Source organism: Labeo rohita, chromosome 20, assembly GCF_022985175.1.
Source record: "Labeo rohita strain BAU-BD-2019 chromosome 20, IGBB_LRoh.1.0, whole genome shotgun sequence".
Lineage (NCBI taxonomy): Eukaryota > Metazoa > Chordata > Actinopteri > Cypriniformes > Cyprinidae > Labeo > Labeo rohita.
The window spans coordinates 25,911,231-25,973,327 of record NC_066888.1 but is presented as its reverse complement, the minus strand read 5'-3'; the positions used below and the strand labels follow the sequence as shown (position 1 = coordinate 25,973,327).

General features: G+C 33.6%; 5 protein-coding genes across 5 annotated transcripts in view; 4 read left to right on the top strand and 1 right to left on the bottom strand.

Annotated features, from left to right (window-relative positions):
* hsf2 (heat shock transcription factor 2) overlaps nt 1-3,883 on the top strand; it is a 6,744-nt gene extending 2,861 nt beyond the window's left edge. The window contains exons 7-12 of the mRNA XM_051139543.1: nt 696-774; nt 1,102-1,226; nt 1,323-1,568; nt 2,646-2,748; nt 2,919-2,988; nt 3,127-3,883. Of these exons, the coding sequence (XP_050995500.1) occupies nt 696-774; nt 1,102-1,226; nt 1,323-1,568; nt 2,646-2,748; nt 2,919-2,988; nt 3,127-3,425 (922 nt within the window). The 3' untranslated portion in view covers nt 3,426-3,883. The remainder of the gene's footprint in view (nt 1-695; nt 775-1,101; nt 1,227-1,322; nt 1,569-2,645; nt 2,749-2,918; nt 2,989-3,126) is intronic.
* A 1,325-nt stretch (nt 3,884-5,208) lies between these two features.
* Nucleotides 5,209-11,533, bottom strand: serinc1 (serine incorporator 1). Its single transcript, XM_051138767.1, has 10 exons — nt 11,397-11,533; nt 9,610-9,771; nt 9,322-9,515; nt 9,123-9,202; nt 8,668-8,805; nt 7,098-7,267; nt 6,882-6,972; nt 6,656-6,797; nt 6,340-6,564; nt 5,209-6,197 (listed from the first exon to the last, which is right to left on the bottom strand). The coding sequence occupies exons 1-10, from the start codon at nt 11,433-11,435 to the stop codon at nt 6,059-6,061; spliced, it is 1,380 nt and encodes a 459-aa protein (XP_050994724.1). The 5' UTR covers nt 11,436-11,533; the 3' UTR covers nt 5,209-6,058.
* Nucleotides 11,534-17,047: 5,514 nt separating this feature from the next.
* On the top strand, nt 17,048-50,374 carry pkib (protein kinase (cAMP-dependent, catalytic) inhibitor beta). The gene is made up of 3 exons (XM_051138768.1): nt 17,048-17,202; nt 45,881-46,049; nt 49,282-50,374. The coding sequence occupies exons 2-3, from the start codon at nt 45,905-45,907 to the stop codon at nt 49,365-49,367; spliced, it is 231 nt and encodes a 76-aa protein (XP_050994725.1). The 5' UTR covers nt 17,048-17,202; nt 45,881-45,904; the 3' UTR covers nt 49,368-50,374.
* Nucleotides 50,375-51,003: 629 nt separating this feature from the next.
* On the top strand, nt 51,004-52,073 carry fabp7b (fatty acid binding protein 7, brain, b). The gene is made up of 4 exons (XM_051139290.1): nt 51,004-51,157; nt 51,311-51,483; nt 51,593-51,694; nt 51,819-52,073. Exons 1-4 carry the CDS (start codon nt 51,085-51,087, stop codon nt 51,867-51,869), a joined length of 399 nt encoding a protein of 132 aa, XP_050995247.1. The 5' UTR covers nt 51,004-51,084; the 3' UTR covers nt 51,870-52,073.
* A 206-nt stretch (nt 52,074-52,279) lies between these two features.
* Nucleotides 52,280-59,826, top strand: smpdl3a (sphingomyelin phosphodiesterase acid like 3A). The gene is made up of 8 exons (XM_051139289.1): nt 52,280-52,461; nt 54,305-54,518; nt 54,688-54,832; nt 55,736-55,832; nt 56,639-56,802; nt 56,991-57,171; nt 57,417-57,541; nt 58,981-59,826. The coding sequence occupies exons 1-8, from the start codon at nt 52,362-52,364 to the stop codon at nt 59,284-59,286; spliced, it is 1,332 nt and encodes a 443-aa protein (XP_050995246.1). The 5' UTR covers nt 52,280-52,361; the 3' UTR covers nt 59,287-59,826.
* Nucleotides 59,827-62,097: the final 2,271 nt, after the last annotated feature.

Below are 62,097 nucleotides of genomic sequence, written 5' to 3'. Positions count from 1 at the left end.
ACTTTCACATTATTACAAAATATTACAATATTTAAATAAATCACATTCTGTTAATCAAATAATGCTGAATAAAAACAACTAACAATTTCCACAAATATATTAATTGGTACAGCGGTTTTTAACAATAATGATAAGTTGATCAAATATTTCTCGAGCAAGAAAAGCTTTGTTTGTTTGTTTGTTTGTTTTTTAACAAGTATTGTTGTTAGCAAAGCTGAAAATGGTAAAACAAAAAAAAAAGGTTTGTTTTCTTGTTCCAATTCTGATTCATAAATGATTCTTTCTTTTTTGAGAAAAAAGAATGGATTTAAATGTCCTTCTTAGAGCTGCAAAACAATTAATCATGATTAATCAATTCAAAATAAAAGTTTGTTTACTTATTATATGTGTGTGTACTGTGTATATTTATTATGTATATGTAAATACACACACATACATGTGTATATATTAAGGAGAAATATGTTAGATTTATATGTAAAATATTTTATTTATATATAATACAAATACATACAAAAAGTTCTTAAAATATATACATGTGTGTATTTATATATGCATGCTAAATATACACAGTACACACATACATCGATTAATCACGACTAATCGTTTTGCAGCTCTAATCGTTTTGGTTTATTTTTGTGAATTAAAAACATATACTTCTTACCATAATATGCATCTTACTGGCTGTCTGATTACAGACCGCTTACACTAAACAGTAATGGAAAGAAGTCGAAATTCATCCACCAGATCTTCGAGGAACCAATGGACCACAGCAAAGTAGGTGTAGAACCATCAAGAGTGATTAGGTTCCATGCACTTTGTCTCTCTTTGCTCAGAGGAAACGTGCTGCTTTTAGTTATTTTGTAAATATAATGTTGCTATTCATTATATTGCGTTTTTCTCTCTTGATGAGATTTGAGGCAGGGTTCACTTTGTGTGAAAATGTCCTGCCCCTGGATATGAACCTTAAATTCTGAGAATCAACGTCAGTTAAATTCACGTTGGTGGGGGATCGATTTATTTATATAAACATGATATTCCTCATTCATTTTGAAACTTAAAAAAGCTGTTTGTCAGAGACTCATTTCGTGCAATATCTGTTAGTCTGCAGTGAATGGACACAGTGGATTGAAGAACAGTTCTGACATTTCTGAAGATGTCATCATCTGTGACATCACAGACGACGATGCAGAATTTACAGACGGCGTATCGCTACCGGCTGACCAAGGGTAAGCATTTAAAGGTTGATTCAAACCATTGTTTGCATGAGGTTTTGTGGCAGAAAATTAAAAATTGAGATCTGTGTTTTGCTTGGTTCCTTACAGAGATGCTGAAATTATGGAAGTCGCTTATGAAAGCAACCCGAATATAAGAAACGACAGCACAAATGGAACGGTTACAAATTCAGCCACTCAACCAGAAGCAGTACCCAAAAGCACCCCTGACATTTCATCAAGCGCCCTGCAATTGAACAAACCCTCAGTTCTTAGTTCAGAGGATCCGGTGAAGCTGATGGACTCCATTCTCAGAGAAAATGGAGCCATTTCACAAAACATAAACCTTCTTGGCAAGTAAGTATACCAGTGCTGCCCATATACGATATAAATCTATCATGATGAGCATCTCATTTGCCAGGAGAAATTAAAAAAAAAATGTTGTATGTTTTGAGTAAACAAATAATATTGTAATTCTGAGAACATATTAATGGAAGATAAGTTCTGCCACTTAAGAAAAAAAAATGTTTTAGTAAATCATAATCCTTGACTTTATAACTCATAAGCAGCTGCAAGCTTATATGCAATTCTGACTTCATACAAACTTGCAATTCTGAGAAATAAAGTTAGAATTGCAAGATATAAACTCAGAATTTTGACTTTTTTCTCAGAATTGTGAGTTTTTATTTTTTTTCCCCCCCCAGAAATAAGTTTTTCTCGCAATTGACTTTTTTTTTTTCTAAATTGTGAGACAGTTCTGAGAAATGAAGTCAGAACTGCAAGACAAACTCACAATTCTGAGAAAATAAAGTCAGTCGCAATTCGCAATTGACTTTATTTCTATAATATAAACTCAGAATTTTGACCTTTTTTGTCTTATAATTATTTATATCTTGTTTATATCTTGTATTTGTGACTTTTTTTTTCTCAGAAATGAGTTCATTTCTCTCAATTCTGACTTTTTCTCTTACAAATTTGACTTTTTCCTGCAATTCTGAGATATAAACGTGCAAGTCTTTTGTGTGAGTTTATTTCTCGCAATTCTGACTTCATTTCTCAGAATTGCAAGTTTGTATCTCATAATTCTGACTTTATAATTCACAATTGCGACTTAACATCTCACATTTCTGAGAAAAAATGTTTGTATCGAGCAATTCTGAGCAAAAAGTCAGAATTGTGAGATAAAAAAATCATAATTTTTTGTTCAGTGGCATAACGGGCTTCCATACATATTTTGTGTCTTTATGTCTGTTTTTTTTTTTTTTTTTCCCTCATGTGGTGGAAATGGACTTCCATTCAAATTATAAATAATGGGTTCAACAAAAATCAAGCTTTACCTTTCTCTTTTTGATTTCACTGTTGAAGCCCAAAAATGACATACTTCTGTTTTAAGCATATTTAATGAATGTTTCATTGTAAATGAAATCACTACAGAGTTGAGTTGATGGACTATCTGGACAGTATTGACTGCAGTCTGGAAGACTTCCAGGCCATGCTGTATGGGAAACAGTTCAGCATTGACCCAGATATCATACAGGTATGTTTAGAGATTCCACAAGCCCATGTGTTCACCCATCTGTTACTTTTACTTCCTTTTTTGTTGAAAATCTCTCAAATAATTTTGAATGATGCGTCACACAGCTGCTGTAATTCACCATAACCTGTGTAATTTGATAAAGCTCTGTTTTTTTCTTTTGCTGTTGACAGGAAACTGTCTCGGAAACAAAAGATAACATCAACACGGCCAACAGAGGGAAGTCTGAGCCTGACAACACAGGTAATTGTTCCATGTTCCTCTGTAAAAAAAAAAAAAAAAAAAAAAAAAAAAAAAAAAAAAAACCAAAAGAAAGAAAGAACATCCACTGTTAAGCTTTCGCTGTGCTGCGTTTACTAGCCTGTTTGTTCCTTCATTCAGATAAACAGCTGATCCAGTACACGACTTGCCCACTGCTGGCCTTCCTGGATGGATGCACCCCTCTGGCCCCATCAGATGCTCCAACTGAAAACTTGAGCCAGTCTATCCTGTCCCAGAGCCCTGAAGAACCCACAGACCTGTTGGAAAAGGCCCTGGAGACAGAGACCGAGACGCCTCGCAGCTCTCTGATCCGTCTGGAGCCCCTCACAGAAGCGGAGGCGAGCGAGACCACGCTATTCTACCTTTGCGAACTGAACTCTGACCTGTCCAATGCCGACACGCCACAGCTTGACATCTGAAAGCGAATCAGCCTGGAAAACAGAGACCTTTTCATTTTTGTAAATATTCATCAAAATGATGATATTTATTTGCCAGAATTTTTTTGGTACCGTCTGTCCTTGAGTTTGACATTCCTTCGTTTCACAGATACTTCTAGTTACTGTTCACTAGCTAGTGTCCTTTTCTCTGTCTCCATCAGGAGATCATGCTGCAGTTATGTTGCTGGTTTACACTGCAGCTGTTTTGTGATGCACGTGTTTCCTGTTTTATTATTGAGCAGTTCATAAATCGTTCCAGCTGTTCTTTATGTATATGGTATAGAAGTGCCTGCCTGATGTCCTAATGTCACTGTAAATAGACGTGAAGACTTTGGCTTATGGTTAGTTCCATGTTGGACAATACACAGTGATTCTTGTTACCGTGAGCTTTTCATCATTATATAAAGCTTTGCAGTAGCATTAAAGGAATTTAAAGTCGATTCTGGTGTGTTTGTTGGTTTTCAGATAGGGCTGGGTTGAAATGCTTATTTCATGATTTTAACAAACCAAAAAAAAAAACATTTTAAATCCTAGTTTCTTTGTCTATTAGTCCTGATTTGTGAAACTTAACCATATACTGTTGGTATCCACCTTACTCTTAAGTGCAGAAGTAAAGCCTATGCACGAGACCTCTGGTTCATTAGCCGATATAAGAATGTTTTCACGACTCGTCATCAGTAAGCCATATTGGCAGCACTGAATGTATACAATACCAAAACTGGCATATTTCACTGGTTATTGATTATTCAATCCATGACGTGAAATGGTACAAACCAGTCTTTATAATTAAGATAATACATTAAAATAATATGGTAAGACAAAAGTGCAGTATTAAGCAGCAAAACGAGCTGTTTTGTACAGCTAAAAATAGACACAGATGAGACCATAAAATGTACAAATGGCCGCGCCCGTTCTTTCGGCAGAAATAAGGTGGTATACGCATTAAGTTAATGATTTCGGAAAAATTTCTAAGCTAATTTAAAGAAAAAATACCGTTTTGTAGCAAGAAAGATCATACTTTAAATTTACCCCAGTACAGACATTTATAGCTTGTTAACTAGAAAAGAGTTAAGAGAGGAGCATTTTGCTAAATATAGGCATAATCACTACTATATTATATATTCATTATTTTTATACACATATTAACCAATACTGTGAGTAGATGCGTATTAATATAATTAGAACTGTTGTATGTGCAGCTTAAATGTGTTTTAAGTGCTGATTATTATATCTAAAAGAAATAACGTTAGCTACCTTTAATATTATTGTAATGCCCTGGTGAAAAATCCAGCATATGCTGGTAAGTATGTTTTGATGCTGGGATGTTGGTTTAAGCTGGTCCTTAGCTGGTTCATGCTGGTCCTTGACCAGCAACATGACCAGCAAAAACCAGCTAAGGACCAGCATAAACCAGCAAAGGACCAGCTTAAACCAGCATCAAAACATACCTACCAGCATATGCTGGTTTTTTCACCAGGGTGTACCAAGTTAATTTACGTATTTATTTATTTTTGAACCGTTTACAAAAGTACATGTACCTTGATATTCTGTAATGAAATTAAATTGTGAAATCTTTTAATGTTATCATAATGTACTAATTAGGAGGGTTCACTGTTTCATTTATGGCTTTAGTTGTGAGATTATTTATGTATGTATTTTTTTTTATTTCTCCCCCTATTTAGAAAAAAAATGTACCAGAATATTTCTAGGTAAATCGATACCTATCAGTAACCAGTGATATTTTGAAACTCCAATCAGAACATAATCTGGGTTTCAAACCTTTAATAAGATATCATGTTGGGTTATTACAATGCACTTGTCAAAAGGCAAAAGATAACACTGCCATTTAAAAAAAAAAAAGTATGCTGCCGTCAAGAAAACGACCAGTGTGCCTAATACAATAAAGGGTGAAGCAAACACAAGTCATCTATTCAGGTTTTATCAGCAAAGGAGAATATATTCAGTGCAAAACATTGTTCAACACACATTGGCTACAAGCATAAAATTAAAGTTGCTCAAACAACTAACGTGCAAGTTGCAAAAAGGTTAGCACTGTTACAGTCAAATATTACAGACATGTTCATGGTGCAAATCATCAGGAAGCAAAATGCATGACAAAATCTACAATTTTAAGTTGCCTGTAAATTTTTCACATGCTAATTCAACACTGTATATGTGCGTTCTACAGGAAACTATGAATGTCATGGTTTATGGAAAAACAAGACCTGCATTTTCACTATTCTCCACAAATAACTTAAGATACATTTTATTATATATTTTTTTTTAAAAGCATACAGCGATTATTAATTAAGGTTGTATTATCCTTCATTTTGAAGAACACATTCTTGAAGGAAATATTAACATCACATCACAGGAAACCCAAGCCATGTTCTTCATGTATGTCGGCTCTTATTTGAACAAATAAACACCTACATTAAAGCATGCAAGGTTAAAAAAAAAACAAACAAAAAAACAAACACACATGTAGGGTCAGCTAAACAAACAAAACGCTCACAAGTATTTACATTTAGACCCTCCTATCCCTATACATGTGGATATTCACATAAGTAACGGCAGATTTTAATTGCAAGCTTTTACTTTTTTTTAATACGTTCTCAGTCGAAGTCACGGTTGGTGAGGACCAGCGGAGCCACCAGCGTCCACACGTACAGAGAGATGCAGATCCAGCTGGAGGTGATCTTCACCCACACAGAGGGCCACTTGCTGGTCATAGTCTCATAGTTGGAATCAGGGCTATAAAATTTACAGGGGAAAAAATTAATAATGCCTTTTAAATTTTTAAAAATAAGCTTTTGCTTCCAAAATTGGCCTAATCAAACTAAGACATGATCACTAAGATATTGTACAATAAAAACATCATCACATGTGCACATACCTGTACCAGTTTGTCAGTGTCATCATGATGTACAGGGAAGCCAAGAAGAGCATGAAGTGGAAGAAAGAGTAGCTGTAGGTGACTCCATCCTTCTCATTGTCAATGGCACGGTTGCTGCCATCACCCTCTTCAAAGCTTTCTGGAGCGGGTCCGTCCTCGATCAGAGCAGACTCGTCGCTGGTAAGGGTCAGTTTGTTCACCTGAGCGTTGCTGGAGTTGCGGATGCTGAGGAAATCGAAAGACAAATTGGACTGCCGTGTTAAAAAATAGCTGCCAAAACAGACCATATCTTTTAACAAATGACCAACTTTCTTACCTGGAGTACAGCACACACAACAGGAACAAAATCAAGCCCACAATGCCCTGGGCATCCCACCACTGAACAACACGGTCTTGACCAGCAGGGGTGGTGCTGTTGAGGCCAATAATGCCAAGCAAGCTAGGGTTGCATGTGCGGTCTTGGAGGGAACAAAGATCATTATTTTAGACTGATTTTATGAACAACAGAATATCCCTTTAAACAAATCTTTCATAGTCTTTACCAGGCTCATTGGTCATGGCAGACCAGGTCAGATACATGGTGTACAGAGTAACAATGGAGGACTGCAAAAGACCAGATCTGGGCTGGGACTCCTGGAGGAGGAAAGGAAAGAAATGAAACAATCTAAGACTTGATGCTTAACTGATATGACACACATCCAAAACTTTGATCACAGTTCTAATACTAATTATACAAACAGATGTTTTGTATTCATTACCTGGATTTTAGGCAAAATAGATATGACAGATGCACCAACGCACAGCAGCATGTTGATGCTGATGAAGACTTTGTTCTCAGTGCAGCCGCCAGAGTGAGTGTAATACACATAGAACAAGACCAAAGACATCAGCGACAGAGCGTAGTTGATGGTTGTGGCAGAGAGAAGAGCTACAGATGGTAGAAAAAATTATGTTAGATTGTGCATACACTGTAAGAAGTATCTAAACATAAAAGGAGACCATACCTTTATAAATATGTTCAAACATAAAAATGTGTTCCATTCATGACTTTAAATATGCTGTATTTATGTGAAAGTATGGAAGCCCGTTCCCCCCAGAATTTTGAGTTTATATCACGTAATTCTGACTTAATGTCTCAGAATGGCGAGCTTATCTCAAAATTCTGACTTCATAACTCGCAAAAAAAAGTTAGAGTTGCAAGTTTATATTTTTCAATCCTGAGAAAAAGTGTCAGAATAGCGAGAAAAAAGTCAGAATTGCAAAAAAAAAAGTCAAAACTGCACGTTTTTATCTCACAAGTCTGACTTTATATCTCAGAATAGTGAGTTTATATCTCAGAATTCTGACTTCGTAACTTGCAATTGCAAGATAACATCACAATTCTGAGAAAAAAGTCAGTTTATATTTTGCAATTCTAAGCAAAAAATTCAGAAATGCAAGAAAAAAGTCAGAACTGCAAGCTTTTGTTTCACAAGTCTTTATTTCTCAGAATAGCAAGTTATTATCTCGAAATTCTGACTTTGTAACTCGCAATTGCGAGATTATAATCACAATTCTGAGAAAAAAAGACAAGAAAAATAAATCAGAATTGCATGAAAAATGTCAGAATTGCAAGAAGTTTATATCTCACAATTCTGAGTTTTGCGAGTTTATATCTCACAATTCTGAGGAAAAAGTAGTACTATATTTTTATTTAATGCCATGTCAATTCTGAGAAAAAAGTCACTATTACGAGAAAAAAAGTCGGAACTGTGAGTTTTTATTTAGCAAGTCTGACTTTATTTCTTAGAATAGCGAGTTTAAGTCTCGAAATTCTGACTTAACCTGCAATTGTGAGATTATATCACAATTCTGAGAAGAAAAAAAAAAATCTGAATTGAGAGAAGAAAGTCAGAACTGTGAGGAAAAAGTCAGAAATGACTTCATTTCTCAGAAATGCGAGTTTATATCTCACAATTCTGAGAAAAAAAGTCAGAAATGTGAGTTTATATTTTGCCATTCTGAGGGGGAAAAAAAAGTCAGAATTGTGAGTTTATATTTTGCCATTCTGAGGGGGAAAAAAAGTCAGAATTGTGAGATTGATTAAAAAAAAAAAAAAAAAAAAAAAAAAACAACAACCTTTTTTTTTAAAAAAAAAAAATTTTTTATCCAGCCTTCCATATGAAAGATATACACCAACATTTAAAAATATTTTTGAACAGTAGTATATACTTATTTTGTTATTGTTGTGCTACACTGCTGCTTGTTGGAAAAAGATTTTTTGATTATGTGGGACTGAAAAAAAAGAAAAGAAAAAAAAAAAAAAAATCAAGCTCTCTAAATACATACCTGCATACCAGCAGCGAGAGTTTCCCTCCTCCATTTTCTCCACCCAGGACTCATTCCAGGAGTGAGCAAAGTCGATCAAGAGCACCAGCTGGATGAGGATGAAACAGAAAGCTCCAGCCATGCCTACGTAAAACCAGACTGGAAAAGACCCAGCAGAAGATCATCATTAGAGCCTCACAAATAAATTTAAGGAACAACTCAAATCTGCCTAATCTCAGCCCTCTCATCGCTTAAGATGGCTGAACACTGTGTGTTTTTTGCTATCTTTTATGTTAAACCCCACTTCAGACTATATAATATATATTTAATGTAAACCTACATAACACATATTTAGCAGTTAGTTTTTAATTAAGTGTTAGACAGCCATTTAAAAAGTCAATACCTTTCACCTTCACATTGTAAATCAAGTAACTGCATGCACATTTCATATTTAAAGCAATAAAATAAACCTTTACCAGTGGTAAAAGGGCCTTCAGGAATGAAGAAAGCTCCAACTGTAATTGCAGTGGCAGCTGCAAACTTGAAGAACCAAAACCTGTAGAAGATATGAAAATTTAGAAGATTAGTAAAGTCTTGCTTATAAGGCTTCAAATCTTCGACCTTTGAGTTTTAAGTCAAAACTTTAACTATTAAGCCAGGCTATCGCCTACATACCCGTTATGCACAGCCGCTCTTGGATCCTGGCTGCTCTTGACCTTTACCATGATGAGAGAGAAGAGCAGGAAGAACATGGCCATCCCAAAGCACACACGATACACAGCCTTATAGCCCACCAGCACGTCGCAGTTCACATGACCTTCAACTCCTGGAATGGACGACCCCATTCCTCCTTCACAAAAGCCTGGAATCTGCAGTGATGTAATGAAACAATGCATAAATGATCAGAATGATCCAGCCGCAGCCCTGTAAAACAAACACAAAACTTAAAACATTTAGGGTCACCTTCTTCAGATGCCCCTCCATGCCTGGCATGAGCATAATGCAGGCGATGCCCACACCCAGCAGCATAAAGAAGGCATAGATCAGCCGAGTGACGGTGGAATTGTTTCCACTTGGGCAGCATCTGCACAGCAGGCAAGGAGCACTGCCACAAAGGCAAGGAATCTGCAGAGGAGATTAAAATAAGCACATTAAAGGAAGCCATTTCAGATGTTTTCTAACTTCAACCACGCACTTCCTCTTCAAATCTGCAGATTTCGTTATTTACAGACGGCAGTCATACTTGTGGTATCTCAGGTTACATATTTCAGTGAAATCCGTCAGGTATATAGTAAGCACTGGATGAGTCATAACTAGACATGCATTGTGCATGATAAGTGTAAAATAATTTATTATTATTATTATTATTAGGCCATTAATTGATAAATGACACTATTTTTATTAACAAAAAGATACAAAATATTGCAAATTAATTTTGCCATTACAATAACATAATGTGACATATGAAGGATGGGTAAATAATACTTTTTAAATGTGCTATTAAAAATGTAATAAAAATAAAAATCTCATTATCCAACAAGATGCCAAATTAATCATCTCTAGATATAAAAAGCTTCATTCTGCAAAATGAGTAGGGTTGGTTGACGCATAAACATGGTGACTTCAAAGTGACTCATATCAGTGCTTAAAAAATAGTCTAATTAAAGAGGCCTCATCCGTCATTTGTACTCAGGGTAAAACACCAAAAGCTTATTCCTAAATTTGTCTGCCTTTATATAACAAAAACACTGTTTAGACGTGATTAAAGAGGACATTAAATCCTTCTTAAAAATAAATGTCTAGATAAACATCTTAAAAAAAGTATCTATCTATCTATGTATATATATATATATATATATATATATATAACACACACATACAACACACACATACACACACACACACACACAAATATATATATATATATATATATATATATATATACACACACATATATATACATATATATATATATATATACACATGTATATATATCTTCTATGCTCTATATACATTGTTAATGAATAAAAATTTATGAAAGTGTTACTGAACAGTAAATAGTGCTAACGTACATAGCCTCAGGCCACATGTTTCCTCATATCTCCTGTATGTGTGTGTGTGTGTTTATGAAATGAGCTGACATCTAATCGGTGTTTTTATGTCGCAACACCTGAAATCCTAATAAACGTGTGCCCTACTTAGAAAACCTCATGTCATGGTACAAGATCATATGTAAGCGTGTCCCATTTAAAACCCAACAAAAACATATCAAACAGTGAGTTGCTGTCATGATCACAATCGCCGACAAAACATGTTTATCTACGATTATTTGGTTGCAATTGCGAGAAAAGTAGTAACTTATGTCGCTTGGTGACACAAATCACAAAAAACGCAAAACATAACAACACACAAGTTTTGTATATTAATACAAAAACATTCTGCTTCATCACAACATGGGAACCACCCTACATGACATTGAACATTTAGTTAGTAAAGCAAAAACTACTGATTTGAATCAAACCAAAACATCGTGGAATTAATTAATATGCTGTTATGTGTCATTCTATGTAATTATTTAGCAGATTCAGTGGGTTTTATGAATTTAGAGCATCGTGAAGGGCCCAGACACCATTTTCTCTTTCGTTTCTTTCCCGATGCGGATGTCATCAGCATCACATGATAAACTCGCCGAAAACCAAATCTATTTGATTATATTTCTATTTTATCAGTATATTAATAGGTAAACTTACCCAACTGGCCATGGAACAAAGCCCAAGTACGGCCCCCATGTTCAGCGGTGATGTGCGATGTTTCTCCGGTCGGGTTTGAAAATGGACGCTGTGTGTTTACAATGTAGCTCCGCTGTCTGATGAAGCCGGAAACGACAGGTTAGTTTTGTGTTCAATATTTCAAAATAAAACCTCGGTCTTTATGTACATAAATTACAAAGACGACGCTGGAAGAAAGAAAAATAAAAACGGCGAAAGATATTAAAAAAATATAGTAATGAAATATGGAGGACGATTGTTGTTGTAAACTAGCCCAGTAGCCCTGTTTACATTTTGTTGTAAATTGCACACAGTTTTTCTTTTATATATGTGAGCCTGGACCACAAAACCTTTTTTTTTTAAATATTGAGAAAATCGCCTTTAAAGTTCTTAGCAATGCATATTACAGATCAAAAATTAAGTTTTGATATATTTACGTTAGGAAACTTACTAGATATCTTCATGGAATATGATCTTTACTTAATATCCTAATGAGTTTTGGCATAAAAGAAAAAGCGATAATTTTGACCCATACAGTGTATTGTTGGCTATTTCTACAAATATGTCCGTGCTATTTGTGACTGGTTTTGTGCTGCAGGGTCATATATTTATTGTTTAGCAGTCTGTTTGCAGTTTTTCAAGGTTACAAAAGTTAGTGAACAAAACATGGAAGTCTCTTCAAATAATTTTAACCATATATACCTCATTTTATATAAATGTAGACTTTAAATGCGAAAGCCTGTAGAAAATTACAGAGGGAATCCATGGGCCACAAAATGCTAACGTTTTTCAAGTGTAAGTACAACAAACTGAACAGCTCCTTTCACAGACTAAATGTTGTATGGCCCTTTAAGAATACTTCCAGCCTGATTTTCACAGAGTTCAGTATTGTTTCTTGCTTCATATTCATTGTTTTTATTATTATATATATAATTTGTTTTTGTAGGCTGCTCAGTACTCTTGGATTGATGTCCATGTATATGTACATATATATATATATATATATATATATAGATAGATATATATATATATAGATATATAGATATATAGATACACACACAAGTATACACACTGACCAAAATTATAAACGCAACACTTTCTATGTACACAAAAGGCCATTTTCTCAAATATTGTTCACAAATCTGTCTAAATCTGTGTTAGTGAGCACTTCTCCTTTGCCGAAAAATAGTCAGTATCTGGTGTGACCACCATTAGCCTCATGCAGTGCAACACATCTCCTTCGCATAGAGTTGATCAGGTTGTTGATTTTGGCCTGTGGAATGTTGGTCCACTCCTCTTCAATGGCTGTGCGAAGTTGCTAGATATTGGCAGGAACTGGAACACGCTGTTGTATATGCAGATCCAGAGCATCTCAAACATGCTCAATGGGTGACATGTCCGGTGAGTATGCTGGCCATGCAAGAACTGGGATGTTTTCAGCTTCCAAGAATTGTGTACAGATCCTCGCAACATGGGGCCGTGCATTATCATGCTGCAACATGAGGTGATGGTCGTGGATGAATGGCACAACAATGGGCCTCAGGATCTCGTCACGTTATCTCTGTGCATTCACAATGCCAAAATGCCAATTTCAATAAAATGCACCTGTGTTCATTGTCTATAACATACGCCTGTCCATACCATAACCCCACCGTCACCATGCGCCACCTGATCCACAACGTTAGCATCAGCAAACCGCTCACCCACACGACGCCATACACACTGTCTGCCATCTGCCCTGTACAGTGAAAACCGGGATTCATCCGTGAAGAGTACACCTCTCCAAAGTGCCAGATGCCATTGAATGTGAGCATTTGCCCACTCAAGTCAGTTACAACGACGAACTGCAGTCAGGTCAAGACCCCAGTGAGGACGACAAGCATGCAGATGAGCTTCCCTGAGACGGTTTCTGACAGCAGAAATTCTTTGGTTATGCAAACTGATTGTTGCAGCAGCTGTCCGGGTGGCTGGTCTTAGACGATCTTGGAGGTGAAGATGCTGGATGTGGAGGTCCTGGGCTGGTGTGGTTACACGTGGTCTGCGGGTGTGAGGCTGGTTGGATGTATTGCCAAATTCTCTGAAACGCCTTTGGAGACAGCTTATGGTAAAGAAGTGAACATTCAATTCATGGGCAACAGCTCTGGTGGACATTCCTGCAGTCAGCATGCCAATTGCACGCTCCCTCAAAGCTTGCGACATCTGTGGCATTGTGCTGTGTTATAAAACTGCACATTTTAGAGTGGCCTTTTATTGTGGCCCGCCTAAGGCACACCTGTGCAATAATAATACTGTCTAATCAGCATCTTGATATGCCACACCTGTGAGGTGGATGGATTATCTCAGCAATGGAGAAGTGCTCACTAACACAGATTTAGACAGATTTGTGAACAATATTTATGATAACATGCGTAGAAAAGTGTACATAGAAAAAGTCTTAGATCTTTGAGTTCAGCTCATGAAAAATGGGAGCAAAAACAAAAGTGTTGCGTTTATAATTTTGGTCAGTGTATATATTAATATACAAGATTTATGAAAATACTACTGAAATTTCCACAGAAACAGGATTACACAAGTAGAATAGAATAGAATACAATAGAATAGTTATTACTTTTACAATTGAACTTATATATTTATATCATCTTACTCTTGATTTTAATACTCTTACAATAAATCTTGAGATGTACAGTAATTTTATTTGTAAATAAGAGGTTTCAAATGCAATATAACAAATATTTTTTTTATTTCTAAATATTTCTACACACAGAATAAAAGTTAAGTAACAATTTCCTTCCAAATAAATGCTAATTAAAAAAAATACATTCTTAATAATAAATAAATTGTGTTATTATCTGTATAATAATGATAATTTAAAAAATAATTAAAAAATTATAAAATAAACCCCTCAACAGCAAGGTGTTCAGAAAGTGTGCAACTATTGTACACACTGGCACACTGGGAGAAAAGTTCACATTATTGTGAAATCAAACATCTACATAATTAATGCATGAAAAATGATTCCGTAATGAAATAGAAACCAAGAAAATCTGGAGTTAGTTAATGGAAACAGCTGTGCAGTCATGGAAGTCAAGCTGTTGCTAAGACCAGGTAATAATTGGCACGGAGGCAAATGATTAAATAAGGGGAGCTCTAGAATATCTGTGTTCTGAGAAGGCTGCTCCGGGAAATGTTATTGGTCAAAGTCTGATGTGAATGTTGGATTTGCATGCACTATTTTTAGGATAGCATATCATTTAAAATGGTTATGGCAGTAAAGTTCATTCACTGAGATGTTGTTTCTCAAGATGGAGTCATAATCTTGCAAGTCTCATCTCTGTTATTTGTATGGATTAAACTTATTTACACTTTCCACAGCCAATTTAAAAATGACTTCTATCTCTAGGCTTATTTCTGAGATGAGGCAGAAGTGATACTTTACATAAGAGCTGTAATTGGCCCAGAATGTCTTATGAAAGAGCCACCAGTCTGTGATACACTTGGTCAGCCTATAATGTCTCCAAACCAGAGAAAGTGACAAGTGGCAAATGTGTAATTCTGGAATCATTTCCATTTAAGGTTAAATTTCATTACATACAAAGTTTTCCTGTTTTTCTGTGTTCCAAATAGATTATGCTACTCATATTAATGGATCTCAGGGATGATTAAGGATATATTTTAATTCTAATTCTATCAGAATCCATATGTGATAGTTTAAACTATCTACTACTAGTTTTGATCAGTGAATCTAACACATTGGACTTGAAGGGTTTAGTTGAACATTTGTCTGATAGCAGGTAATTTACAATATACAAACCAACCAAATAAGGATTATGCAAAGCAAGGACATGTGAGTCAGTCCAATTGCTTTAATAATCAAATTAACAAACAGTTATTCAGCTGATGATAACAGAACTGCAATTTCTCCCTCTGGTTCCTGCACCATCTGCCTTTTCTCCAGAGAGCTGGGTTGCCTTTTTCATAGTTAATAACTCCTTCATACATTTTTCAGGAAAAATCTCTTTTAGTCACTCTTTTAGATCAATACTCTTTTGGTCTACAGACATCCTCTATCACTTCATAATTAAACACATGCCCTTGGGCCAGCAGAGTTCATTTTATTTTTGGAAATGACAAATGGGATGAAGTGGCTGCTGTGTGGTCGTGTGGAGCAGGATTGTACAGAAGTAATTATCCTCAGCCAGTTCAAAGGGTTACTGTTTTGTTCGTTAATGGGGAGGATTGTGGTTGCATAAGGTGCTTAAGGTAGTTGTAAGAAACAGATTACAGTGTGACCCTCAGGGCGGTGGGTCACAGAGTTAGTGTCTGGTAAAAATAGAGCATGAGGTGTCAACTTTGATTATGGAAGGACTAAATAACAGACATATGCAAATGGGAATATATATACCTGGACTACAAAACCAGTCATAAGTAGCACAGGTGTATTTGTAGCAATAGCCAACAATACAATGTATGGGTCAAAATAATTGATTTTTCTTTTATGCCAAAAATAATTCAAATGTTAAGTAAAGTATATCTTCATGTTAAGTATATCTTCATGTTCCATAAATATATCAAAACTTAATTTTTAACTAGTAGTATGCTTTGCTAAGAACTTCATCTGAACAACTTTAAAGGCGATTTTCTTAATATTTTGATTTTTTTTTTTTTTTTTTTTTTTTTTTTTTTTGCACCCTCAGATTCCAGATTTTTAAATTGTTGTATCTCTGTCAAATATTGTTCTATCTTAACAAACCATGCAAGCTTTCAGATGATGTAAAAATCTCATGGTTTTATGGTCAAGGGTCACATATTTATTATATTATATTATATTATATTATTAATAATATTATATTATTTTTGTTCAAGAGAGCACTCTGGATATTATATACATACATACATGCATACATATAAATATAAATATATATATATATATATATATATATATATATATTAAAGGGTAATAAACTATGCATTGAAAACATTTAATATGTTTATGGTAATAATAATAATAATCTTCCCATACTATTTATTTATTTATTTAATATGTTATCAAATAACTGAATTCTGGATAATATATAAATTAAAGGATAATAAAATATAAATTGAAGACACTAAATATGATTATGATACTACTACTACTACTGCTACTAATTATTATTATTGTTATAGTTATTAATGTATAATTAATTAATTAGAAATTCTATATTAAATATACATAGATTATAGATTAGATTAGTTTCATTTATATAGTTGTCCGAGATATAAATATAAATTGAAGACATTTAATATGTTTATGGTAATATTATTATTATTATTATTAATAACAATAATAACGAACAAGCAGACCCCGCTGCAAAATTGATAATAATAACAATATTCCCATAACATATTCATATGAATAAATGAGAAGTTATACATTAGATATACACATGTATGAATGTATATATGCGTGTATGTATGTATTTATAGATAGATAGATAGATAGATAGATATAGAAATAGGCAAATAGACAAATAACGTAATTTTCTGTCTAATGTGGAACTATAAATACTTTTCATTGTCTGAAGTGTAACTATGACAGGCAGCGTCTGGCTATGCGCGCTCTCGCGTGATGTCAGCGGCGCGCGAGGTAGTTGTGCTCGCTCGCGCTGGACTCAGTGTCAGAGAGAAGGAGAATCACGACGAAGATGGTCTCAATACGCGGAGTTCCCCTCGCGGATAGCCTCTGTTGGTACTGATTCGGAGTGTTCTCCCGGATAGCTCTGCTTCGAGGAGTTGCTTTATATTCGGAGTGAGTAAAACACTGCTGCAGGACTGTCACAAGAAAGACAGGAGGTTAGAGATGTGTCAGACGCGTATGTGGAGAGCATCACTGCGCGCTTTGAAGTTCTCTATGTGCGCTGCTTTATCCAGATGCTCACTGATGCATTACAGCTGTCCGTTCATTTACATGCCGCTTATATGACAAGAACGATAAGTAAATGAATGAACCACGTGTTTTGAATGAGTATAGACGGTAGTTAAACAATCCCAGTCGTAGGAAAAATCTATTGTTCCTATTCGAGTGTCATCTCACCCGGCAGTTCATATGCACTGTGATCATGCTATATACCCTACGCGTCTGACACATGAAGGATACATACAGATAGCCCTAATTCTTTTTTTTTTTTTTTTAGATTTATTTATTTAATATGAAAGCAGTTTGCATTTGAATGGTTTACATGGTGAAATGATGCTGCTGCATGCTTTTCAATGAGGTTTAGATGAAAGGTTATGCTAGAACTGAACTGTTGAGTGTTTTATTGTCATTATTTAGTTCTGTTCTATGTGTCTGAAATCACACTGACCTTGAATTGGATGTACTAAAATGAAATTCTTCTTGTTTCCAACTGGTCTAAGATGGTCATTAGGTGGTCAATGCACCATATTAGACCATGCAGCAACAAACCAGCTGCCAGTTGGTCATACTAAGTCAATGAAATTGGATTTTAGAACATGATTGCTGGTGAACCAGCTAGAAACAGTTCCAAAACAGCTTGAACTGGATTTTCCAGCAGGGATTATTGCAGCTGTTCATTATAATTGTGTATGTAAATGATTCATGTGTGCTGTAATAAGCTTCATGGTTGTAAAGTTAAATTGTCTGGGGTAAACGGTATATTCCTTTTCAAAGTTATAATTTCAAAACATTTAAAATATTTAATATGTTTTTTAAAAGTTATTAAATCATGAACATTTTTAAAATGTATTTCCCCCCTCATTTTAAATTCATTTTGCTGTTCCAAAGCCCTGGAGAGTATGAGCAGAACAGACACTGTGACATTTGTGATCATTTAATTGCAACATACTAAGTTAAAGGCGGTTAAAGTTGCCTAGGAGACACAGCAGTTTCATTATCTTCTCATCTAGTGGCATTTACTCAAACAGGCACCGTGTCCTTTCTATTATAATGAGTTCTGCATTTACAGCCTGGTATATGGTTCTTTTGTCCGTTGTTATGGATGCATCTATTTTTGTATACTACACTTGTGTTGTTGGTAACAAAAGATTGTCATGTTGCTGCACTGTGATAATGGATGAGCCTCCAGCAGGGTTAAATCACACATGAAATTACACATTGATACGTCCCATCTTTCGCCAGAACAGCTCAGTGACCCTCCAGAGATGTGCTCACAGAGGGCAGGATCTGGTTCTCAAAAGCTGTTATTTTATTATCAGCACACTTACTGATAATAATAACCTGCATGCTAAGAATTAAGACTGTCTTTTGTACATTTCTAAATGTAGATAGACATTTCTGTATTTTTAAATTTGCAATATAGTAGCCGCCCTTCTACAACTATTAATCTCAATGGCAGAATGCGTCTCGGTCACAAAGAGATGTGTGTATGTTGTGCCGTGGTACAGTGGAGCATCTCCTGCTGGGTGCCACCCATGGAGAATCTATTTTTAATTGGCCTTGTTGATGATAACAGAAACTTTGCAGCGGTGTCTGCTTGTTCGTAAAGTTAATTGTGCTCATGGGACCAGACAGTATCGTTTGGCACAGTTTATTTTCTCTATTACCGCTCGTGCTGCACGTTCACACTTGCCGGTGTGCTTTCACACATATGTCACAAGACCGGCAATTAGACAAAAAAAGCAGATTTGGTGCCCAGACTTGTTGTTTTATTTCTTAAGGGCTATTTTAACACGCAAAGTTGTGGTTTTAACAAAATGCTGCTGTTAGAAAAACTTAAGCAGTTTGATTACATAAAAGGATTGTGACAGTGATAAGTTGTTCTACGATTCTCATCAAACGCATGGAATTTGAAAATCACAAGTAATGAAACGGAGCATGTTCATGCTGTGAAATGCTGATGCATATTTTTGGAGCAAGAAATGTTTAATATTAGAATAATCTTATAGATGTTTCTGCATATTTAATTGGATTAATTGAAAGCATTTTAAGCCATTCATCGGTTGATTCTGCCATAAAGTCAAAATATTGCTCTGTTACTCCTAGTAAAATATAATAGATTTAAAATGCATGTTATACTAAGTACAGTTTAAGTCTGTTAACATATTTACTGACATATGTGACCCTGGACCACAAAACCAGTCTTAAGTAGCACGGGTATATTTGTAGCAGTAGCCAACAATACATTGTGTGGGTCAAAATGATCAATTTTCCTTTTATGCCAAAAATCATTAGGGTATTAAATACAGATCATGTTCCATGAAGATATTTTGTAAATTTCCTCCCGTAAATATATCCAAACTTAATTTTTGATTAGTAATATGCATTGCTAAGAACTTCATTTGGACAAATATTTTCTCAATATTTGGATTTTTTGCATCCTTAGATTACAGATTTTCAAATAGTTGTATTCTGACCAAATATTGTCCTATCCTAACAAACCATACATCAATGAAAGGCTTATTTATTCAGTTTTGAGATGACGTATCTTAATCTTAATCTTAATTTAAAAAAATTGACCCTTATGACTGTTATTGTGGTCCAGGGTCACATATCGCTTGAGACTTACTTATATAAAAATTGTAATTAAACTTTATTTGGAGTACTACTTGTGCACAGTGCACATTCATTAATATTAAGCCTAAAATATGTTTGAATGTTGATGAGGATTGTCTGATTTTTCAATAATATCAGTCTTTAAATGCCAAAAATTTAAAGTGTACCTAAAGTGTAAAGTTCCACTTTAGCACAATCAGATATACTTAAGTTGGACTTCCGCACAATTAAAGTGCAAAACTAGTTGTTCCAACATTATATCTCACGATTCTGAGTTTATATCTCACAATTCAAGCTTTTTTCTGCAGTTCTAAGAAAAATTGATCTGAATTAGTCTTGCGATTCTGTTCTTTGTTTCTACCAGGGAATACAAAATAAAAAAGGTAATTGCAACAATCCCACAATTTTGACTTATTTGTTAGAATTGAAAATTACAATTCTGGAAAAAAAACAGACTGAATTGTGAGATCAAAAGTCACAGTTACCTTTTTTATTTTTTATCCTGTGATGAAAAAAGCTTCCATATACTACATTTGTTTATGATATCAAATTTGCCTCAGTGTTTTTAGGAGGATTAAAGTTCCAAAGTTAAAGTCAATAAAGTGACACACAATCTAAACATGTAATGAGTAAATTGAAACATATTATTGCTTTAATTCACTGGAAGGTTCAGGTGCATATTTGTAACCCAAAGTCCTTTTTTAGTCTTTTAGAGCAGGCATTTGAAAAGATTAAACCGATTTAAGCCGACAATATGCAACAGATCAAAATTTGGCCTTGAAGAAGCACAGCCTCTTTCTCTATCTCTCTCTCTCTGCTCTCTTTTAACAGCTGATATTCATTCTGTTTCAGCCTCCCTCAGAGTATCATCAAGGCTGTAGTGAAAGGCATGACAGCTTCTGTTCTAGTGTTTCACTGGCGAGATCCCAAGAGAGCTCAACTCTCCATTCATTCCATCAATTGGTCCGTGCATTACATAAATATTCTCCTGTTAATGAACAATAAAAGGCATTGCAGCATGCAGTACAAACAGTCACAGATTACTCAACAGTAACTTTTTATACCCAATACAACTTGGAGTAGAGCTACTGCGCAGTTTCTGGCAGTTACTGTATATGTAATACTTAAACAACTTACGTATTTTTGGACTCTATTTACCCAATCAAAGACAAATTGTTTGAAAACAATCATTGTTTTTGCACTTCAGCTAGATAATGCTAGTGGCAAAGAAATTTTACATTTAAATATGTGACACTGGACCACAAAACCAGTCATAAGGATTTTATACAATATCTGGAAGCTAAATAAATAAGCTCTCCATTGATGTATGGTTTGATAGGATAGTACAATATTTGACCGAGATACAACTATATGAAAATCTAGAATCTGAGGGTGCAAAAAAAAAAAAATCAAAATATTGAGAAAATCACCTTTAAAGTTGTCCAAATTAAGTTCCTAGCAATGCATACTAATCAAAAATTAAGTTGTGATATGTTTACGGTAGAAAATGTACAAAATATCTTCATGTAACATGATCTTTACTTAATATCCTAATGATTTTTGGCATAAAAGAAAAATCGATAATTTTGACCCATATAATGTATTGTTGGCTATCGCTACAAATATACCAGTGTGACTTATGACTGGTTTTGTGGTCCAGGGTCACATATTACACATAAAATTACACATAAATTTGTAGGCATAACAGGTTTATTTGCATCACATAATTTTAAATTAAACAAAGCTTTGTGGTGTTTTGTGGCCATCTAGTAGTCAAAAGGTTGAACCAATCAATTTAATTTATCTTACTTTAAAGTCCCCATGAAATCAAAATGGAAGTTTTTTGGATTTTAGTATGAATATGTTAGCTTCAAGGTTATCTGTAAGCTAGAGTGCTCCAAAACAATGATTAAATTTGCATTTAGAAGATACAGTATAAGCATTCAAAACTTACAGTCTCTAACTTCCGCTAATATGGATCAACCATTTTCAGCTTCTCATCAAAATTTCTGTCCAATCAAATACTCTCTAGAATCCGAAGTGTCCCGCCCCATACACTATAAATAGACGATGCAGCTGCGTCTGAATCGATTCAATTTACGGTTTTCTGGACGCTAAATGGCACTAGTAGTGCACTATATAGGGGATAGGGAACAATTCAGACAGTGTAAATATGCATTCCGTTGGCGCGAATGAAGCCAGGTTTTGCTTTGTGTCACCAAACCGATCCAGAGACACAATAACACAGAGCGGATCATATGTGCGACTTGGTGCAAACCACAAAATGTATGAGACACATTTAAATTCTACACAGAATGCTATTTTATATATGTGATATGGATAAAATTGTGGCTGTCTTACACTGTCAAATGTGGCTTTACCGAGGTCAACAGCTCTGGCCCAACCTGTCATATAAACAAAACGCTAAAGGGAAACAGGAAGACAGGGCAGGACATATCCATGGACATATCCATGTCCCGCCTGTCTTCCTGTTTCAGTTAAAATTACATCAACACATATAATAACGCTGCATGTTTCAAACCAATTCAGTGGACCTTTAAATTACGATGAGTAATTTTATTTTACGGTAATTATATATATTACAATATATTTGTTCTTGCTTTAAATAAGGTCTTTATGATGTCAAAATTATTGATACCATAGAAATTTCATAATTCTTGTAACCAGTGTCAATATCACAAAAATATATCAAAAAAGCCGAAAAAAGTTTAGCGAAAAAAGAATAAGAAACTAATCACAAGCAACAGGACAAAAAAACTGCAGAAAAAATATATATATACTACGTTCATTGTATAAAGAAATCAAATGTATTAATGCTGCATATTCTTCACTGTGTAAATAAAATACGTATTTATTCTTATTAAAGTTACAAAAGTGATTTAGTCAAGAGCAGTAAGAGATTTTCTCTTTTTTTGTTTGATTAGTATGAATGACAGACGGCAGGAATATTAGACTGCTGTCACTTTAAGACTTTCCCGTATCCAAAGTACTGTAACACGTTTTCTTTCTCAGTTGTTTGCATTTTCTTAAGACCCAAATTGCTGTTCTTATGAGGATACTTGCAAAGATGGGCAAGTATTGTATTTAACAGTTAAAAGCCTATGAAGTGGCAAAAATAACTCAATATTCCCGTGCTCAGACATATAGCGAAATGTTTTCACTTTCACTGCTGATTGTGTTTCAATGGCATAAAGTCACTTGTTTTTTAGTCAGAACGTGGGCTAAACATCTGATGTATAAGGCTTACTTAGCTGGAAACACTTAAGGAGTTTCAAAGTCATCATCGGATTGGTTAGGTCCAACAGGATTTCTGGTAGACGTGTGTGTCACGTTCTTTAATGTTCCTGGAAACAAAAACGCTGTGGCGCCAAACCCCCTCATGAAAGAAGAAAGCTGTCGTGTTTACAAATGTGACAATGAGTGCTTATCAGGATCAACTAAATGCTGGATTTTCAAAAGTATGAAAAATGTAAAGTTCACGGCATAGGCAATATGTCAAAGAGTTTTACACACCTTTCTATTATTGTGGCGACATTTCCACGCCCCTAAACATGACGCGGCACAAGATGAAACGTGATTGGTTGCTGTCTAAAGGTCTAAAGGTCTGGCTACGCGAGACTACTTGTTTTTAAACCACAATGACCACACAGCGTGTAATATATTTATAATATGAAGTGTCTCAGAATTCTGGACATGTCAAATCACCTTTTTGTACTGAAAATTAATTATAATGTAGGGCCCTATCATTTCCGCGATTCTCAAAAAAAGAGTTGAGAAAAATTAAAACAGGAAAAAACTGAATTTGGAAAAAAAAAATGGAATTTGGGAAAAAATAAAACGGATATCATAGGGCCCTAATAATGTAATATGTTTTTCTGTTCATACGGTTTTTCACTGTATATAGGAAGGGAACTTACAGTTAACCAATTACCAGGTTTTTACTGTTGCATTTTTATAGTTTTTTCCATTAAAATCATGATCGTTTTTGATGTTGGGTGTTTTGTGCAGGTGACACTGATGGATCAGCGGTAGTTTGCAGAGACGCACATTGCTAACGACATGTGGGCTTTTATGCATCTCACCATATGGGGTGCATCGTGTGGGGTTTCTCCTTCAGTAAAGAGTTAAAGACCACACAGTGTTCTAGCGATAAGCCCTAATCCTCCGCTCTACAATATAGTGTGGCAGGGCTTGTGTAAAGTCTGACACCGGAGGGTTATAAAGGGCCAGAGGTCTCACTGTTATCTCTTATCTTAAATCGCCGGATTTGAGCACATCATCATATTGGACCTAAAAATACACCGCAGGCAATCTAGGGACCAAGGTATCCAGGCTTTCAGTTTGATCTTCCCTTGCTAACTGTCAAAATCTCTTGCACCAAGACAGCAGCTTATTTTATTGTCTGCTCTGAGCTGTACGTACCATATGTCAAGTAAATAAAACAGATTGTTGCATGTTGTGAAGCTTTAAAACTCTCACTTTCTGTCAAATAAAACCCGTGTCTGTGTTTGCGCTGGATAAATTGTCGGTGACGGGAGAATAAGGGGTCGCATTCACAAGGAGCTCTTATCGATCTTACACTGGAACCCTCGCAGATGTGAATTATTTATGAAAGCACAGTGTCTTCATGCATGGCACATTATGTGTGTCATAAGCCTAGACTGTAGGTGTACGGAAAAGTGTTGTAAAATACAATCAATGCTGTTTTAAAAGGCCTGTCTTACATCTGACATTTTGTTTGGCCAAGTGCAACATACTGAGTTTTATAAATCCTTTGATGCTTGTGTTAAGCCCTGTTTACTTTCTGACAGCGATTTGCTGTCGCTCATATCACCGGAATGATTGCTGTCGCTGGGAATCACCATTTTGTTAAAATTAATTATTTAAATAGCGACAGGAATATAATGGAGTGTGCCATTAGTAGTAGGCCTAGGTAATACAATTTTTTCAAAAATCAAAATATTTCAATTTAATTCCAAAAATTATTTCAGTAATACACTTAATAATAATTCCCCCCCAAATACGCAGACTTTTCAGTCTTATTGTAGGTGGCATTAATGCAGTCTAATAACTGTATTTGATAAAATGCTAAACAAACAAACCGTCATACTGCATTATTTAAGATTTAAAGTTGTGCATCCATAATAACATACACTACCAGTCAAAAGTTTTTGGACAGTAAAATTTTTAATGTTTTTTAAAGAAGTCTCTTCTGCTCACCAAGCCTGCAGTTATTTGATTCAAAACACAGCAAAAGCAGTAATTTTGTGATTTTTTTTTTTTTCTGTTTAAAATAACTGCTTTCTATTTGAAAGCATTTCTATAAAATGTAATTTATTCCCGTAATTTCAAAGCAAAATTTTCAGCATCATTACTCCAGTCTTCACTGTCAAATGATCCTTTAGAAATCATTCTAATATGCTGATTTGCTGTTCAAGAAACACTTTTTTATCATTATTATTATCAATATTTAAAACGGTTGAGTTTTTCTTTTAATTAATACTTTTATTTAGCAAGGATGCTTTAAATTATAAATACATGATGATAAATACATTGATAATGTTTAAATGTTTAATAGATTAATGCTGTTCTTCTGAATTTTCTATTCATCAAAGAAACCTGAAAAAGTTTTACTCATCTGTTTTCAACATAATAATAATAAATGTTTTTTGAGCAGCAAATCAGAATATCAGTATGATTTCTGAAGGATCATGTGACTGGAGTAATGATGCTAAAAATTCAGCTTTGAAATCACAAAAATAAATTACATTTTAAAATATATTCAAATAGAAAACAGTTATTTTAAATAGTACAAATATTTCCAAATTTCACTGTTTTTGCTGTACTTTGAATCAAATAAATGCATGTTTGGTGACCAGAAGAGACTTCTTTAAAAAACATTAAAAATCTTACTGTCCAAAAACTTTTGACTGGTAGTGTAAATGAGCATAATGATATAAACGTTGTGAGGATATCTGATAATATTTCCTCTATACTTGAACACTTTTAGGGCTCTAGATTGAAGGTCAAGCATCTGTGGGTTTAGTTCCTTATGGCTGCTTTGCTACTGATCAATATTACTTTGCCTTCCTCTCCTTTCATGCCATTTTCTATACAGCCTGCCATAAATCTTTCAAAGGTGTTTTCATACTGTATAGGAGTAGCAGCATCAAAATCCGTGCCAAGCAACAGCGAAGAGCCCTCTAACTCTATTACTGATAAAATAATTAGAAAAAAAAAGCTAGCATGGACTAATTTAATGCTTAGGAGCATTTAAGTGTAGGATATATTGATTTGCTTAATAAAGCTTTAGATAAATTACCCTAATTGATTTAATTTTATTGAAGGCTGTTTTTTTTATTTTAATTCTCTCCCATGCATATTCACTTAGATGTTCTTTGAAAGGAAGAGAGTCTATTTACTTTATTGCTTCTGCTGTTTATGTTACCGCATATACAGAAGAAAACACTGCATATGTTGGAGTCAGCAAAGTGGTTTGTTGAAGCCGGTTCAAAGACGTTATAGCAAACCCTTGAGATGCGTAAAAATTGTTCTGCAAAATGAAATCAAAGAACAAATATATTTTTTATCACAGTGGAACATCACTGTGAGAATCTGTTTTAATGCTGTTTTGTACAACTAGATTTTAAACTTTTTTTCAAAGAAAATGTAAGTGGTGCTTGTAGTCTCATTCCCAGTATTTGCTAATCCACTTTGCCAGAACTCCACTTCCAGAACAGCAATTTACAAATAGTGTATCCATCCCCTTGTCATCCACAATGTTCATGTCTTTCTTTCTTCAGTCGTATAGAAATTATACTTTTTGAGGAAAACTCCATATAATGGACTGATATGCCAGAATACACAGAGTTCAGGGAGAGAAAGACAAGATGAGCATTTGAGGCTAAAAAGTATTTAAATTGTATTTTTTTAATGAAAATAACTGATCGTTTCGCTAGATAAGATCCTTCTTCCTCGGCTGGGATTGTTTACAATTGGATTTGGGATCATTTAAAGCCGCATTTAAACTGCCTTTTGCAAGTTCAAAATCGGGGCACAATACCAGTCCATTATATGGAGAAAAATGCAGAAATGTTTTCCTCAAAAAAAACACAATTTCTTAGACATAAACATCTTGGATGACAAGGGGATGAGTACATTATATGTGAATCTTTGTTTTGGAAGTGGACTTCTCCTTTAACTAGTGTTCCTAGTGATTTGCTAGGTGGTTTTTGCTAACTGCCTCAGTTAAATCAAAAGAGCCCACCGTCTCTGTGATGTTTTGGTTCCTGGATCCCTCCTATGGGATTTCTGAACCGTTTTATCATCTGCCTGGTGGAAATTGTAAGTTAGATGGCTTATCAAAGTAATAGCACACACAGTGCAATTTGAGATATCATTCATGTTTGCAGCACAAATGCAGAATGAAATGTGTGAGGAATACTAATAGTGATTCTTGTCTTGGCAAATACCACTAATCACGTCGATCAACACTGCAATCAGTCCTTATTGAAATACATTTGGAAAACTCATCGCCACTTCTGATATATTTGATACAACTGCTGCGACTAGCTTGTGAAAGGGCTAGAAATATACAATATGGCTTGTATAGTTAAATGCTTCAGGTTCTGAATCATCAGTCCAAATATAGATTTGGATAATGTCAGATCTGATTGATGCCACTTTGCCTTTCTTTGGTATTTCAGCAGCGTCCGGTGCGCATCAGTGTTGCGTCATTGAGCACGATCTTTGTTTGGGGAGGCAGATAGCCAATGGGAAAATCATTCCCTGGGGATGTGCTGTGCAGGGAACTAAGGTCTGCTTTTCAAACGTGAGAAGATGAATCACATGTAATCTGCGCTTTGTTCTTCTAGCCCACACGAATGGGCTTTGCCCTCAAGCGGCTGGCATCTACTATAAATAGGTGGAGATTAAAACCTTTGTTGTCCAGCTAACCTACAGTTCGTCTTGAATTTGTTGCTGCTATCTGATCCCCTGTAGATGATTGGATGTGACTGGGCTCGTGTTATTTTTGGCCGTACATGTGATGTGATGCAGTAAACAGCTTTGATATCTATGGGTATGGCTGGAGACGTCGCTGTAATGCAGCGCTAATTGGCTTTGTTCACCATGCACAGATGTGTCGGTGAAGGTGTTGGAATATTCAAACGAGTGACCACTCTTTATTTAGATCTTGAAAATTAAATAATTTACAGTGAAAGGAAGTTTTGACGCATTTGAAGTTTAGAGATGCTGCAGTCAAAACATCATTTTCAATGGTTTGAGGAGATAAAAAAATGTGTGACAAGGGAAAGCTTGGAGCTGTGTTATCTGACACAGCTGGAGCTGTTTGATAGTTGTAGTGTGGTGGCAGTTCCTTCAAGCATTAATGGTATTAAATCCTCTTCGATTCCTTCTGTAGAAATATTTGCTATGAGTATCCCAGCTGAAAATCCAAACTTAAACCAGTCTTAGCTAGTTTAGCCAGCCTGCCAGATTGGTATTCAGCTGGTTTCCAGCATTGCGAGAAGTGGTGTTTTGTTTGTGAATGATCTGGGATATTAGAACAAGGATCGACACGATCATTACGACTGAAGAAAGAAAGACATGAACATCTTGACATGACAACCTTGCTATGTCAAGATGTTCTTGTCTTTCTTTCTTCAGCCGGAAAGAAATTGTGTTTTTTGAGGAAACATTTCCGGATCTCCAATAATGAGTAAATTATTTGTACATTTTTGTTCTGGAAATGAACTCCTCCTTTAAAAGAATAAAGACAGAGTCGGATAATTTTAAATATTTAGGCTTCAAATCGATTTCAATCAAACCTGCATTTGATCATTTTCAGCACTAAAGTTTGAAACTCTGTGTCTGCTGCTTTCTACAACTAATTTGTACTGCAACATATTTTCTAATAAAAAACAGCTAACGAAAGCACTTGAACCATTTTCAGATGTGCTTATGAATCTGTTAAGTAAAAAGATGTGGCCTTAAAAATGTCCTGCTGTGGTATATGATGAATTAATTGGTGTTTTGAACCTCAGTTTTTTTTAAATATTCAGTTATTCAGTGTAAAATCAAACATTTTAATTAGTCACGACAACCAGCAGCTCCAAAACCCGAGTTATTTCTCTGTATGTGAATCATGTATATTTTTTTATGGTCTCTCCCCTGGTATGTCTAAAGATGGAAGATATCAGATCCATAGGCAGCCTCACAATAGTTCTAAAACGTAGTGAGCTGCCTATCTAGACAACATTTTAAGACAATGTATGTGTGCTCACGTTACAAAAGAGATATAGTAATATTATGCTGTTCTGTTAAACACCTTGGTGTGGCAAAATTCTATATGGCAGCACAGGGGCGTAATTTCCACTGGGGACAGGGGGACATGTCCCCCCATTTTCCAAAGTCCCGCACATGCATTCAAAAGCAATTTTAATACCCCGCGGTTAGAGAACTGTTACTCAATGCGCGCAAATTAGGCTACATGACATATCTAGGCAGTTATTTGTATGTAGGCTAGTGTCTTTAGCTATATATCATGGTTGAAAAATGTGGTCTCTATTTGCACTTTGAATATTGAGAGAGATGCAGGAAATGGGATTCAAATCGAAAATATTTTCCCCCATTTTGTGTCCTCCCACTTCTCAAACCAAAGTTACACCCTTGTGGCAGCATTGGAGCAGCTGATGGTTAGGATACTGCCTGAAAAGGTGTAGCTACTTATGTAGGCATCTCTCAGATTTTGGAACAGAGCTGATGTCTTTTGACTTGGGAAAGACTAGCTTTAATGGCTCTGAATCTGCACAGGGAATAGCTGTCAAAATCTTTATCATATCTGTTACTGAAACTGCACAACAAAGCAGTGTCAAAACAGTGTGATCGTGGCGTTTGCTTTGTTCACTTAGAATCAATCAAAATATACCCCGACCGAGAACAACTCAAATAGTTTTCGTGCTTTCAGATTTATTTGGAAGATCTTGAGATCCTGTCAGGAAACAAGAATTACATCATGTGCTTTCAAAGATGTATTTTGCACACAGTGTTGGTATTTTCACAGCTGTATGACAGTTATGGGAATGACAGGAAAGGTGCAGTATGTTCAGCTGGGCTTATTATGTACACCCCCATGAAGTTATGAGGTCTTGACCTACATCCCCTCAAGAATCAAAGAGCTAATCTCATAGGTCATTTATGTTGCGGTCACATATCCTCATACAGTAAGGAGAAGATTAAGGGTGGGCGGTGTGAACAGAAGCTTTTGTGATAGTGTGAGTCATTTCTGAAGATATTATACATCAAATATAGTTATTTTGCTGGAATAAAAAAACAAAACAAAACACATACACTACTGTTCAAGTGTTTGGTGTCAGTAAGATTTCAAAAATTGTTTCTAGAAAAACACAGTAATATTGTGTTTTATTATTACAATTTAAATATCTGTTGTTTAGAATATTTTCATTTCTTATTATCATTAACGCTGAAAACCTGAAAACTCCTTAATATTAATATTTTTGTGCAAATGTAAGATTTATACACTACCAGTCAAACGTTTTTGAACAGTCAGATTTTTTAAGTTTCTTCTGCTCACCAAGTCTGCATTTATTTGGTCTAAAGTACAACAAAAATATTTTTGAAATATTTTTGCTGTTTAAAATAACTGTTTTCTATTTGAATATATTTTAAAATGTAATTTATTAACTTAGCATCATTACTCCAGTCACATGATCCTTCAGAAATCATTCTATTCTGATTTACTGCTCAAAAAAACTATTATTATTATTATGTTCAAAACAGCTGAGTATAATTTTTCAGGTTTCATTGATGAATACAAAGCATTTATCTGAAATAGAAATCTTTTGTAACATTATAAATGTCTTTATCATCACTTTTGATCCATTTAAAGCATCCTTGCTAAATAAAAAAATATTAATTTCTATAATTTCTTTCCAAAAAAAAAAAAAAAAGAAAAGAATACTGACTCCAAGCTTTTGAATGGTATAGTGTATAATGTTACAAAAGTGTTTTATTTTAGATAAATGCTGATCTTTCATCAAAGAATCCTGGAAAAAATGTACTTAACTGTTTTAAATATTGATAATGATGCTAAAAATATTTCTTAAACAGCAAATCAGCATATCAGAATGATTTCTGAAGGATCATATGAAACTGAAGACTGGAGTAATGATGCTGAAAATTTAGCTTTGATCACAGGAATAAAATACATTTTAAAATGTATTCAAGTAGAAAGCAGTTATTTTAAATAGAAAAAAAAATCACAAAATCACTGCTTTTGCTGTGTTTTGAATCAAATAAATGTAGGCTTGGTGAGCAGAAGAGACTTCTTTAAAAAATATTAAAAATCTTTTTGACTGGTAGTGTCTGCTATTATGGATGCACAACTTTTTAGTTGGGCTATGATGGCTCCTAAATCTTAAATAATGCAGTATGTTATTGCTTGTTTTTTTTGTTTTTTTTTTTAATGTTTTATCAAATGCAGTTATTGGACTGCATTAATGCTACCCTCAATAAGACTGAAAAGTCTGCACAAAATCTTTTTGAGGAGTTATTTTAAATGTATTACTGAAATAATTTTGGTAAATAAATGAAAATAAAATGCTCTTTTTAATCACTTTAAAGCATCCTTGCTAAATAAAAGTATTAATTTCTATAATTTGATTATTTTCTCATTTTATTTGGACTTCATGCAGACCAAAAGATTATTCATAATGCATCACTGCAGTTTAAAAAAAAAACTTATAAAATGGAAATTTGTGACTCATAAAGAGATATTTTCAGTACAATTCAAAGTGAAAGTCAAGAAAACGTCATGCTCTAAAAATAAAAGAAGTGCATACAACTAATGCTTTAAAGGTGTTGCAAATAGCTTTGTGTGAGGAACAAAACCAGAACTCCACCATAGCAATAAAATCTAATTTTTGTGATTTAAATGTGCAAATATGCATGTCATGATCAGTTACCAGACACATGAGAACCAACTGAGCATCACTGGTGTGAAGTGTTTTGAAATGCCATATTTGAATGTGCTTTTCCTCACATAATAGTATCATTTGATGTCAGAAGATTTGGATTATAGCCCACATTTCATATGGATCACCTTTGAGCTGATTTAATAGTTAATGTGTTGCCAGTTCTAGAGCTTGAAACCCCATTCACGTTCATTGTACTGAAAAGATAAAAAACAGGCATGAAATACCCATATACCATCATTCCCTCCAGCTCTAGAGTGTGTGTAGCATACAGTATATAGCATTTATCATCAGGGTAGAAATAGGATAGGGAGGTCTCTATAGTGACCGTGGCGTTGCAGACCTACTATTCACTGCTCATCCACTTATCTGTGTCAATGTAAGCCTCCTGAGAACGGAAACGCACAGTCATGACAGTCCCGCAGTAAGCTCGTTCGGAGGTCAGGCAGCCTTTTTAAGGATCAGTGGTTCCGAGGTTGCTTGGATTTATCTGGGTTTGACACGAATGCCCTAATCAATGTTCTATTAGCTGTTGTAGGTTGTATAAGTGATGGTTAAGACATTACAGGACGTTCATCAGGAGTAGGACAATAACAAACCTCATCCTGGGACCTGTGATAAGGGAGACCCAAAAATAAGTGTACATTGATTGGGTTTCATTTTTATAATTAGAAAGAAATTAACACCTTTTATTCAGCAAGGATGCATTAAAATGATCAAAAGTGACGGTAGAGGCATTTATAATGTTACGAAAGATTTTTATTTCGTTATGGGATCTGCACATGGTTCTTTTTTGGCAGCTGCGGTACCTGCCATCTAGGACAGCGATTCTCAACAAAAGTGGGTCGCATAATCATAAAATGCTTGCTGTTGATGTTAAAGGCTGTGTGTCCAATCAAACTGTATTTTGTCAGTGTTGTGACAGTGCACTGTGCAAATGTTCAAGAGATGTAAGAGATCTTGGCCCACGGGACCTAAGTTCGAGTCAGGTCATGTCCTGATCTCATTCCCCCGTTTCTCACCTACAGTTTCCTATATAAAATACAGACGAAAAGCTCAAAAAACATTTAGCCACACATTTGTCTTTCACTTAAATGATCATGGGTTTATTTCCCAATGAATGCATGATAATGTCATATCTTAAATGCACTGTGAGTTGCTTTGAATACAGTCTTTTACCAAAAGAATTATTGTAAATGTTGGCAAATTACAGTAAAGAGATTTTACTGTTGCCTTAAAATGAAAAAAGATAGAAAAAGTTCCAATAAAAAATTATTTTTTATTTTTTTGCAGTGAAACTTTGGCAGCAGACAGTATTAAACCAACAAAATTCAAAAGACAGTTTTCCAGTAACAAATTAGTAATTAATATTCTAAATATTCATATAAATACAGTAAATAATAATGCATGCCAGGATTCGATTGTACATTTTTGATTGTTTTTTTTTTTACATTGAAATCACTTAAAGTCACTTCATGAGCATTTTACTGTTTTGTTTGAGAAAAACTACGGTCATATCATATACAAACAGAAACTTAAAGGTCTTCAGAGCAACCTGTCAAAATAAAAGTTCGGTTTAACTTGAAGAAACTGTGACATAAATACATTACATAATGTAATAATAGTACTACTATTAATAATAAAATCATTATTAAAATATTATTGGTTAAGGAAAATTTACCAGAAAAATTATTTACCAGAATTTATTTACCAAAAAAAAAATAAAAAATAAATAAATAAATACAGAAAAAAAAACAGTATTTCAGAATAAATAAATAAATAAATAATATTTTTATATGAAATCAATTAATTAGAGATGCTTGATTATTAGTTTATTGAAACCATTAAAATAGAATCCAGAAAATTAATGGAAAACAGAATTTGGTCAAAATAAAACTGAATTTGAGGAAAAAATAAACGTATTTCATAAGACCTTAAATAAATAAATTTTTGTTGAACTTTTAATAAATTGCTGTTTCATGATTTCAATTAATTAGACATGATTTTTTAATAGTCTATAAAAATTAAAACAGAAAAAACTAAAATAAAAAAAAAAATAAAACAATTTAGCAGGTTAGATAAATGCATTTTAAAAATATGAGTTTCATATGAAAACAGAACAGAAATCTGACTTGTTTCTTACCTTGTTTTATTGATAAATATGTGTCACGTTGGCTATATTAGTCTGTGTTTGTTTATGTTAAAACTGTAAACCAAATGGATGGCAATATTTTTATGTGAAGAAGAACTACATAAGCACCATTGTAATGGGGTTTTGTTAATACATTACATTTTACCATAGATTGTTACACTTTATGACTTCATGAGTGATGCATTTGTGTTCCTCATGCAAATGTTAACAGTCCATCCAGACCCAGCAAGTCAACATCTTTACGCTATAGCGTCAGCTTCGGGTCATTGCGCTTGACAAATTGCTAGCTGTCCTTCCATCGTTTGACCTTACAAAATCCCAGAGAGGGGAAATGCACAAAAATAAACACCTCCGCACGATGCAGCACCATCAAATGAGACAAGCTGCTTTCTCACCGGCTTATCGCACTAGCCCATGCTGCTGTAGGTCAACTGCCACATTGTTCTCACTCGTATTGATTGGCAGATACTGTGCCATTACCATCATTAGCCAGGCTGAACAGATGAGCGAGTAAATAGACAAGACCTTTAAATGTTAGGTGCTGGGAGACTGTGCATAACATGCATGACATCTCTCCTCCTCAAACAGCTCCTCTGACTCAGTTTTGCTCTGTCCTCAGGAGCCGTCAAAAGCAGTGCTTTTATTACATAACCTAGTGCGGCCAATCACAAACAAGCTATTTATTTTCCACTGCCGTCAATGGCACTGAGAGCTACTTTTGCTTCTTGTCAAGTCATGCTCTACAAGGTTGGGTTTTCTTGTTGCAGACTGTCAAGGCCAAATAGAAGTTGAGTTGAAGATGAAATCAAGCTCTTGTCCTTGGTTCTCAGAGTGGAGATATTTGGAAAATCCAGCTATGTTTTCCCACTCGCATTCTGTATGCCTGGACAAAGGCCTAGAGGGGCCCTGGGTATTTGGATTTTTTTCTCCTGTACTAATATTCATTAGCTGACTTAAGTGTTTTTTAATTTTTAATTAACCCTCTAAATGTGAACTAAGTACACTTTCAATGAGCAATTATAGTATTAAAGTGGTGCTTCATTAAGCAAATCAAGATGTTGAATACTTACTCACAATTGAGTGCTGTTGATTTATGATAAATGCTATGATGCTTGAATAAAGTACAATACAAAATAAGAGTCTGTTTGAAGGAATAGTTAACCCAAAAATGAGAATTTGCAGATTTACTCACCCTCAGGTCAACCAAGATATAGATGAGTTTGTTTCTTCTTTGGAACAGATTTAACATAGCTTTAGCATTACATCACTTGTTCACCAATGGCTCCACTGTAGTAAATGGGTGCCGTCGGAATAAAAGTCCAAACAGCTGATAAAAAATCACAATAATCCATAAGTAATCCACAACTCCAGTCCATCATACATACATTTTATTGCGTTCTCCAATGGAAAAATGTGTCTTGTCTGAATCAGGAGAGAAATATACAAAGATCAAGCATGATTTACAAATTCAAATCAATTCTGAACAAATGTATTAGAAGATTTTGATGTTGAGGATGGACATCTTTTTTTTTTTTTTTTTTTAACAGAAGAAGCATTATTATGGATTATGGACTAGTATTTTGTCCTGAAGTGACTGGTTTTGTGAATTGGATCAGACTGATATGTTGAAATGATTTAGAAAAAACTTCATGACTGGTTCCTAAACCAGATGTTAATTTTTTCATGAAATTGCAAAGAACATTGGATGACAAAATTTCAGTGAATAATTTCTTAAATGTCAGACACACAAGCTATTGTGTGATTGTAGAGGTCTTGGAAAATAGTCTATGAGTCATATAGACTACTTTTATGATGCTTCTTTGTAATTATAGTGGCCAGGATTATCAAATTCACCTTTCGTGTTTCACAGGCGAGAGAAAGTCATTCAGTTTTGGAACGACATGTGGTGTTTCATTTGCAAGTAAATTATTCCTGTAAAAAAATCAAAAGCAAATCATAACCATATCGTTTTTTTCTTTATGTATAATCCCTCATGTTCATGTTTGTAAAAACAGCCCATTTTATCCATATAATGGCATGCTTAAAATAGGCCTTATAATACAAGGAGATTTAACTTGACTGCACATGTGTTTAGCATTTTTGCTTTTTATTTCAGTCACGTTTTTCCATTTCATTCATGCTCTCTGCAGTGCTGTCCATGAGAGGGAATGTCATTATAATTTTTTGTATTGAAGCACAGATTGAATATCTAAAGCAGAAAATTAGCTGTAAGTGTGCAGAAATGAAAATAGTCAAGGGAAGAAACACCTCAGCCCTTCTGTTCTGGCTATTTTAAAGCTTGTTACTGGGCAGTACACAGATTAAGACTGGATTAACCTTGTTTGTCATGACATTTAAAGTAATGCCTGTTTATATTTAGCACATTTTTGTGCATAAAGTTCACATCTGGCGTACATGCTGAATACAAGCATTTTTGCACGCTGCTATATTTTTAATATATGAAAAAAAAACACACCTCCGTTTTTATTGCAGTAAGTGCATGTCTAAACAGATTGTTTTGGAGGTTTTGACCAGACACAGATGTCTCTGTGGGGCTGCTACTGGTAAACATGGTAAATGCCTATCGAGACATGAGCACAGGTGTGCATGGTAGCAGCTGTGCTGCTTTTGGCGCAAATCTCTGTTGCATGGGTTCACGAGAGGGCTCAACCTCGCAGAGCAAGCTGCTGCCCTTGTTGCTCATTCTGGTGCTGGTTGCTAAGTTGTCTGACTCAGGTGGCAGAGCTCTTCCCAGCCGAGAGAATTGTGGCTGAGTGACAGATAGGGGAGAGTGGGGTAAGATGAGCCATTATTTACTTATGTGGTCCTCAAGATAAGAGAAAATGAGGCAAAAGTATAATAAAAGTATCTAAGTAATTTCAGGATGTTTTCTATCCTTTTAAATTATCAGAATGTATCTATGACAAGGGTTCTAAAATTATGGCTTCTTATAAAAAAAAGTGTTCCTGTGGCTCAGTTTACCCCAGGTTAGGGGTAAGTTGACCCGAGTCAGTGGGTAAGATGAACCATCTGGGTGAAAACTGACCATCTGACTGAATCTGACTGAAATTTTAAAGACAATTTACCTCTTTAACTTAATAATCAAGTTTAATAATCAAGTTCCACCTATAGTCCCCATTAGGGATATATTTTATAATGTCATGAAAAACATCTACTGGTTCTCAGAGAAGGATTTGGTGCACTTGTACATTGTCCCTATCAAATAAACTACAAATAATATGTATATATGATAAACTAAACCAGCTGCGTAATATCACATTAACATGCAATCCAGTTTGTACTTCAGATATTTAACTTAACTTCGGTGCCTTATGGTGGGGTATGATAAAGTGTTGGCTCACCACAGCATTTGGCTCACTTTGCCCCATAGCTGGTATTTTGGAAAAAAAATAGTTATCTGACCAATTCAGGCTAATATTTAGCTAAAAGATTTGCATGGTTTACATGTTGCTAAATCACCTATGCATCATAAATGTTTAGACCTGGATAAATTTGCTTTTATATAACAGCCATTACATCTGTTATGCTAAAATTAAACTTTGACAAGCCAAAAATAGTTTTTAAAGTAAATGGGTGCTTTCCACTTCTCCCATGTGTTTCTCCTTTTTATAGTCTGGCAAAAATAACATGTGAATTCAAAACACATGATCATAACAGTAAAAGTGTACAGACCCCAAAATACAGGGGGTTAGGTTGTGTGTATTTATAGCAACCTGCTTTAAAGGTGATTTCTGTGTGTGCAGTGCTTCATACGCCACAACGTTATTGACAATATAGAGTTCAACATTTCAGTAATTTGATTTAAGCATAAAGTCAAATTAGCAATATTTCTACAGTGTTCACAGAACATTGGATGCTCATTTTCCCCAAGTTATGATAAGGTTTGATTCTTTAGGGTCTTCCGTGAAATACTGTGGTTAAAATTCCTCATTGGTCGTATAAAACACCCTTTTTACTTTGCCGAAACAGCTCTGTTCAATGCGACCTGTGTTGTAATACGTAATTTGTTGTGTTACGTCATACTAACCTGGGTGTACCGGACGTTTGTCTTGTTGAACACGTTGAGCACAGAGTAAAGATGTTCTTACCAGCTTACAGTGCTGTCTAGTAATGCTTCAACCTGTTTTGGTGCATGGCTCTTTAAATAATAATGAGCTACTACTCACCCTGCCCCTTTCTTCCATTTTTTGTGTATTCGGAGGCACGTTACCAAAAAAACCAAAACTAATCCACTGTGTCCTCAGTAGGTTTGATGTCAGGAGAAAATGCAGACTCTTATTTTAACTTTTACATTCAACTACAAAACACCTGCATTGCTTATGACAAAATATTGATTACACACAGTTGAGGTCAAAAGTTTACACCCCCCTTTCAGAATCATTAAAAATGTTATTTTATCAAAATAAGCGGGATCATACAAAATGCATGTTTTTATTTAGTACTGACCTGAATAAGATATTGCACATAAAAGATGTTTACATATAGTCCACAAGAGAAAAATAATAGTTGGATTTATATTAAAAATAAAAAAATAAAAATCCTGTTCAAAAGTTTACATGCCCTTGATTCTTAATACTGTGTTCTTACCTGAATGATCCACAGTTAAACTGCCTGCTGTTCTTCAGAGAAATCCTTCAGGTCCCATAAATTCTTTGGTTTTCCAGTTTTATTGTGTATTTGAACCCTTTCCAATAATGACTGTATGATTTTGAGATCCATCTTTTCACACTGAGGGCAACTGAGGGACTCATTACAGAATAGAACACTCACTGATGCTCCAGAAGAAAACACAATGCGTTTAGAGCCGGGGTTGAAAACGTTTTGAATTTAATCAAGATCTGAGTAAATTGAGATTATTTTGTCTTCTGGGAAACATGTAACTATCTTCTGTAGCCTCTGAAAATGAAAAAATGTACACATCTCCATTCTGTTCAAAAGTCTCCCCCCCCCCCCGATGACCTTAATGCATGGTTTTTCCTTCTGGAGCATCAGTGAGCATTTGACCCTTCTGTAATAGTTGCATATGAGTCCCCCTATTTGTCAATGAAAACTGTGATTAAAACAAAAGAACTGAAAAATGAACACTCGTGCCCAAAACTCATCAACAGCATGCTGAGATGTTATCTTTTGGTGGTCTCGTCCAGCAGTGGCTGGTCCAGCCAGCTGGCATCATTTGCGAGGGACCAGATCAATTATCATTGCTGTGGAAGCCTGCTGGTGAGAGTGTCATTTCCAGCCAGATGATTACTGATAGAGTCTCATCACTGAGCACTGTGCGAAGAGCTTACTTAAACATGAGGAGCCTTTGTACTGTAGTGTCATTATAAGTCACAGTATGCATCGATTTTAGTGGCGTCTGATCCAGGGATTGAGTAGGGCAGAGCAGACTTAAGTGTCACAGGTGACAACAAGGTGAGTCTATAAATAGCTATGGAAAAGCGCTCTGAAAAAGTGCAGCACACCGGTGGTGCTTGGTTTGATTAATTTCTTAATCCAGCTGGTGAATATCTGCCCCTCCTTTGGAGCACCTACTTATGATGGTACACCATCTGTTTAGGCAGTTATGTCGTTGTGGAACAGAAAACAAAAGTTTTTCTTTGCATATTTGCACTTGTGCATCTACTCCAGCTTACTGCTCTTAAAACATAAAGCTGTTGAACCAGCTGGTGAGCATGTACTTTTTTATATAGATTTATTAAATTACAATTCAATTCATTGTAGTGACATCAGCATCCTTTGGAATAACATTTCTATTTTTAAATAACATATATTTGTGTATTAAGTAGTTGTTGTTGTTGTTGTTGTTGTTTTTTTTTTGGTGCATACAGATTTGTAATGAGATAGTCATGTTGTTGAAGGGGATACATGAAAATATAAGAATGTTTGGGGTCATTAAATGAAAAATAAATGTTTTGTAAAATAAATATTTTTTTAATATCTAAACATCCCTAAAACAACATAAATTAGCTAAGATGTATTTTTAAATTTACTGAAATGTATATATACACTACCAGTCAAAAGTTTTTGAACAGTAAGACTTTTTAATGTTTTTAAAGAAGCCTCTTCGGCTCACCAAGCTTGTATTTATTTGATCCAAAGAACAGCAAAAGCAGTAATATTGTGAAATATTTTTACTATTTAAAATAACTGCTTTCTATTTTAATATATTTTACATATTTTAATATATTTTACATATTTATTCCTGTGATCAAAGCTGAATTTTCAGCATCATTACTCCAGTCTTCAGTGTCACATGATCCTTTAGAAATCATTCTAATATGATGATTTGTTGTTCAGGAAATGTATTATTATTATCAATATTCAAAACTGTTGAGTACATTTTTTAGAATTCATTGATGAATAGAAAGATCCAAAGATCAAAGATAAAGATGATAGAAATTAATACTTTTATTTAGCAAGGATGCTTTAAATTGATCAAAAGTGATGATGAAGACATTTATAATGTTGCAAAAGATTTCTATTTTAGATTAATGCTGTTCTTCTACTTTCTATTCATCAAATAAAGCTGAAAAAATTCTACTCCACTTTTTTCAGCGTAATAATAATAATAAATGTTATTTGAGCAGCAAATCAGAACATTAGAATGATTTCTGAAAGATCATGTGACTGGAGTAATGACGCTAAAAATTCAGCTATGAAATCACAGGAATAAAGTAAATTTTAAAGTATATTCAAATAAAAAACTGTTATTTTAAATAGTATACATCTTTAAAAGTTTTTGCTGTACTTTGGATCAAATACATGCAAGCTCTGTGAGCAGAAGACACTTAAAAAAAAATCTTACTGTTCAAAAACTTTTGACTGGTGGTAGTGTATTTATACTTTTTATATAGTTTGAGATATTTTAAGTAGTTGTCTTTCTTTTTTTAAGAATAAATCTAATTAAATGTATGCTTTAAACAAGAAATCTGCAAATGGAATATAAAGATATATTATCTGAAAATGTAAGTATGCATGTGTAATCATAAGCAAATTTTCTTCTCAAGTAAATCTTGATTTAAAGGGGTCATCGGATGCAAAGTTGACTTTGCACGTTGTTTGAACCCACAGAGGCCGCTCCCATGATAGTTGATTGACATGAGCGTCTTACCTCAGATCAGCTGTAACAGTCCGACCTCCATTGTTTCGATGCCGGAGCAGGGATATAAGTTAGACAAGAATATCTCCGATTGAGCGATTGAGGTGTTGTGTTGCTGGATGTAATAATGAACATAGTGGTGATAATTTACCCCCGACATCTGAGCCGCTGAACATGCAGTGGATTACGTTTGTTTGTGAATGGAATGCACCTCCTGATCTACATAAATGCGTCTATGTTCGCGCAAATCATTCGTGATCCAGTTTCACTCACAGCAGAAGTGAGTATAAGGGTTTTTTTTATGAATCTCTGCAATTACCTTTCCTAATAGCGTGCTAGTTAGCAAGTTTGGTGGCTAAACATGGCTAAATGCGGCTAAAGCAAACAGGCTTGTCACTCCACAGAGAGAAGAGAGGGGCGGGGCGAGCAGAGCTCATTTGCATTTAAAGAAACAATCCCTCAGAAAGGGATGATTTTTGCAGAGCTCATTTTGACAAGGTAAAAAGGTGTTGTTTTACACTACCATTGAGAATTTTTAACCAAAGTATATTATAGACTTTTCATTAAGACCCTAAAGAATCATATCAACTTGTGGAAAATGGGCATCCGATGACCCCTTTAAGGATGTTTAGATTTTTGTTCTAGATATAATAAGAACAAGACTTATTTAATTAAAAGCATGGGCTCAATTTGAATTTCATGCTGACATCAAGTTTAATGATAATTTATTTTTTCTCTTTATGAGTCTTTGTGCTTTCAGTCTAGCCTCCTTTATTCAGTAAGATTAGGCTGTTGCAGTGGCAGCAGATGTCTCAGATGATTTGGTGTCCCATATATCTTTCTGCATCAGGAGCCAACCAAACAATACGCGCTGAAGCCATTCAAGTCTGTCACATTTCCTAGCAACAGTGTTTTCTTCATTACTAGACCTCCAGCCAAGGGTTTTACCACTACTGACCCAAAAGCACAGGAACCATTCATTTCACAAAATGTGAAAGAGAGTAACATACGAAATAGACGTTAGTCTAGTGGTCAGCCCGTGTTTAAGGAGCGGTGTTCAGGTTTACAGAGAAATAAGAATAAGAATGAGCAGATGAAAATATGAAGAAGCTGAAAAGATACAGTTTGATTGATGTTACATTTATTTATGATGGCAGCATGCAGAGGCGTCATGCACATATTCATTTTTGAGAGCACCAGTGCAGTCCTGGCACACATGATGCCCTTGGCAAGACAAGACATGACTAAAGGAGAAAACAGTTTTAACATCATGTAGTCCTGTGCAAAAGTGTGAGATGGGTTCATCTAGAGGTTTTTATGTAATGTGCAAGATGCCTCAGGTTCCAATCCTGACCTGATGTGTAATTTTATTAATAATATATCAAGCAAAATTGCAGCAGAACATGATTGTGAGTGATTACCGTGCAAGAACAGCTTTGACATTTTGATAATCCATTTTATTCCCCACAGGAAAAATATCTCATATCGCTTTTTTCCTGTGGGAAATAAGATTGGTTCGACTGTCCAAATGTAAATGTGATTTTTTTTTACCTAAAATAATTACAAAATTGTAAATGAAAAAGGTTAAATAAAATAATTATAAATATTAAATTGCATATTTAAAACTAAAATTAAAAATGTTGCTTTGATAATTAGCTGAAATAAGTTGCAAAAATTGAAATAAAACAAAGCAAAATAAAATATTTTGAAAAAATAAAAGTAATAACAATCACAAAACACATAACAACATTACATAACAAAAGCTACATGAGACTCAGTTTGATTGACCAAACTTAAACATGATTTTTTTACCCAAAATAATTATAAACCTATTTATAAAAATTGTAAATGAAATAGAAAATTAAATAAAAGTATTATAAATATTAAATATTTAAAACTGTAACTAAAATGAGCTGAAATAGATTTAATCTGAAGTAATAAAATTACAAAAATTGAAATAAAATACATTAAAGCAAAATAAAATATGTAATAACAATCACCAGACACATAACAGCATTACATAACAAGCAACATGAGTCTCAGTTCGACTGACCAAATTTAAAAATGAATTTAAACATGATTTTTTTTTACTTAAAATAATTATGCAACTTAATCCAGTGTTATTATCTAAAACTATTTTAACAAATTGTATAAAATGTTAATAAAATAAATTAAAGCAGAACTAATAAAAATCACAAAACACATAAAATTACTAAAATAAAAAAATAAATATAAAAATAAAATTAATTCAAAATAATATTATAAAATGATAAAATAATAAATGATAACAATTAATAATATTAATAAAATGAAAATACCAATGATTTTTTCCAGGAATACAATTTTCTTTTTTGAAGTTGCATTTATAATACACTTGGCTCATAAATCTGAAGGGTGCAAAAATAACTATGACAGTCCATCACTGAATATAGAGAAATCTTTGCATCTTTGCAATAAAACAAAATATATATATGAAAACTCAGTTTAGATGGAAGCAATGCATGCCCTCTGCTGGCCAGTTTGAATATGTAAAAAAAAAAGCCAGGTTGAATCCAACTAAATAGCTCTCATTAGCAAAAGTGATGTTTTGATTCAATTAAATTTAGCACCGGTGAAGCAGGGATGAAAATCGATTGGAAATTTTTATGATTGAGCTACAGTGGCGCCATCTAATTAGTAATAATGGTTTCAACCGGGCAGGATATGGATTTTTTGGAGAAGAGAAAAATACTGTCAGACGTGGTGAAACTATTTTTAAATGTATAAATATATTGATTAGTTATCAGGATGTTTCTCATAAAATCTCGAGATTGGACTAACCAGATATTATCATTGTTTTTTTGAGTCATATATTTTATCTGATAAGGAAAGCCATCTGTTTTTTAGGATAAGAATAAAGGCCTTTTCATTAGGCTGACAGTGCAATTTATCAGTCAGTCTGTTCGCACATTCCCTTCTGCCCTTTCCAGTAGTGAATTTCCCCCCGCGAGCTATGTGTACAGTCACATCTGATTCAACGAAGCACAGACTAAAGAATCACTTAACTAAAGTCCAATCAGGCATTTCTGCTGATTGAAGGCATTGCAGAGTGGTTTGGAAATTGTGTCTTGTACTGCCAGCACAATTTGCAATCCTCCTTGACACAGTGTATATCCCAGAAGGGACGCTGGCCAAATTCCTCCAATCCACTCCGTCTTGCATAGTGTGGTCGACTGAATGAGACGTACAGAATGGTGTATGTGAAACCCAGTGCACGGTTAGGCCTTTTAGTGACAATGCAGTGCGGAAATTATGAGGGATGTTGTCATGGGACTGAAGGTAAGCAGGGTGTGTGGTGTGTGGGGAGATAAGGAGTAGTCAGCGACTTGGTTCAGTCACCCTGGAGAGGAGGACAGTCTCACTAGAGATGCAGTAAAGAAAAGCTCTGCGTATTTTGACGCTGCTACTCCTGTTGTACTCAATGATAGAGGACAGCTATCATCAGTTTCTATTAGTCCACTGCCCAAAATGATGCTGATTCACACTGACATGGCTTATTAAATATGGATATTAATTCATACTGACATGGCTTAGTAAGTCTGAATATTAATTTGTTCATACAGCAACAGGCTAAAAAACACTCCAAAGTTAGAGAATGTAAAACTCAAGTTGTAAACAAGCTGGTTATGTTATTTTGTATTACTAATCACAGAGAATACGTCTTTCTTCTTTCAGACGAATACAGTCGGAGTTATATTTAAAAAAGTCCTGGCTCCTAATAATGGCAGTGAATGGCTGTTGAGATTTTGAAGTCCAATAAAGTGCATCCATCCATCATAAAAAGTTCTCCACACAGCTCCAGGGGTTAATAAAGGACTTCCAAAGCGAATCAGTGCACTTAAGTGTAAGAAAAATATTAATATTACATGAATTAGAAGTACAAAGCAAGGATTTGTATAGAAAAATATTGGAGGATTTTGATATAAGCCAAGAGGAGACTAGTTTTCCTTTGCTGTAAACCAGGGGTGTCAAAAGCTTAGATGCAACCCTAATTAAACACACCTGATCCAACTAATAAAGTCCGTGAGGCTTAATTGAAAACTGCATAGTATGTGTGTTGGAGCAAGGTTGGAACAAAACTCTGCAGGGCTGCGGCCCACCAGGAACTGAGTTTGACACCCCTGCTGTAAACAAAACTGGGTTCTCATCGGAGCTTATGCTACGCCTACGTCCTACGTTATCTGCTGAATTGCCACTTTCTCTGGAACGCGCGTACGACAGTTAGTCAGTTATTGTTTATAGTTTTAAATATGGATATTTTTTGTACACAAATGCTCCCTGGAGCCGTGTGGAGCACTTTTTATGATGGATGGATGCAATTTATTGGATTTCAAAATCTCAACATCCATTCACTAACATTATAAAGCTTGGAAGAGGCAGGACATTTATCAATATAATTTTTATTGTATTCGTCTGAAGCAGAAAGTCATATACACCTAGAATGAGGGTTTGTAAATCATTTTTGGGTGAACTGTCCCTTGAAGTTCTACAAACCAAATCTCTGAGTTTATTAAATTGAATATTTTTTTGTTCTGTTAACCCATGTGTAGAACTGCTAAAAAACAATCCTGTAGTTTAACCCTCATATGTCAGTCACTGATCATGTGCATTCTGTTTGGTTTGTTTCAGATGATGCTATGAAGACCACCAGAGATGACTGATGTGGAACCTGTTGTCTCTGACTTTGCAGCCACGGGCAGGACTGGCCGGCGGAATGCATTGCCAGATATTCTAGGTTCCACGGCTGGTCCTGGAGCTGCCGACCTACCTGATAAACTAGCCGAGCTTTCAGTAGGAGGTATTGTATATTGTCTTTTGTTCAGCTGAGCTTGTTATATGTCCATTAGTCTTAATGTATATGGCAATAATCAAAAGTACAGTTGAGGTCAAAAGTTTACATACACCTGCAGAATCTGCAAAATGTTAATTATTTTACCAAAATAAGAGGGATCATACAAAATGCATGTTATTTGTTATTTAGTACTGACCTGAATAAGATATTTCACATAAAAGACGTTTACAAAAAAGCAGGCAGTTTAGCTGTTCAGGACAAACAAGGGACTCATGAACAACTATCACTAATAAAAAAAAACACCAGAGTATTCAACGAAGTATTAAGAATCAAGTGTATGTAAACTTCAGAACAGGGTCATTTTTATAAATTCAACTATTAATTTCTCTTGTGGACTATGTGTAAATGTCTTTTATGTAAATGATCTTATTCAGGTCAGTACTAAATAAAAAAATAACATTTTGTATGATCCCTCTTATTTTGCTAAAATAATTAACATTTTGCAGATTCTGCAAGGTGTATGTAATATTTTGATCTCAACAGCACTGTATGTGCTTGCAATAAAAGGACATAACCTGAATGAAATACTGCAGTGTAATTAAACTGCAAACTTATGCAAGGGAATTATGCAATTAACAGGGCTTGAAACTAGTTCAGTGCATAAGTTAACCAGGCTAATTTAATCTAGGCAGCAGCGTACCACTGATGTCTAAAATGGGCCATGATGTTGGCAGAGTTTAGTCATCCCTCTCTGCGAGACTAAACACCTCTCTTTAAAAGGTGCTTTTTGACTGAGAAAACAGCACTCTCTCATCACAAATACACTTTACTGAATGCTTAAGTGCTTTTTGTGTGATCGAGCTGTCAATAGGACTCGCTGGAAGTTACACTGCCACCAGATGCTGTCAGAAATTCATTCTTCAGTCTGTGGTAGCTGGTGAAAACCTGTTTTCCAAAGACAAATGTTAATACATGTCCAGTATATCAGTATAATACTAAAAAACTTGATGAACTTGATTCAACACACACTTTTGATAAAAATGAATTCAGAATGCCTTTTTTTTGAGGATCAGATCGTGACTGAACCTTCCTGTGCATCAATAACTGCCTGCAGTCAAACACTTTTGATCTACTCTGTTAGCCATAAGCCTCAAAGACTTCACATGTGACCCCTGCAAATAATGTTTCATGAGCGATTTGTGATGACGCTGGAGATTCTCAGCAGTGTTGAATCTGCTGCCTATTCCACATCATACATTATTTATCCATGATAAACACAATACTGTTTCTATGCCAGTGTCTTAAAGGGACAGCTCACCCAAAAATAAAAATCCTGTCATCATTTGTGACCCTGGACCACAAAACCAGTCGTAAGTAGCACGGGTATATTTGTAGCAATAGCCAACAATACATTGTATGGGTCAGAATTATAGATTTTTCTTTTATGCCAAAGGATTGTTATTTGGATGTTAATTAAAGATCATGTTTCATGAAGATATTTACTAAATTTCCTGCTGTAAATATATCAAAATGTACATTTTTGTTTAATAATATGCTTTGCTAAGAACTTTATTTGGACAACTTTAAAGGCAATTTTCTCTATTTTGATTTTTTTTTTTTCTCAGATTCCAGATTTTTAAATAGTTGTATCTCAGCCAAATATTGTCCCATCCTAACAAACCATACATCAATGGAAAGCTTATTTAACTTTCAGATAATGTATAAATCTCAGTTTCAAAGTATTGAGCCTTATGACTGGTTTTGTGGTGCAGGGTCACATTTTCTCAGGGTTTTTATTTTGTTCCAACTTGACTTTCTTTGCCATGATAACAATGCGCTGTAACTCAGTCCTGTTGAATCCTAATGAAACTATCTCTTCTGCCATCTAGTGGCTATTCTCATAACTGTCTTACAACATGGAATTGTACTTAGATCAATGAAATTTTTTGCCAGGTTCAAAAGGTGAAGTCTTCCTTTTATTTGAAATTAAATTGGACTGTGACTAATACTGTCAAGCTCTAAAAATAACAAAAAAAATCACTTCAAAACAATCATAAAAGTAGTTCATACCAGGGTTTTTTTTTGTTTTTGTTTTTTTGGCGTGCGTGGATCCTAGTCCTAGTGTTAGAGGTCTGCAAGAAAGTGGTCTATATATATGTTTCTCTTCGTATTTGTACCTTAAGGTGTATTGAAAAAAGCACTTTAATGGAGGCTAGAAAAAATATACAGAGCCAATACAGTTCCAGTTGTTTTATACTGAAAAAAACAGACTAAAATGTGCATTTTTCTTCTCAGTTAGAGCTCTCAAATCTTTTTCACACATAGGTTAAAATAAAAAAAATGTGCTATTAGATGTTTCACAGCAGATTTGATTATATTAATGCCAAATGCTATTGGTTCTGGCATCTTATGTGATGAACTGACATAGAAAACAAAGCCAGAATTGAGATTTGAGAGCTACACTATTTATCAGTGAAAAATAGTTTTTTGAGGAAAACATTTCAGGATTTCTCTCCATATAGTGGATTTCTATGGTGCCCGTGAGTTTGAATTTCCAAAATGCAGTTTAAATGCAGTTTCAAAGGGTCCCAGCTGAGAAAGATGGGTCTTATCTAGCAAAATGATCGGTTATTTTAAGTTGGAGAAAAAAATGAGATGGGAGTTTTTCGACCTACCCTACCTGTCTTGAACCGGAACACACAGAGTTCACGCAGAGCTAGACAAGACGAGCATTTGAGGGAAAAAAAGTACATACATTTTCAATTTTTAAAAAAATGAACAGATCATTTGACTAGATAAGACCCTTCTTCCTCGGCTGGGATCATTTACAGCCCTTTGAAGCTGCATTTAAACTGCATCTTGGAAGTTCAGACTCGTGGGCACCATTGAAGTCCACTATATGGAGAGAAATCTTGAAATGTTTTCCTAAAAATCTGTTTCTTTATGACTGAAGAAAGAAAGACATGATCATCTTGGATGACAAGGGGGTGAGTAAATTATCTGTAAATTTTTGTTCTGGAAGTGAACTGATATTTTTAGTGTTTTTTTCCATTTTGCGGCTTGACAGTGTAAATCAACATTTACTTTCCTTGTACGAATTTCTTTCGAATTTGCCTAATGTTACTCATTGTGATTATTTGCTTGTGTTTGAATTGCTTTGGATGAACATGTCTGCTTACAGAACAAATTCACATAGCTAGAATATTGCATTTAATGAGTATTTTTGGCCTCAACGCAGACGATGGCGAACAGGGCGGAGAGAGCTCATCGTCGTCCGACCCACCTAAGGAAACCACAGAGGGGGCAAAGACAGAGGGCTCATAACTCAGCAGTGATCTGACCTCATGAGAGACTCACACATGACCTGCCTCTACTTTTGTCCCATTGACCAAACAACTGTTACACTCTGTGCTATGCAACATCGAGACCACCTAGAATTGGCATTCGGACGTGGGCCTGCGGGAAACAGCTCATTCCTGTTACAGGAATTCATCTGAAATAGTGTTTTTTTTTTTTTTTTTTTTTTAAATATCAACGATTGTTCATTTCATACCTCGATGACTTTTTTCCCAAAGACTCGCTGTCATGATTTTCCTAACGACCGGCTGTTTTGTGTGTCTTATGAAAACAGATGTGACCTGCTTTCCCATTTTACAAAGGAACATTTAGTTTCATTTTAAGACTTTCCACAATAGCATTTTTCTCTGAATGTTGACATGTAGTGGCAAAAACGTCTCTTTTTGCACAAAAAAGTAAAAACATTCCATTTGGTGATGTAAGTAAAGTTTTTTATCTTCAGATATTTGTCTGTCCTTGTACAACACCACATCTTCTGTGTTTTGTATTGTAAAGAAATGCATTGTTAACATTCTAGCCAGAGGATCAGAAACAGTGCTGAATAACATGAAATATGATATTTTCTTCTTGTAAATACAGAATTGTACATTATATTTGCTAGTTTTGTTTAAAAGCCTTCTGTTTTGTGCGTAACTGCTGTCAGTGTTGCCCTGCGTGAGCTGAAATTGGATTGTTAGCTCTCTGATGTATTGCCGCAAACATCCGTGGTCATGTCGTTCGACGTCATCTTAAGTGCTCGTCTCAGATATTTCTTTGCTGTTGTCGATGGCAGTGAAAAAATATGATTGTGGAGACTTCTTGTTCTTCCTCTAAATTCATCTTTTCATCATGCTTCCATCAGAAAATTGCAATTTTATTTTAGTTTAGTTTTTTTACCTGGCCATAAATCTTGTGTCATCTTGTCTGTTGTAAGCTACATATAAAACGCCATTATGCTATGTTTAAAAATTACAATAAATCCTGTGCTTAGTTTTTGTAGTTGTATCATTTATTTATTTATTTATTTATTTATTGAACTAGTGGTGGTGATTTATGCAACCAGCAGAGGACACCAAAGGTACGTTTTATAATATGAGGGCATAAAAAATGTGCATATTCCAGTAATTTTAATTTAACAAAAAAATAATAATAATAGTAATAAAACACACACACACACACACACACACATATGTATATATATGTGTATATATCATTACAAAACAAAAACGTTTCTAATAATTTATGAAATTTCTAAATTGTATGTGTGTGTGCAATAAATATGTAAAATTTTGTTGCTGTTCATTTTTAATGGAAGTAAGCAAAGCATTTGATTTTATTTACAAAATAACATTGCAGATGTGGAATTGTAGAGCATAAATATCAATATTCACAAAATTACACAGCTGTATTTATATATTTGTTTCTATATGTGCATATGCAATAATTATTGCTGCTAAACAAAGCATTTAATAGAAAGAAACGCAAATTTGTTTACAGTTTATAAAAAACTTACAATCTCAAGTCAATCAAATGTTCCAGTTTTGACTAACAGCCAATGGGAAGGCTGACTCCTCCCACTTTTGTTTAATCATTGCTATTGAGCTGAAAAAACTATTTAAGATCCTTTGCAAAGAGAACATGCAGTTACGTTTTCTACAGAGCATTAAAATAAAGTTTACTGATCACAAAATCTTAAAATTTAAAAATGGTAGATGCTTTCTGTGGCACATGGAAACTGGTCAACAGTGAGAATTTCGATGAGTATATGAAAGCTCTAGGTAAGTTTTTTTTTTTTTATTAATGTAGTTATTTCTGATTATTTTATTTGCATTCATTATTATTTTAATTACAGACACATCCCAATGGTAGCCTATGCAACACCTTGTTTTTACTGAACAATGCATGATTTCTTTACATCTGATTTTTATAAGGTGTTGGGTTTGCAACAAGACAAGTTGGAAATGTGACTAAACCGACCCTCATCATCTCCAAAGAGGGAGACAAAGTGATCATAAAAACACAGAGTACTTTCAAGAACACTGAGATCTCATTCAAACTGGGAGAGGAGTTTGATGAGACCACCGCAGATGACCGACACTGTAAAGTAGGTTTGGAATAACACATTTCATAACATAATCTGTCTATCACCACTGGGAACAATACAGACGTGTTCAGTCTGAGATGAATGCACGGTCATGTGTTCTTTTCACCAGTCCACTGTGGTATTGGATGGAGACCAGCTTGTTTATGTGCAGAAGTGGGATGGAAAAGAAACCACCTTTGTCCGGGAGATCAAGGACGGGAAAATGGTGACGGTAAGGCTTTTTACAGTACAGAATCTTTAAAAGACAGTCATTGGACAATAAACTCAAACTTTTTAGTACATTCATAAAGTGGCGTTTGATGACTTATTACCTGTTGATTTCAATTTTATTTTAGACACTCACCTTTGGGGACACGGTGTCTGTGCGCACCTATGAAAAAGCATAAGTTTGGGGAATATTATGGGGATTTGTCCTTCAGGCAACAACGGATACGATGCGTTTTGGTGCTTTACGGAAAAAAAAACTTTGCTCTTCATTCCTCCAAATCTAAGCATGGACTACAAATATTTTTGATCGATTTTTTAAAATACTTCTGAGACAGTACGATTCATTTGTAATAAAGTACCAGACAAAAAAGATGGCTTGTGTGTTTTTTTTATGAGTTTAATGTATTTGTATATTTTGTTGACAAAGTGAACTAAGTTCAGGCACAATTTATTTATTTTTTTACTGTTTATGCGACATAAATGTAAAATATATATATTTTGTATATATTGTAAGGTGTGTAGGTGATGTCATTATGACCCGTGTTTGATTTGTTTGACGTCCAATCAGTGCGCTTGACCGCAGAAGGTTGCGCAAACAAAGCGTCACGTGAGCTCCTGTTTTTCCTGTTTTGGTTTACACAAGCACAGTTTAATAATACAGACGGGCAGGAATGGCTTTTGTCGTTTTATTATGTTTGTTTAGTCCTGTTTTTAGTCCTCAGGTTTCTGCTGCGCCGGTTAATAATGCCTTTAAACACCTGCAGAGCGCACGTAAGTGTTTTCGAGTCTGATCAGCTGATACAGGTAGCCTACTTATTGTCTCCTGAAGTTGGCTTTATGCATAAGTTTGCTTTGTCGCGCACAAACTTTGCATAAGTTTGCATTTGTTTGTCTTCTTTTGGTTATTTTAACAGACATGTCTTCTCGTTTGTCCCACAGAGTCAGATTTTTATACATTTATAGTAATAATTCTTCTTGAGGGCCTGTTGTTGTTGACCTGGTTTGCAGTTAGTTTGCAGTATGTTCTGTTTGGGACTTTTGGGACACAGTCTATGTGAAATTACTCTTTTAATCAGGTTAGTTTTCTGAAATTGAACAAAGTATAATGACAGTCAAAGAAATACATCTGAATAATAAACGTATTACTTAAATTGCATTAAGAAAAGCATATAGCCATTAGAGATTTAGTGAAGTGCGATTTTCTGTGGTAAAGAGAACAATTAAAGTTTATTTAGTATTGATATTTAATTAGGTTGATACTTAATGTTTGTTTTTTTTTGTTTTGTTTTTTTTTAAATAAGTTTTTGAGCAAGATTTCTGGTCTCGTTTCAAATGTCCCCTACAAAAAATGCAGTTTCGGGTCCAGGTTAAAGTACAATACAATACAAATAAAAATAAAATATAACTAAATAGAATAAAGTACAATACAATAAAATAAAATACAATAAAATACTGTACTATACAATAACATAAAATACAAAACAATAACATAATACAATACAATAAAATAAAATAAAATACAATAACATAAAATACAATACAATAAAAATAAAATACAAAACAATAAAATAAAATTGAAAAATACAATAAAATACAATAACAAAAATAAAATACAATAAAATAAAATTGAAAAATACAATAAAATACAATATAATACAATAAAATAAAATAAACGTAAAACAATAAAATACAATTAAAAATACAATAGTTAAATACAATACAATAAAAAATGCAATACAAACAGGACAATAAAAAATACAATACAATAGAATTAAATAAAATACAATGTAATACAATAAAATTAAATAAAATACAATTAAATAAAAAATACAATGAAGTACAGTACAATACAATAAAATGCAATACACAATACAATAAAATACAATGAAATAAAATAAATACAATACAATAAAATACTGTACAATACAATAACATAAAATACAATACAATAACAATACAATAAAATAAAATACAATAAAAATAAAATACAATAACATAATATACAATAATACAATAAAATAAACGAAAAACAATAAAATACAATTAAAAATACAATACAGTAAAATAGAAGACAATACAATAAAAATGCAATACAATACAGTACAATTAAATAAAATACAATGTAATACAACAAAATAAAATAAAATAAAAAATACAATAAAATACAGTACAATACAATAAATTGCAATACACAATACAATAAAATACAATGCAATAAAATAAATTAAAATAAATACAATATAATATAATAAAAAAAGAATACATTTATGTTCTTGTTGGGGTCCATTAGTCCCTAAACAGAACAAATAGTCAAAAAAGCTAATAAAATTAACAGTCAATAATATCTGTCTAGTGGGTCAAAAAACAAATAAAAAAAATGAATTTTAAAATATTTGCATGAGGATGTCACAAGGATTAAGCATTAAGAATTAATTTTAAGTTCAGTGCTCTTTGAAAGCATGACAAGCTTTAGCATTGTACCTGGTTTGCAATGAAATATCGCCATAGCTTCTGAATGAGACAAAATATTTTGACAGTCATTTTTTGTCAGTGTTTAAGGAGAGTATTTTACATATTTGTGAAATGATTTTAATGTAAGCATTTTAAATTCCAGCTAAATTCTGGCATATCTCAGACCTGCACCTGGATCCAACCTACCATGTCACAGAAGACCACACCAAAGTCTGTTTTTCCTCCAAGGGTGTTCCTGCAATGGACCCTGGAGTTTTTGGTGATTTCCTGTGTGATTCCCCATACCAGCTCATTCTCTCAGCATTCACTTACATGAAACAAGCAGACCTGCAGCCTGAGTTCATTATATGGACAGGGTATAACACAGTCTCATTTGCTGGCCTGCAGCTGTTTTGTGATTTTACTTGGGCTCCTAAATGTAGATTCAAGTGGGAGATAATTAAAGTTTTGGAGCAAATAAACACATGGTTTTGTTCTTTAATGTTTTTACTAACGTTTCTTTAAATGTTGTGCCCTTCATTGTAGAGACAGCCCTCCACACGTCCCAAAAGAAGAACTGTCTACTGATGTAGTGATCAATGTTATTGCCAATATGACTCACACCATACGTCAGTTCTTCCCACAGCTGCCAGTTTATCCTGCTTTGGGCAACCACGACTACTGGCCACAGGTATTTCAGTCCTCCCAAGGGCAACTAGAATTTTTAACCAGGAATTCAACTGAAGACAACAGTTCTAGGGTCAAATAAAGTGCAGATGGTTTAGGTTGTTTGAATGGGTTTGCATACTGTTTGCTTACACTAGAAACAACTTATGACTTTTATATATTTTTATATATATAACAACATTGTAATAAAATACAATACAATAAAAATCCAATCAAATAAAATACAATACAATACAGTAAAATGAAATAATATACAATATAGTAAAAAAAAAAATAATAATTTATTCATAATTTTAATAATTGTATTTTTTTTATTAATAAAATATAAAAATAAAATTGCAAAGCAAAAATGCAGGTATGTTATTAATAAAATATAAAAATTAAATTGCAAAGCAAAAATGCAGTTATGTTTTCTACAGCATTAATATAAGCATTAAAAATATATATTTTGTAACATTGTCACAACTCTATTGGTGCCATTAAATGGCTGCATTTGTTTGATCAAAAATACAGTGAAAACAGTAAAGTTTTGAAATATTTTTTACAATTTAAAATAAATATTTTCTATTTTAATATATTTTAAAATGAAATTTATTTCTATGGTGGCAATGCTGAATTTTCATCATCATTACTCCAGTCTTCAGTGTCACATGATCCTTATAAAATCATTCTAATATGCTGATTTGCTGCTCAAGAAACATTTCTTATTTTTATCAATGTTGAAAACAGTTTTTCCTGCTTAATATTTTTATGAGATGTCGTATTTGAAACGTGCACATGTCATGCACTGCTCAATTTGGCAGTTGTGCTGAAATGTTAAGACTATTCTGAAAATAAAATAAAATAATTTTTTTTTAAATTTAAAAAATAAAATGTTTTCTTTTGTTTCTTTCTTAAAACATTTTAGGATCAGTTGCCAACATCTGCAAATGCAATTTATGATGCTGTAGCCAAACTCTGGTCACCATGGTTGAACCCAGAAGCTGTAGCTACTTTGCAAAAAGGTACATGCTAATAAGGAAGATGTGTAATATTTGATTATTTGGAGATAATGGATGCTGATTGGTTAATACAGAGTTTTAGTCATTTTAATTTAAACAATAGTATATGCAAAACTACTGTTCATCTAGCTAATGTTTTTCCCAGAAAATAATAATAATAAAACAAATTGTGCAAAAAATGTTTATGTTTGTATGTGCCCCTGGACCACAGAACAAGTCTTAAGAAGCACAGGTATATTTGTAGCAATAGCCAACAATACATTATACGGGTCAAATCAATTTCAATGATCAATTTTTCTTTTATAATCTTTTAAAGATTATGTTCCATGAAGATATTTTGTAAATTTCTTACCATAAATATTTAAAAACTTAATTTTTGATTAGTAATATGCACATGTTAAGAATTTCATTTAAAGGCAATTTTCTCAATACTTTAATTTTTTAGCACCCTCAGATTCCAGATTTTCAAATCGTTGTATTTCGGCCAAATATTGGACTATCCCATACATCAATGGAAAGCTTATTTATTCAGCTTTCAGATGATGTATAAATCTCAATTTTCAAAAATTGACCCTTATGACTGGTTTTGTGGTCCAGGGTCACATATGCTTTAGATTACATTAAATATGTATTACATTTGTGTTCAATTTTATATACATTTAAATCTAAAGCCTGTCAAATAAATTTATATTTACATTTTTGCAATATTAGCTTTTTTTTGTAATTATAGTGCACACCCTTAACAGCATTCTTTAGCTGTGACAATATAGTTAGCTAATGTTCTTCATATGTCACTTCTTTGTGTGAAGGTGGCTTTTATTCTCTTGTGATCAAACCTGGTCTGCGTCTGGTGAGTCTCAACACAAACCTGTACTACAGTCCTAATCAAGTGACGGTAAATATGACCGACCCTGCTGGGCAGTTCCAGTGGCTGCAGGAAACACTTGAGCTGTCAAGACAAAAGATGGAGAAGGTGAGTATATTTTGTTTGACTTTACAAGGCATTTTAATTTTAGAAAGAGCCGGCTGCACTGATCATAGGGGGCCATTTTATTACAAGGCTGTAAATTAACAGTTGCATAGTGATATGTCCGTGTAAGTGACAGCAGTGGTGTGTGAGTGACTGCTGACCTTAATTTCGCTGTCGTCTGTTCCTCTGAGGTCTATGCAATTGCTCACGTCCCCATCGGTTACCTACCCTATGCTATAAATACAACGGCTGTCCGGGAAAGCTACAACGAGCAACTGGTCAAAATATTTCGCAACTACAGTGACGTCGTTCAGGGTCAATTCTACGGGCACACTCATCGAGACAGCATAATGGTTCTGCTGGATCAACAAGGTAATATAATTTACCTTAGGACATTTATATTTTTAATAAAAATCAAAACATGAGTCAAGGAAAATATGTAAAAACTTCACTATTGATGTGAAGTGGTGAATGCATTGTCTTTGACACCGCTTGCCTTGACAAACAGTATATTGCACAGATTGTAGTAGGTAAATCAGATAATCAGCCTATACTGTGGATACAGAACATTGGACGTACTATTCACTTACTATGTACCATTTATGCATTTACTCAAGGGAAACCTGTGAACTCTATATTTGTTACACCTGCTGTTACGCCTATCAAAAGTCTATTGGAGCCATTTTCGAACAATCCTGGCGTCCGTGCATATCTGTACCACCCTGACAATTATGGTTTACTGGTAAGTTTCCACCAGCTAACAAGTTCAAGCACTGATTTGTTTACTTTTAGCTTTTAGTACTTCATTTTTTTTTTTATGTTCAGTTCTGTCGTCTTTGTTTTGTTTTGTTGAGAACAGTATGGTATTGAATGTGTGTATGGAGTATTTCAAATGCTGGGTTTAGTTTTGCCAATTTTTTTATTTTATTTTATTTTATTTTGAATTATGTTTTAACTGGTAAGTGTTCACCAACTAGAAAGTTCATGCGCTGATTTACTTTTTTATTTTATTGACACCCTGGAGGAGAATATTTCAAATGCTGGGTTTAGTTTTGTTTTATTTTATTTTGTTTTATTTTATTTTGTTATTTTATTTGTATTTGTTTATTTTTAATTGGTGTCCACCAATTTCAAATGGTGGGTTTAATTTTGTCCACTATTTTATTTTATTTTATTTTATTTTATTTTATTTTATTTTATTTTATTTTATTTTATTTTATTTTATTTTATTTTATTTTTAATTGGTGTCCACCACCAATTAATCTAATTTAATTAATTAATTAATTTTCTTATTTTTTCCTTTGTGTTTGTTTATTTGTTTACAATTATTTTATTTTTTTTATGTTATTTGTTGTTCATGGATTTTTTTTTTTTTTTTTTTTTTTTTTTAAATTCATGGATTTTAATTGTAATGTTGTTTTTTTATTTTTTTATTATTATTCATGGATTTTATTTAATTTATTTATTTTGTTCATGGATTTTATTTTATTTATTATTTTGTTCATGGATTTTATTTTATTGTTAATTATTCTGAATCATTTTATTTTGTTTATTTTATTTTTATGTATTTATTTATTTTTTTAAATTATGATTTACTGGTGTTCACCAATTGCAAATGCTGATTTAATTTGGCCTACAATTCATTTATTTTATTTTATTTTTTATATATATATATATTTTATTTAATTATTTTTTTAAATATTTTATTTTATTTTATTTTTTATTATAATTTACTGGTAAGTGTTAACCAACTAGAACGTTAAGACACTGATTTATTTATTTTTAGCACATTCCCCTTACAATTCATTTTTTTATTGACACAGCCTGGATGAGCATATTTCAAATTTTGGGTTAAGTTTTGTGTACAATTATTTTATTTTATTTTATTTTATTTTGAATTATGGTACTGGTTTACTGGTGTCCAGCAGCTAGAAAGTAGAATCACGGATTTATTTACTTTTAGCACATTCTCCTTCCAATTATTAGTGCTTTGTTTTTGCATAACGTCATTACTTCACCACTACTGTGTCTCTTCCGAGAGCAATTCCTGTTTCTGAATGATTAATGGTAGTGTCAGTTCTAATTACATGCTGTGTTTTAATCAAGGTGCCAGCTCAAAGCGTGGCTCCTCCGTTGCATCTCTTTTAATAATCACTCTTTCTTTTCTTTTTTCCTCCAAAGGATATTTGGCAGTTTTATTTAAATCTCACAGAAGCAAACCTGGAACAAAAGTCAGAATGGAAGCTGGAATACATTATGACGGAGGCTTTTGATATTGACGACATTCAGCCTCACAACTTGCATGAACTTGCTCTTAAGTTCGAGCAGCCACAGAGCAAAGCCTTTGACAAGTATTTTAACCATTTTATGGTGAACTACAACTTCAGCATCACATGCGAGGGTTTATGCAAAATGATTCAGGTGTGTGCTGTGCACTTTTTGGATCAAGAGACCTACTCGCAGTGTATTGCGAAATCAGGAGTATAGGAAGAGTAAGCTGTTACAGTTCTGGAGTAGATACTTGATTTTACTTACTTTAAACTTGATCAAACATTTTTGATTTGAGAGAAATCAGGGAACTTTTTATTTAAAGAGCAATAACAATAATACAAGAGTGAGTCTTGCTTCACCCCAAAATTTGAAATTCTTAATGATAAATTTTATTATAGTTTTTTAAAACTGTATTGCAGGTAAACCCCTGTAATAAAAATAATCCTGAATTAAATAATATAAATATTATTAACAATAAATATTACCATTAATAAATATTTAATTTAAATACATGCATGTTAAAATAATTTTTATTTTCATTTTGGGGTGAAACAATACCTGTTTTTTTTTTTGTTTTTTTTTTTTATGGGTTTTATTTCTGAAAACTGAACTAATTGCTGAACGAAGGCACTTTAAAATGTATTTTTAAAATCCTTTTTAAATGATTGTAATGAATTTTATACTTGATTAAATCTGTACAAATAATTCTGCATCATTTTCTAGACACTTTTTAAAATAAAATTGAACCTGCTTCTTTATGTCCTTTTAATCCTGGATGCATTCAATATTTTTGAGGTTTGTTTTTTACCTGATATTAATCAAAATCAAAATATTTTTTCTAAATATTTATTTATTTATTTATTTATTTATTTATTTTTGGCATTTTTGGCAATTGGCATTATTCTTAATGATGAATTTTATTGTAGTTTTTTAAAACTGTATTGCAGGTAAACCCCTGTAAAAAATAAATAAATAAATAAATAAAAATAAAAATCCTGAATTAAATAATAGAAATAAAATTAACAATATATATAACCATTAATAAATAATTTAAATACAAATAAATACAATATATATATTTTTAAAGGTTTGTTGTTTTTTACCTGATATAAATAAAAATGGAAATATTTTTTTTTATAAAATATTTTATGTATTTATTTATTTTTTTAATATAACTTATCTTTTTTTGTAATTGGCATTATTCTTAATGATGAATTTTATTATAGTTTTTTTAAAACTGTATTGCAGGTAAACCCCTGTAAAAAATAATCCTGAATTAAAACAATATAAATAAAAGTAAATATTACCGTTAATAAATAATTTAAGTACAAATAAAAATGATATATATATTTTAAAGGTTTGTTGTTTTTTACCTGATATAAAAAAAATCTAAATATTTTTTGTATTTTTATTTATTTATTTTTTTAATATAATTTTTCTTTTTCTTTTTTTGTAATTGGTATTATTCTTAATGATGAATTGTATTGTGTATATATATATTTTTAAACTGCATTGCAGGTAAACTGCAATAAACCTGTAATAAAAATAATCCTGAATTAAATTATATATATATATAGTAAAATTTAACTTGCTTCTTTCTGTCCTTTTAATCCTGGTAGCATCAACAAAAGTTAACTTTCGCTTTCAATATTTTAAAGGTTTTTTGTAGTGTTTTTTTTATTTTATTTTATTTTTTTTTATTTACCTGATTTAACTTGTCATTCTTTACACCAGAGTAGTTGTACTAGTACTGCTCACCTGTTAACCTTTTTTAAACAGAAAACCATGCATAAAATCTGATCCCTGTACCCCATCCAGAGGCCCCATACACACTCGGACCCCTCGCTGTCTCTGCTGAGGGTCTTATGAAATGTTCTCTAGTTCATTTGTCTGGACCCCCTCCACATGTGGTCATTGGCATTCGAGTGCTACACTGCCTTTGACTCACAATGGTTTGTGGACAGGAATGTGGAGCCAGAGAGTTGACACAGAGATAAAGGGTGCACCGTGGTAACTCTGGCAGGTTGTTTTAACGACTGGCTGAGATGCTCTAATTAGCATTCATCAGTGCTCTGCCAATCGTCTTCCTCAGAGTTGCCCAAAGAGAGACTCATCTGTAACAGGGATGGGTCAATATTTGCTCTGCCGTATTGGCGGCGCTGAAGGAGGGATGGCATTTTTTTAAGCGTGGGCCACACAAGGCTGAGCCGAGGTGGGCTGGAGTTTGACAGGCGCATAAATCTCAGAGAACTTTTTGTCTCCCTTCTTGGATTGCTGAGCAGAAGACGTTGTCCTAGAACAGGGAGTGTTTCAAATGCTGGTTTTATTTTATTTTATTTTAATTTTTATCATTTTATTTTATTTTATTTATCTTTTTTTTAATGTAATTTTATTACTTTTATTTTATTTTGAGAAACATATTATGGCAATGGGTTCGACAGCCTGTAAAGTATTTTATTTTATTTTGTTTTTTATTTTATTTTATTTTATTTTGTTTTGTTTTATTTTATTATTTTATTTTACTGTTTTGTCATATTATTATTATTATTATTATTTTTTTTTTTTTTCATTTTATTACTTTTCATTTTATTTTATTACTTAAATATTATGGTAAATGGTTTGACAGCCTGTATTTAGTTTTTTGTTATTTTATTTAGTTTAGTTTTGTTTAGTTTTGTGTTGTGTTGTGTTTTATTTTATTTTATTTTATGTTATTTTTATTTAGTTTTATTTTATTTTATTATTTTATTTTAGTATTTTATCATATATATATATATATTTTTTTTTTTTTCATTTTATTACTTTATTTTTTTTTATTACTTAAATACTATGGTAAATGGTTTGACAGCCTGTATTTTGTTTTGTTTTATTTTATTTTATTTTATTTTATTACTTATTATGGTAAATGGTTTGACAGCCTGTATTTTATTTTATTTTATTTTGGGGAAAATATTAATGTAATGGGGTTGACAGTCTGGATAGTATTTCAAATGCTAGGTTCAGTTCTGTCCTTATTTTATTTTATTT

Excerpts from the sequence above, each read along its gene's own strand:
- smpdl3a (XM_051139289.1), top strand. The coding sequence starts at position 52,362 with ATGGCTTTTGTCGTTTTATTATGTTTGTTTAGTCCTGTTTTTAGTCCT. Across the intron at positions 55,833-56,638 it reads TGTAGCTACTTTGCAAAAAG|GTGGCTTTTATTCTCTTGTG; the intron begins GTACATGCTAAT and ends CTTTGTGTGAAG. Across the intron at positions 57,542-58,980 it reads CTGACAATTATGGTTTACTG|GATATTTGGCAGTTTTATTT; the intron begins GTAAGTTTCCAC and ends TTTCCTCCAAAG.
- pkib (XM_051138768.1), top strand. The coding sequence starts at position 45,905 with ATGACTGATGTGGAACCTGTTGTCTCTGACTTTGCAGCCACGGGCAGG. Across the intron at positions 46,050-49,281 it reads AGCCGAGCTTTCAGTAGGAG|ACGATGGCGAACAGGGCGGA; the intron begins GTATTGTATATT and ends GCCTCAACGCAG.
- serinc1 (XM_051138767.1), bottom strand. The coding sequence starts at position 11,435 with ATGGGGGCCGTACTTGGGCTTTGTTCCATGGCCAGTTGG. Across the intron at positions 9,772-11,396 it reads TTTGTTCCATGGCCAGTTGG|ATTCCTTGCCTTTGTGGCAG; the intron begins GTAAGTTTACCT and ends TCTCCTCTGCAG. Across the intron at positions 6,565-6,655 it reads TTGTGTGTGCTGTACTCCAG|CATCCGCAACTCCAGCAACG; the intron begins GTAAGAAAGTTG and ends CGATTTCCTCAG.
- fabp7b (XM_051139290.1), top strand. The coding sequence starts at position 51,085 with ATGGTAGATGCTTTCTGTGGCACATGGAAACTGGTCAACAGTGAGAAT. Across the intron at positions 51,158-51,310 it reads TGAGTATATGAAAGCTCTAG|GTGTTGGGTTTGCAACAAGA; the intron begins GTAAGTTTTTTT and ends GATTTTTATAAG. Across the intron at positions 51,484-51,592 it reads CAGATGACCGACACTGTAAA|TCCACTGTGGTATTGGATGG; the intron begins GTAGGTTTGGAA and ends TCTTTTCACCAG.